Raw genomic sequence first — 72,089 nt, forward strand, 5'->3', positions numbered from 1 at the left:
GTGATATCTTTATTCGGGGACACAGAATGGGGGGGATCATATTAATGCAAAACAACCTGAAAACAGGAAAGAATACTTCATCTGCGAGATTGATGAGGCTGTTGAAAGCAAATCGTACGATATGAACACGGCGTTTAATCGCACAGCAGCTTAGAACTCCGCCAAACATCCGTTAGCAGAACGTGTAACAGTACCACGTGTACCTATAAAGTGTAAACACAATCACGTGGAACCCAAACCGTGTAACAGTACCACGTGTACATATAAAGTGTAAACACAATCATGTGGAACCCAAACCGTTTAACAGTAGCACGTGTACCTATAAAGTGTAAACACAATCATGTGGAACCAAAACCGTGTAACAGTACCACGTGTACCTATAAACTGTAAACACAATCACATGGAACTCAAACCGTGTAACACGTCATCATGCCTGCTCCGCTGTGCACGTGTCACGTGGTACATCAGCTCGCGGTCCGTGTAAAAGTTAAAACTTACTTTAAAACGTGTTTTTCGTCAAATTAGTTTTGAATACCGGTCGAGTAACCCCCCCCCCCCCCCACCGATAATACAGACAAAAGTTAAATAGCTCCTGCGAGCAAGCAGCCACCCCCCCCCCGCAACATGGCAATGGGCGTCGATTGCTTTTCAAAAGTAAAAGTGGGGGGGGGGGGACATTGCATGTCCAGACCACGAAGCCCACTTCGTGCCGGCGTGGACACAGCAAGTCAACCCTTGCAAATTATTGATTTTATACGCTCGTTGACATGCTGCCTTCTGATCACACGAATCCCTAAAATTAATCTGACCATCTATCGACCATCTTTTTATCAAATGTAAGCAGACGGAGTGAAATTAATTAAACATTAATCATACACATTTCAAAGTTTCAAGTGTCATCAAAGAAATACATATATATATATATATATATATATATATATATATATATATATATATATATATATATATATATATATATATATATATATATATATATATATATATATATATATATATATATATATATATATATATATATATATATATATATATATATATATATATATATATATATATGTATATATATATATATATGAGCCTGGTGTTGGCGCAGTGGTTAGGGCAGCGGCTTGGGATCCAAAAGGTCCCGAGTTCAAGCCCCGTTGAGCCACTGAATTAATACACCAGGGGGTTGACTCAGCCTGTCATCCTTCCGAGGTCGGCGAAATGAGTACCAGTGCAGTGGGCCGGTGTATACCCCAGTTAAAATAGGTGTACCATATCCCTGTGTCGTAAGAGGCGACCAGGGTTGCGTCAGGAAGGGCATCCGGTGTAAAACATGTGCCAAATCATGATGCGGATCATACGGATGATCCGCTGTGGCGACCCCGAACGGGAGTAGCCGAAAGAAGAAGAAGATATATATATATATATATAGAATTGTTTATCAAGCCTCCTTCTCACGACCCTTGAACTGATTCACTAAACATAAACTGAAAACTAGACTGACATACAAATTGATATCACACGAGTACGGTCAACTTACCTTAAAACTTGCCAAAAATATGAACCCTCTTGTCTGCCGATCCATTTAAAAACTTTGTCGCAATGTCTTGGGGGTCAAGTGCAGTCAGACGATCTCGGTGAACATGACAGATCACGAGATGGTTGAGGCGTTGTTGGGTCATTGTGGAACGGAACCAAGTCTTCATACGTCTGAGTGCACTGAATGACCGTTCAGCTTCGCATGAACTTGCTGGGGAAACCAATAGAAGCCAAACCAAACGTTCTACCTGTGGGAACATTCGACGGACTTCCGGCACCATGTCTACAAATATCTTACGGTAATCCTCAACAGATGAACCACTGAACTGGTTACGAAAGAAGCCAAGTTCTTACTCTAAGGAATCCGACAGTTTGGGATATTTGCGGACAATTTGTGGTTTGAATGACCCAGACAGGAGCATTTCACCCAAGTTCCTATACGCCATGAGGTCGGTTGATGTGAAGTACTCGTTCAAGTTCTCGGATGCGCTGTCGATGACTTTGAAAAATTCAACTCTGTATACCTCCTCTGCAGAATTGGCAGTGTATTCCTGCGTGCCTCCATCAAGTCTCTTCAGAAGCTTGTGCTTACGAGGGAGGGTCACTGGATCGAGTTGGCACTGCTGGAGCTTTTGTTGTGCTGCTTCGAAAACCTCCTTAAACGTCTGGTCGGTACGGAGACATTGGAGATTCTGTGCAGTTACCTTTGCAGCAGTAAGCATACCAGAGACGGTAACTTGTGAACCCTGAAGTGCCTGCTTGAGGTATTCAAGGGATTCGAGAACGGGCAATGATGCAAACAGACCGAGAACACACTTTCCTGATGAAAGACAGCTTCGAATACCGTTGGCTCGCGATGCCGTGTTCGTACCAAAGTCATCACTTGCTTGTTGAAGGGCATCCAGTACCGCTTCACAGTTATCCAATATCGATTTCATGGCAGGAGAACGAGTTAACCAACGCGTCGGGCAAATTGGCCTCAGGCGTGTAGGGCAAGGAGTGTCAGCATCGTCAGCGTGGATATTCAAGTACAGATGCTTGAATTTTCCAGAGTTGTTGTAGATGTTGCTGAGTACCTGGACATAATCAAGGGCGTCTCTTATGAACAGTTTGTAGGGCTTTGGATGTAATGAGTTGGGTGACATGAACTCCACAGTGAACATAATTGGCCAGCGGTTGGAGTTTTTTTTTAGCTGTGCTTGACAGCCCTTGTACTTTCCGGACATGTTGCTTGCCCCATCGTAAGTCTGCGCTCTGAGGTGTTCAATAGGGGGTTGACACCGAATTAGGACATCCTGAAGCATCTTACAAAGTGATACTCCTGTTGTTGACGATACTTGGTAGAGGCGGATGAGATCTTCTTGAACACAAAAGGAATCCGTCACATAGCGCACACACACCGACTCCTGCTCATTACCCTGAATATCTTGCGTTCCATCAGTTACAAGTCCGAACTGAGTGGACATTTCATTCACGTTACTGCAGATATTTCTGAGGATGGCATGACTCATCAACTGTAGAATTTCGTTCTGAATTTCTCCACTTGTGAACGTCATCTTCCTTGACAGCCACGTTTTGAGGTTTATATCATCCTCGGCCCGAAACTGTAAGAGCATTTTGAAATTCCCTTCAGAGGCATCCTTCCCACGAATTGCAAAACCTTGTCGGGCTAAATATTGCAGTGAGGTGATAATCTTCACAAGTGCTGACCGTGCAGATCTTTGCTCTTCCAGCAGTTTGCTGCTCAGCTGCACATGGACACCAGGTTGACTTCTGCGACATTTCAGATTTTCAGAGGCAAGCCTATGTGTGTTTGAACGTTCGTGTTGTCTGAATTTTTCTGTAGCCTTTTTCCAGTTCCCAAAGCCCTTTGAGACAAATGCGTCTTCTGCACAGTGGGCAAGTTCGGTAATTTTTTTTCACGAGAAGCGTCCGTACAGGTGTGACAGAGTACACCGCCGATGCTTTGATCAAAATGAAGCCATGGAAAACCTTTGAACCACTGTTGTTGAAACTTCAACTTTCGGTTTGGAAGTATTTGGACTGGGATACAACTGACATCATGAGGTTGAAAAGGCTGATCTGGGAAATTAGGCCGAGTACTCGCACATGCACCCTTTTCTGCTATCTTCTCCTTTGAATCGTCCACCTCTTTCTGGGAACTTGATTGCTCCAGGAGAGTGGTCGGGGATGTGCTACTTGATGCTGTCGCTTATAACTTTCTGATATCCATATCCTCAATGAAACGAGAAGGGAATTACATTTCAGTTGAATAAATTTTGACATGTGAATTATAAGGGTTATTTTTGCATAACAGGGCATTTTTATTCGGTCTATCCTTATCCTTATTCTGTCGGTCTATCCTTCTAGTCTGGCAGCCATTGGCTGAAGTGTGTTTTGGAGTACATACACAATTTTATTGCAGATTCTGGTAACATAGGCAATACTAAACTCAAATCCGAGTGATGCCACTTTGTCACGCTTGAGCAATTTTTTTAGGAGCAAAATTCAAAATGGCCGCCATCAAAACCGTTTTTTGGCCGTAACTCGGCCAAAAATCGAGATATGAACCCGATTTCAGTGGCAAACCCTATGTTTTGGGGGTCAAGGAATACACTGATATGTTTAAATAAACCATATCGTCCATATAAATAGTCAATATTGCAATATTGGTATATCAGATACCATATTTTGACTAAAATTGTAATAAATTATTGACCAATTGTTGAAGTTTAGACCTATAAAGCTTGAGCCAAATAATATCAAGGGTACATATGATGAAGACACTGAAAGGTTGCTGATGTGCTATTATTGCGCTTTTATTATGTTTATATATAGCTGTAGCATGGTTCCAATTCAGTTTCATGGTATAGTGAGAAAAGTGTTAAAAAATAATTTTTCAAAGAGCAGTTTTTCCCCAGTACAGTTGTGACAAAAAATGGCTGCCATGAAGATCAATGAACTGTGTCAACAGCTCAAGTAAGTTATATATGCTTGGATATTTTTAAAGAAACATGCAAAACTGTGTGTTAATTAACAGTAAAGTATTGTTATCAGTAGACTAATCAATTTTCTTTTGAAAGCAAGACGTTTTTGTATCTTCATATCATGATTGTTTTGATACCATAGCAACCGTTTGTGTTGATGATGTTTAAAGTACACAGGGTGGGAACAGGTTTTCTGATTTTTTTTATACATGTATTTTACAAAAAAATGAAATGGTTAATTTGTTCATCACCCTTTGTAAATGTCTTCCATTTAAGAATGCATCGGGTGTTTAACTTTCTGAACAATTAATATAAGACGTACAGTTATTTCCTGATTGTTTTGCATTATATTGATCTCACAACAATTGAACATTTCTGCTTGTCTTTTTCTAGTGACAACGTTCGACAGTGTGATCTTGAATCTGCTTGAACTGAACGATGGCATCACAGCTTAACATTTCTTGCCTTCTCAATGGTTGAATGAAATGCAGTGCCAGCAAACAGCCAATGAGTGTAGCTGGACCTGAAAGATTGAGTCCAAACATTGTCAACGCTGACATTTCTGTTGGCATAGGAGTCAAGCAGATGAAGGAGTATGAGGAGCAATTGGCAGACAGCTTCAACAAGCCGCTCAGCAAACAAGTAGTCACGATGGCAGTGTCCTGAAAGCAGATAAAGGTCGGACAAACAACTGTATATGACACGGGCTCATATATTCAAGAGTGTTGGGCCTTCAGGCAGTGAGGGACATCAACCTGAAAGATATCCTTAAGTTTGAGCTCGCCCCAGTACCGCCTTCTATGTTTGAAGATAACGGTGACATGCGAATCACAAAATCGAAAGCAGTCTTGAAGCAGAAATTGCAGGTAGAGGTGTCTGACAGAATGTTTCCAGCTGATGGAGCAATCATTATAGATGGTTGTGCCATGCTGTGGATGATTCAATGGCCATCGAAAGGAACAGTAGAGGACTATGTGCAGAATCTTCTTTCTTATTTGAGAGATAAGCTGAAGATATGTGATACATATTTGGTCTTTGACCGGTATTATGACAACAGCATCAAGAAAGTCACGCGAACCGCTCGTGCAGGCAAAGATGCCAGTCGATGACACCAGCTGAATCTTACAACGCCACTCCCTGCACAAAAGATCGTTTTGACAGTGACAGAGAACAAAGTCCAGTTAATAAATATCATTTGCAGCTACATCAAAGACCATCCTGAACCATTTTCTACCAACACAAAGCTCATATTAACTGGACCTAACCCAATACCTATGGAAATTGCAGAATACCAAGTCGTAGAGAGGCCTGACCTAAGAACCACTCACGAAGAAGCCAATGTTATTATGGTACAACAAATGGTCCTTCTAGCCTCATCAGGAGTTCCGAGTATCCGGGTAATTTCAGACGACACAGATGTATTCATATTGCTGTTGCATTTTTACCAACTGAAGGAACTGGCATGCAACCTTGTGATGGCTGGTACAAGTCGTGACAGATCGTCTGTTGACATCAAGGCGACAGTGCAGAAGCATGCACATATTGTCACCCAAGTTCTGGCAGCACATGTGGTGGCTGGATGTAACACATTTGCCTACCTGTGGGGTATCAGAAAAGGCACAATTGTGAAACACCTCAAAGATGGCCATCAATTAAATTATCTTGGTGATCTTGATGCAGAATTACCAGATGTCATATCTGAAGCAACTGCCTTCTTTGCTGCTTGCTATCGATCCCAGGAAACAGAAGACATGTCAGCTATTCGATTTGATGTCTGGTCTCCAAAGATGGCTAACAAGAAGCTGACATCAGCACCATAGTTAAAAACTCTACCACCAACCACTGTGGCTTTCATCCAACACGTTCTCAAGGGCGCATTTGCAGGCAACAATATGGCGGGCTGCATTCGATCCAGACCCACCATTGATCGATCCAACGAGTCATGGATGGTCACATGAAGAAGTGTCGAGCATGTTGCTCCCTGTGTCTCTGCCTCCGGATGTCCTAAGAGCTCCTGATAATGTTCTCAAGATGATCAGGTGTGGGTGCAGCTCAGTGCGACCATGTGCAACGAATATATGTAGTTGCTCTGCCGCCAGGCTCTCCTGTTCATTGTTCTGTGGCTGCCATGGTATGGAGGAATGTCAGAACGACCAAACAAAATCTGTATCAGCAAGCGAAGCTGTGGAACTTGAGTGAACACTAGTTATTTGATTTATGCAGCTGTATTGTATGTGAGATTGAGTGAAAGCAGAATGAAAGAAGTTCATCAGCAACCAATCAGTGTATTCATAGTTGATAGCATGTACAGACCCCTTTTTGGATTTGAATTTGTTAAAAATGTGTAAACCTTGCTTATTACATTTATTTGGTTATGTGTTAATATAATTAATTACAGTTTGTAGTGACCTAATCATTGTATTACTCAACTGTACTGTTGGAAATAAAGATATACAATACAATACAATATACTGTTACAATACAATACAATATACTATTTACCACTTAAATCAGGTTCATATAGATTTTGGGCATAGTTACGGCTGAAAATAGTTCAGTCGATATTTTTTCAGTCAAAATATTATATCTAAATAGAAAAATTGCAATATAGACTATTATTATGAGTTGTATGGTTTATTTAAACATATCAGTATATTCCTTGATGCCCAAAACATAGGGTTTGCCACTGAAATTGGGTTCATATCTCGATTTTTGGCCGAGTTACGGCGAAAAACGGTTTTGATGGTGGCAATTTTGAATTTTGCTCCTAAAAAAATTTGCTCAAGCGTGACAAAGTGGCATCACTCGGATTTGAGTTTAGTATAGTCTATGTTACCAGAATCTGCAATAAAATTGTGTATGTACTCCAAAACACACCTAGGGTAAAATTCCAGTTCTGCATCCAGGCTATTCGTCTTTGTCCTCGTGCAAACGGAAAATTATTCGGATGATGGCGCAAGAGAAATTCCTTCCAGAACGTTATTTTTCCTAATAAAAATTGCAAGCCGCGGCTAAGCTACGAAGCCTAAGCCTTTTTTTGATCGGATTTTCGAGGTAATCTCATTACTCCCCTATAGATACTGTATAATCTGAGAACAGAATTCAAAAATAATTTTCCGTTCGTTCGTCCGAACCGCTTAGGTGAATTTTGCATATTTTTCAACAGCTACCTTTAAAAATCCATCATTTAATCCTCATAAGTCCGACGACCGAATGATACCTCTCGTTTTGTAGGTCTATACCTCCCCCAAGTCCAACTAACGATGAAAAAATTATTTACATTAACCGCCGCAAAAGCGAGTAAATCAGCGCATTTCATTTTGTTTCCCAAGTATTCAAAGCTAATTTAGTCGCCAAAATACCCACTTTCCTTCGATTTTCAACGTTGGGAATTAGGCCACTATTATCGACTGCGAAATAGGAAAACAGAATAACAAAATATCTTTCCGTTCGTTCGTGCGAGCCGGTAGAGTGAAACCGCGTCATCCTGCACAAGCACCACAATCTCAATCAGCATACAAGACCGCGAAATCTTTTATTGGCTTTCATAACTCGACGGTGCAAAGTCACAAAAATTAAACACACATATCATCGTACAGGTAATAATATCAGGCATCCGGCGATATAAGTTAGAAAGGTGAAATAAACTATTTTAGTCGCTAAAGGGGCCCCGAGCCGTTGCGGCCTAACACTACCCAAGGCGTGGTGCTCCGGGCCATGAAGCCGCGATTTCTTTAAACACTCATAAAATGACGATACAAAGTCCGAAAACGTCCCAACATACTTCAAAATGTCCAGGTCACGTTCCGTTAGTGGGTGAACAATCCAACGCTTGGCGAATTCTGCTTTGCAATGATAGGAAGAGCCGACATCGAAGGATCAAAAAGCAATGTCGCTATGGACGCTTGGCCGGTGGGAGACCATGGCTTGGGAAGCACGGATTCTCAATGTTGAATTGTTAACCTATCATCTTTAATAGTCCAATAAAACTAACGGTTCTTTTTATTTTGTTGTTTTTGGCAAAAAGTAAAGATCCAGAGAGGCTCTGTATTGGGCAACCCCCGCCCCCCCCCTCTATTTACGTGAAATGGTTTGGTCCGACTCCCAAAGCCAAAGCAGACGCGAACGGCTTGCGAGTACGGAGACCATGACTTGGGAACCACTTGTCCGATTAATTTCAAACCTTGAAAAGGCACATCCTCGGGTCCCCAGCAATATACCCGGCAAGTTTCAAGTAGATCGGACCAGTGATTGTTGAGAAACAGCGGTCGCAGACAAACATGCCCACAGAAAAACATGCACACAGCGATTGCTGGAATTATAGAGATTTAAAAATTTATTCTTGTATTTGAGGAGCAGCTCGTTTTGTGTTCCGTAACTTACGTTCAATGAAAAAAGTGTGGGGGGGGGGAAATGTCCCCCCCCCGTCCCCCACCAATCGACGCCCATACACGTGGCCAAGCTGCGGGCGCGCATATCATGTCGGAATCTTTAAAGGCAATTTCGTCCCTACCGCCTGCGGCAGTTAGATAAGTTCGATTAACTCGTTTGAATAATGACTGTTCACAAAAGAGTTGCTGTTTCACGTGGTCGAACAACCCTCGGGGACATGGAAAAGTTGAATCACCGGTGAGATCAACGTTGCAGGTCTGTACACGTGGTCACGTGGTACATCGGTTCGCAGTCCTGCGCAAACATTATAATTATAACTTCGTTTTAAAACGTCCGTGTTGTGATGAAATAAAGGATGAAGTGACGCGCGATCACGTGTCGCGCAGCTCGCACATGGGACAGATAAAACCGAGATTCCGCGCGGTTGGTGGGATGGTCCCTGGGGCAATGTCACTTATGGCGGTGGTTCACTTGGTGCTCGTTGAATGGTGAGAATTGAGAGTATACCGGACTCCGTGCTTATGCTGGCGAATTGCTGATTTATTTTGCGGTGATCGACTGCACATGTATTCTGAAATAGAAACGAGAGAAGAACCTTCAGAGTGTAGGCTTTATTCCATTTGATTGAAGCCGCTTCTACGGGCACATCAGGGGATACAGGTGCAGCAAGGAGTACATAAGCAGTAAGGTATACACGTGCAACTAATCACCGCAAAATAAATCAGTATAAGCCCGGAGTCCGATATACTCTCAATTCTCACCATTCAACGATCACCAAGTGAATCGCCGACGTAAACGACAATGCCCCTGGGACAATCCCCCCCCCGATCGAGCGGAACCTTAGCTTTATCTATTCCGTGCTCGAGCCGTGCAACATGTGATCACACGTCACGACCTTCAATTCACCACATTTTCCCCGTCTTTAAAATGTAACTAGAGGCCCAACTAACGCACCATGATTACTTCAGCACTGTAGGAGTAAACATTTCAAGCAACGCGAACTATCTAAACTACAGAAGCATACATGCCAAGCAGTGAGGATTATTTTGAGTTGTAGGAGCATGGTAATGAGCATCGATATATTATGTAATGAGCATATAGGAGCATCAGCATCGAGGATGCCGATAATCCCCTTTACAGATTGAGTCGGCGAGGGGGTATTATCCATCGACCTCTCTGGGAGTAAATGGCGGTTTCACTTGAGGGAGGCTTCCGATCCTCTTGGTGAGCCTCGACTCGTGCCGGGGATGACTCCCCGATCGCTCTCGGGTGGAACGCGGCAGCTCCGTCGCCACCATTCTCGGGTGGAGTTCCTGGGGGGGGGGGAACACCTGGGGAGGGGATGTCAGAGGGAGGAGTGCCAGATGGTGGTGTACCTGCGGGAGGAGTACCTGAGGGAGCCAAATGGCGAACCGACACAGTGGTCTCCCTGCCATCCGGGAGCCTGACATGAGCATACTCTGGATTAGTATCGACGAGTTCGACCTCTTCCACCATGGGTTCATACTTGCTTTGTCGTACCGGGCGTTTCATGAACACTGTTCCGGGATGGGTTAGCCAGTTGGGCACCGATTGGCCGTCAACATAACGCCGCTGGTGAGTAAACAGTCGTTCGTGAGGAGTTGCATTGGTGGACGTGCAGAGCAAAGAGCGTATGGAATTCAGAGCGTCGAGAAGGGTAACCTCCCACTGCTCAGGCCCCAGTCCTCTCGATTTCAGCGCCAGAGTTACGGCTTTCCAAATAACTCCATTATATCGTTCCACCTGCCCATTACCCTGTGGGTTGTAACCCGTCGTTCGACTAGTTGCTATGCCGTGCTCTAATAGGAATTGTTTTAGCCCGGCCGACATGAATCACGGCCCTCTGTCTGAATGTATGTACGAAGGTTTCCCAAACATAGCGAAGAGGTCAGACAGACATTTCACGACAGTGCCCGAGGTCATATCCGAGCACGGAAATGCGAAAGGGAACCTTGAATATTCATCAACAACAGTGAATATGTATCTGTTGTCTGTCTCGGTCGGCAGGGGCCCTTTGAAGTCAATGTTTAGTCTCTCGAAGGGAGAAGTGGCCTTGATCAATCTGCCAGAAGCCGCGCCATAGAATCTGGGTTTTAGTTCAGCACAAACAGGGCATGAAGCATTCATTTGTTTAATATCTTCAATAGAATAAGGAAGGTTTTGTCTGCGCACGAAATGTGCCATTCTGGTTACCCCTGGGTGGCACAGAGACACATGGAGGTCTTGCAAAGCCCGACTGATTGTCGCCGAACAGTAGACCCGAGAGAAGGTGTCTGCAGCAGGGTTTTCCCTCCCGGGCCGGTAAACTATGTCGTAACTATAGCAGGCTAGGTCGATCCGCCATCTCATAATTTTTTCATTCTTAATTTTCCCGTTATTTTTCCCATCAAACATGAATGCCACGGATCGTTGGTCCGTGACGAGCGTGAAATGGTTTCCCAGTAAATAGTGTCTCCATTTACGTAGGGCTTCGACAATGGCGTACACTTCCTTCTCTATTGCCGAGTGTCTCTGCTCGCTTCCAGAGAGAGTTCTCGAGAAGAACGCGACGGGTCGCCCAGACTGATTAAGCGTAGCAGCTATCGCGTGATCAGAAGCATCTGTTTCCACCACGAAGGGCACCGAGCTATCGATCGATAATACCACGGAATTACTGATCTCATCTTTGAGGCTGTGGAAAGCTTTTACAACAGCGGCATCTGGTGGGAAGTTTTTGCAATGCACTAGGGGATGTATTTTCTCGGAGTATTGGGAAATCCATCTTGCATAGTAAGCGAACATGCCGATCACCCGGCGCATTGTCTGCAGGTCCTGAGGTGGGGGTAGCTCACGAAGTGGGCGCAATCGTTCAGGATCAGGCTTAATCGTGCCGTCGGCTATCGTGTAGCCGAGAAGGTCAATTGACCTTGCCGAGAATACGCATTTCTCGTAGTTGAGGGTCAGATTATATTTTCTAGCAATGCTCAAGAATCTGTCCAGATTCATATCATGTTCCCCCTGATCCCTACCGCACACTGTGATATTGTCCACGTAAACAAAAGTGTCTTTGAGGTTTTCATCTGAGATGATGTCGTCCATAACTCGTTGGAAGCAAGCTACTCCATTCGTAACACCGAACGGAATCCTCCTGAATTGGTAGAGGCGTCTACCTGCCTGGAATGCGGTGTAAGGTTTGTCTTCCTCTCGGATGGGAATTTGATGATAGGCGCTTCGCAAATCGATGGTGCTGAATATCTTATAATTGGCCACGCGTTCGACCATCTCGTCTATGCGCGGCAAAGGGTAGGCATCGAGTTGGGTGAAACGATTGACCGTTTGGGAATAATCGACAACCATTCGTTTCTTATGATTCTGATTGGCGGTGACCAACACCTGTGCGCGCCATGGCGAATCGCTCGGTTCTATAATTCCTTCTTCCAGTAATCGCTTGGTCTCTGAAGTGATGAAGTTCATATCGGCAGTGGTATATCGCCGCGATTTGATCGCTATCGGTTTACAGACCGGCGACAAGTTAGCAAACAGCTGGGGGGACGTTACCGCTGCGGTGGTCAAAGCATTTAAAATTAGACGAGGTTTGCTTCCTCCAAAGGGTATTTCGACACTCGTGTGCTGCTTGAGGACATTATGACCCAGAATTACGTCTGCGCATAAATCACGAAGCACCAGTACCCTTGCATCCCGATGCGTGTACCCTTTTACGTCCAATTCAACATTGCAGTACCCTCGTACGCGGGACTGTAGTGATGTGGCGGCCATGCATACCGTATTGTCTGTCGGGTGGATCTTCCATTTCCTGCCCTTCACTAGCGAGCTGTTGACGAAACTTTCAGAGCTACCGGTATCAATCAGAGCCTCAGCCATATGCCCGTTAATTCGTACGTTGATGATAGCCTTGGATAGATTCCCCGGTGAGGCTGCAGTTAGTTTCTTTTGTGAGTAGAGAGCCGCAGAAGTGGGTTTATTTCTCCTTAGAGTAGATTTACATACCCTGGCATAATGCCCTTTCTTGTCACAATTCATGCATGTGGCATCTCTGGCAGGGCATTTGTGGCGGAGGTGTCTTTTGTACCCACAAAAGAAGCATTTACCAACCGGAGTAGTTGCTGAGGAGTTTGACGAGGTCTGGGTATCCGACTCCTCGGGTTTTTCTCCATCCCCTGTGTCAGGCTGTGTCTGTGTCTGTGGGGTTCCTTGAGTTTCCACCGTAGCGGCGTTCATTAGCAGCATCGGTGTCCCAAATGACTCAGATTGCTGCTGAGCCGTATCCATCGCTCGAGCCTGGTCGACTACCTTTTCAAGAGTGGGTTGCGCTTTCTCTAGTAAGCGTTGCCGTATGTGGGCTGATCTGAGTCCTTGGATAAATGCCTCCCGGGTCGCTTCATTTCGGTGTTCCTCGGCGTTTACGGCCCGGAAGCTGCCGTCTTTTCCCAGCTGTTTCAGAGCTTGCAGGAACTGATCGATTGTCTCCCCGGCTGCTTGCTTGCGTGTGTTGAGAAGATGTCGTATGTATACCTCGTTCTTGCGCTTCACGTAGAGCGCCTGCAGCACATCGATCGCTGCTTCGTAGGTGTCACACTCCGAGAAGAGCCTGTATACGCTGGGCGAGACATGATTCACAAGGGCGGCCAATTTGTCGGCTCCCTCTTCGATGATGGTCAGATAGTGTGAGAAGGAACGGAACCAATGCGACCATTTCATTTCTGAGTCAGTCGCGTTTGGGTCTGCGTCGAACCTCTCTGGTTTGTAGATCTTGTCCATCGTTGGTTGAGAGAGCCGAGAAAACCAAATGGAATAAATTGAAATGAAAACGAGAGAAGAACCTTCAGAGTGTAGGCTTTATTCCATTTGATTGAAGCCGCTTCTACGGGCACATCAGGGGATACAGGTGCAGCAAGGAGTACATAAGCAGTAAGGTATACACGTGCAACTAATCACCGCAAAATAAATCAGTATAAGCCCGGAGTCCGATATACTCTCAATTCTCACCATTCAACGAGCACCAAGTGAATCGCCGCCGTAAACGACAATGCCCCTGGGACAATCCCCCCGACCGAGCGGAACCTCAGCTTTATCTATTCCGTGCTCGAGCCGTGCAACATGTGATCACACATCACGACCTTCAATTCACCACATATTCCTTGCTGCACATGTATTCCTTGCTGCACATGTATTCCTTTATGTCTCTGTAGAGTCGGCTTCAATCAAGTGAAATAAAGCCTTATACTCCGAAGGTTTTTCCCTCGCATTCACTTCACATGTCACATCACAGAACTCAGGAAACACAGAAACCAGCGTGATTACAGATCACCACTATGACTCGCAGCGATCGTTCAATCAGCCATCTTAGAACTTCCTCTTCCGGTTGTTGTTTGTTTCACAGCATCGTGACAGTACAGTCGAGTTACACGTATTTAAAAGTATCCAAACACAATACGAACCATTATTATGGCAGTCCGTTTTTCACCACAATTGCTGTAATTCCCTGTAGAGCACCTCGTGAAACCTCCGAAAATATAAACACAGATCTGACAGACGCCATGGATCTATAATATGGAATAGGCAAAGCCGAGAAGCGAACGTAGATTTCTTACATTCGTTTCTTAAATATATCAAATTAAACAGTCTTTTTGCTATGAAAAAATCAAAATTACCTCAACATTATCTTCACAACAACTACACCGTCTACAACAGGATCTCATCTAAAAAAGTTAATATTACCTCAACATAATCTTCACGACAACAACTACACCGCCTAGAACAGGATCTCATATGAAAAAAAAATCCTCAACATTACCTTCACAACAACAACTACACCGCCTAGAACAGGATATCATCTAAAAAAGTTAATATTACCTCAACATTACCTTCACAACAACAACTACACCGCCTAGAACAGGATCTCATCTAAAAAAGGTAATATTACCTCAACATTACCTTCACAACAACAACTACACCGCCTAGAACAGGATCTCATCTGAAAAAAAAATTCCTCAACATTACCTTCACAACAACAACTACACCGCCTAGAACAGGATCTCATCTAAAAAAAAAAATACAAGAAGTGAACGTAGAATTCTTCTTACATTCGCTTCTGACTTTACCTACAACTTGTTCACAACTGTATACGCAATTTCCGGTTACTTCGGCCTGGATTCGGAATCAGCGATCAAATAACGTAAATCATGATTAAAAATTATTTTTTGATGATGCGGGAGATATCTTTATTAAAATCAGTGGAGGAAATATACACCATGCCTGATATTATTTCTGTATTTCATGTCTCCGACGATGCCTTTATCTCCCGGCATGCAGCATTCCCCATGACAAAAACCGGAAACAAAAAAAAAAACCAGAACCAAAACAAAAACGGAAGCAAAAGGGTCATAGCCAACCACACGGATTCACAATTGGCAGGGTATTGTGTTGTTTTTGTTGTTTCCTATTCTCTCATGTGCACGCGTTAAGTAATATTCACAAGATAGAAATAAAACCCAATCGTGTTTATACACCGCACCGCGTTTAAAAACAACCGGAAGCAAAAGGTCATAGCTGACGACACGGAATCCAAATAGCCAGGGGTATTGTGTTGTTGTTGTTGTTGTTGTTTCCTATTCTCTCACGTGCACGCGTTAAGTATGAAGCTCACTGCGTTCGCTAATATGGAATAGGCAAAGCCTAGAAGCGAACGTAGAATTCTTCTTACATTCGCTTCTGACTTCACAAAAAACTTGTTCACAACTGTATACTTGCCAACTATACAGTGGTACGTGTAAGCACCGCACAGCTGATGATTTTGACGGAATTTCCAGTTACTTCGGCCTGGATTCGGGATCAGCGATCAAATAATGTAAATCACGATTAAAAAAAATTTTTGATGATGCGGGAGATATCTTTATTAAAATTAACTTTGGGAAAAAATAATTGAAAAAATAAATAAAGGATCACTTCTGGTCAAGAATAAAAGAAATTAAAAGTTCCGGAAAGAGTTTCAAAATCACTCCCGGTAATGTTAAATACAAAATAAACACTTCCTGGCATGAACAAAATCACTTTCGGAAGTATAAAATTAACTTTGGGAAAAAAAATAATTGAATAAATAAATAAACACTTCCAGTCATGATCTCCCAGCATGCATCATTCCCCATGAGAAAAAGCGGAAACAAAAAAAAAACCAGAAACAAAACAAAAACGGAAGCAAAATAGTCATAGCCAACGACAGGGATTCACAATTGCCAGGGTATTGTGTTGTTTTTGTTGTTTCCTATTTTCTCATGTGCACGCGTTAAGTAATATTCACAAGATAGAAATAAAACCCAATCGTGTTTATACACCGCACAGCGTTTAACAACAACCGGAAGCAAAACGTTTTAGCTAACGACACGGATTCCAAATAGCCAGTGGTATTGTGTTGTTGTCATTGTTGTTGTTGTTTCCTATTTCCTATTCTCTCATGTACAAGCGTTAAGTATTAAGGTCACTTCGTTCGCTATAAGGTGTCTCTCTGGGGGGAGAGGGCACGAGAACGAGCAGTGAATGCATAATCATGTGGCGTTTTCAAACAATTTCTTATGGTCGAGTTTGAACCTGTGTCAGCAACTATAAAACGAGGGAATAGAAATCCAAAGCCATGACTGACAAGGCGGCCATAGATCGTTCGAGAAGCTTCACCGTTCACCATTAAGCCTTCAGCATACAAAATCTCCACACGAACTAAACGAATCAAATTTCAACGGGTTTTCACGGAAATTGTTGTGGTGGAGTCCGAAGCTACATTCGGGAATACCAAAAGTGAAAATAGAAATCGAATAAAACTTCGTCATGAAGCCGTTTGGAAGCATATTGAAGCATATGGCATCTCCTCAGCTCACGTTACTTAGTATAAAACACACAACGATGTAACCTCGGCGTAAAACATCAGATTTTTTCCCAACCTTTCCCTCAGTGTAGCATTTGTGGAGTCAACTGTGTAAAAGCTCGGCCACGACCGCAGCACACGATTCTTCAACGTCTTATCCTCGTCTGTAGACACTTTCTCCTTAAAGAAGCCCTAAAAAGAGTTGTCTCAAGTCGTTAGATCTGAACGACGTGGTGGACGGGTTTGAGGAGTCGGTGATGTTGGTGATCCGTGTCCAATCCATTGTTGAAGAAATGTTTTGTTGAGATAGTCCCGAAGATGCAACGCAAAATGCATGGGGTGCGCAGTCCTGTTGAAGGCCAGACACTTTCAGCTGTTCCCACAATAACAAGTCATGGTACCGGCCAGTTTCTTAAGAAATGATTGTAAGCTATGCCACTTACGGTTCCATCAAAAATAGGGACTAAATATATGTCTTGACCAGTGTGACCACTCCTCATTTTCATAAATGCTAAGGTGAGCCAATGAAAAAAGCCAAGAATTCACAAGGTTTCGGAAAAGCGATGATAATAGAAAACCAAGACACTAAGGTGAACAACGAATAGCCAAGACGTTGTGAAAAAAGCCAAGGAGTGGTCACACTGGTCTTGACGTCATGATCATGCCCATATAGTTACGTGTGGAGGTTGATGCTCCAATTACAATGTGAAATGTTGAATTCCCCGAGAAGAGAACACCACATTTCGTGCCCATGAGCTTCGAGATTCATCCGAAAACAATATTTTCCTCGAGGCAGGGCATTCTGGAAGGTGTCAAGCAAGACATCAAGTGATGCACAACGCCGACCCATGTAGGCATCACTCTGTTCATTCACTAATGATGGATGCCAGGGTTTCAACTGAAGATCTTTTTCATGTGAGTTTGCATAGTGGTCCGTGGTATGCTAACTTCACTGGCTCTCTTTCTTGTTCACTTTCCCGTTGACCGGTCAAGTGGCACAAACACAGCAACACATTTGATGCTTCTTGTTACCGGTCTTCCACTGTCCTTGTCCTTCACACTTCCTGTTTCAAAAGCCTGTTTTCCCCACTTAACAACATCTGCTTTGGTGGGGAAGGTTTTCCAAAGCATTGTAAGAAAGCTGTCTGCACTTGAGCAATTGTTTGCCTTGTGTGTGCCCTTTCATGCAACCAAAAAACAAAGCAACCAACTGAGGCTACAATACGTCCGGACCTAGCTTCTTCATCCGTACTACAGAGTTGGGGATAACTCCATTTTTTCACAGTAGTTATAAAATATTACACTTTTTTCAAATATCTTTATCTCCACGGCAAAATATTTCACATAAATCGAAAAAAATCGATGGAATCTCTTCTAAGAATATTCAAATGTTCGTGAACTCGGGTAACAAATTTGGCAAATCAAAAGAAGCATTACAGAATATCGTGGTACAACGAGGGAAATATGGTGGTGCCCACGTCTGTTAAGAAGATTGCCGAGTTGTCGTCAAAATTCTACGTTATACCCATTGTTTCTTCAACAAGTAGTAATTCAATCCCATTTACCAACGAATCCTGGCTTCGATTATTCAGTTTTGCGACTGATTGGAAGAAGTATGACTGCAAAGAGAGCAAAGTTGTCGTGGACACAGGGAGCCGATCTCGGTTTAGATTTTGAAGATACACAATTGTTGTGCATCAATGCTCGACTGAGAAATGACAATATAGGACCATCACGAGTGATACGAACGCTTCTGTGATGTCAGTAAAGTCAGGAGGAAGGCTTATGATCAAGGCAAGAAATCTGGTGCTCAAGGTAAGATATGAAACGAACTTCACTTTCAAGTTTAACTCTGGGCCAGCCAAGGTAGCTTAAGCTATGGAAGCTTACTTAAGGAAGTATACTCGATACTATACATCTAGTATCAGTGACAGGTTTAATGATTTTATTTTTCACACAAAAGAATGCAAACAATTGCACTAATTTTGTGTTTAAAACTCAGTTTGTTATTCCGATTGTGAAAACTTGTGCATAGTGGTAATTTTCAAAATATGAGGGAAAATGGTGCAAAACCTGATCCCCATAAATACAAACCTATATCCTCACTTCCAATCAGCAAGGTCATGGAATCCATCATCGTAGCTGATATGAAATCCTTCCTTTTCTCCACCAACCTCATCTCAGATCATCAATTTGGTTTCAGACCAGGTCACTCCACCTTGGACATGCTGCTTGTACTCACCCTCCAATGGATGGAGGCCCTCAATGTCAGATATGAGATCAGGGCCATCTCTCTGGACATATCTCATGCTTTTGATACAGTCTGGCATCCTGCCTTGCTCTCCAACCTGTCTGCCTCTGTTATCCAAGGCCAACTACACACATGGCTTGCTGACTTCCTCTACTCTCGTAGACAATATGTGGCCATCAACCCCTTCTGTTGAAACTACCTAAATCCCAAATCACTACTCATCTCCACTCATTCACTCCTGTTTTTCCCCGCATGTGATACCATCCATCCATCCATCGGGACCATACTCTATGCAGAGCGTTGGTACTGCCTAAGCAGTCTCCTTGGTTATTGGGTAAAATCCTGGACAGGTCACCACTCCAACACAGGATACCAGCAAGCTGGCACTCATTTTGCCAACCTCAGAAGGATGACAGGCAGAGTCAACCCCATCTGGTATTAATTTAACAGCCGAGGGGGATTTGAACTCAGGATCCTGAGATCCCAAGCCCACCACCCTAACCATTAAGCCAACACCAGGCATATTTGTGATACCAGCTTCCACATTCTTCCTTCCAGGACAGCTGTACACCACCATTTCAGATCATCGCCGATCCAAAACCACGATCTTTTCTACCATCGTTAACCCAACTACACCCCAATCCCTCCTTCCAAATTTCCAGTTTTTCTTCCTGAGAGTTTCCTTCTGTATCCATCTTGTCTGCCCATGCATCCTCTCCTGCCCCCCATTCCTCACCACACCCATTGTTTGTCCAAGTCTGCCTCTATCTTGACCTTCAACTCTGCTATGATGGTGTTACCCCCTCTTACTTCTACCCTTCGAGAGCTGCGGTCAACTGTAAATGCTGTTATTGTGAAGTGAAAACGTCTCGGAGCAACAACAGTTCAGCTGTGAAGTGGTAGACCACACAAACTCACAGAACGGGACCGCTGAGTAATGAAGCGCGTGGGAAAATGGGAAAATCATGGGAAAATGGAAATGGGATTGGGAATGGGAAAATCATCTGTCGTCGGTTGCAACACTCACTACCGAGTTCCAAACTGACTCAGGAAGCAATGTCAGCACAAGCACTGTTCGTCAAGAGCTTCATGAAATGGGTTTCCATGGACAAGCAGCCGCACACATCACTGTGCGCAATGCCAAGCGTCGGCTGGAGTGGTGTAAAGCTCACTGCCATTGGACTCTGGAGCAGTGGAAACGCGTTCTCTGGAGTGATGAAATCACACTTCACCATCTGGCAGTCCCACGGATGAATCTGGGTTTGGTGGATGCCAGGAGAACGCTACCTGTCCGAATGCTTAGTGTCAACTGTAAAGTTTGGTGTAGGAGGAATAATGATCTGGGGCTGTTTTTCATGGTTCGGGTTCAGCCCCTTAGTTCCAGTGAAGGAAAGTCTTCACGCTACAGCATACAATGAAATTCTAGACAATTCTGTGACTCCAACTTTGTGGCAACAGTTTGGGGAAGGCACTTTCCTGTTTCAGCATGACAATGCCTCGATGCACAAAGGGAAGCCCATACAGAAATGTTTTGTTGAGATCGGTATGGAAGAACTTGACTGGCCTGCACAGAGCCCTGACCTCAAACCCAAACACCTTTGGGATGAATTGGAATGTCGATTGCGAGCCAGACCTAATCGCCCAACATCAGTGCCTGACCTCACAAATGTTCTTGTGGCTGAATAGAAGTAAATCCCCACAGCAACGTTCCAACATCTAGTGGAAAGCCTTCCCAGAAGAGTGGAGGTTGTTATCTCAGAAAAGGGGGGGGACCAACTCCATATCATTGCCCATGATTTTGGAATGAGATGTTGAACGAGCAGGTGTCTACATACAGTTGTGGTTTTCCGCCGGTGCGTCACCACGAGCACGACCATTGATAAAGCAGTGGGGCCGTCTCGGCTCGATCACCGGCCTGGGTAAGCCCGGGTCCACGGGTCCTGGTTATTTTGGACTGAAATACGCCAATGGGGAGATCACGTGGGGTAGGGTTTATTGCCAACTTCAACTTACCTAAGTACCCATGTGATCCAGCTACCGGGGTACTTCGCCCTCGGCAGAACTCATACGGAAGCGAGCCGCTTAAGCGGCCCATTCCGTGTGCGTAGCCGAGCGGTGATATCACTGAATTCCGCCTGCCCGATTATCTTGTGACCCTCCAAATGGCCGACTAATCCCTCACACACAACATGCTCAGTCAATGAATGAAATGGACATGATGAGCTGAAAACATTTACCAATTGGGGTTTATTTATACAGTAATCGGGGGAACTAGGGAAGCACGCAAGAGCAGAACTATACCGAATACAATAAATGCAATGCAATCATTTACAGCACACAAAGCACTTAACAGTTCTCTACTTGTTAGACGGGCCCACGGACACACGTACGCACACACACACCCAAAAAATGGTGGCTGATGCCTTTAATAAGGACTTCAGCTCGGAGGGATAGATGAGCTGAAACCCAGAACCTATCTCGAACCTCTCCACCTCGTGTGGTCTTCAAGCTGTTCGGACCCGGGCTCCAGCGAGGGCGAGCTGGATCCAATCGCCGTGAGCCGCGATCCTTCCCGAGCTCCGGCGGATCCCCTCACGCTCCGGACCACGTGCTGGTGAGACGGAACACCGAGCCTTCCCGAAGATGCGTCGCTTTCCAAGTAGAGCCAGCCGAACCAAGATGAGGCCACGAAGCAGAAAAAAGGCCGAACCAAGATAACTCAGAACCAGCACGACCCTTTGAACCACCGACTGCACAGCCAACTCGAAGAAGCACCAGCAGAACAACAACCTCGAACCAGCTCGAGCCCTTGAACCAGGCCAACACTCCATGACCTCCAGACAGAAGAATAACCACGACAACCCGAACCAACTCCTCTGATGAACAACTCTCCGATCAAGCAGCTCCTCCGATGAACAACTCTCCGACGAACTCACGACAACCAACCAGCCAAAACCCACTCTTCCGATGAACCAAGCACAAAAAGCGAACCACCTCTCTTCCGAACCGTGCACCCCCCCCCCCCAACAAAACTATTTTTTTGAAGTGTCTGGATATGCTGAATACGAATTTGAATGTTAACATTGAAAATATAGGGATTCCCTACCTCTTTAGCCTCATGAAAAGGGGTACCCTCAAAAATGAATTTTCGTCATTTGTGCCAAAAGCGATTTCCGTACCCAATCAGAATGGCTTCCAGACGACCCATTACATGGTCAGACTACACATATTATGGCTTATATGAAACATAATCTCATGCTGGTTCCATGTTTGTGTCTAAAATTAATATATCCAAGAGCTTATATAACATGTTGAGTACATGTACTGTATCATCTTATTAACCGTTCATTACTGTGTTGTAGAAGTTTCAATAAAGCTTATTTTTAAGACATTTTTTTTCTTCTGACAAATAGTCCAGAATAAGAATCTGACTTAATTTGTTATCCATATATATAGTATCCAAATACAATTTAATCCAGATAACATGAACATACATGATGTTATCACACTATAAACAACAGAACGCTATTCACAAAATCAAAAGCAGGGTTGGGTTTTAAAAATCAAATAAATTGCTGAGAACATTATTCATGTTAATATCGCTGGTTTATTCTTTCCCACTATAAATAATATAATAATGTATTTTACAATACATATAAATGTGCTACATTCATACTTATTTCCCAAATTCTGATTACAAACAATGATTGAAACCAACATTATATTTGCATTTAGTAGGTAATAACAGTCTGTAACATTGTTCCTTTTACCAAGCGATAACACAGTATATCTTTCATATACATATTTCAAGATATTTCTGTTGATATATTTTCATGATCATACAGTTTCATTGTATTCATCAGGTAAGTAGCAATATCATGAGATTTTACTGTCATCCATTTCAATCAATGTCAACAGCTAATGGTTCAGCTATGTTCTTCAATCTTGGTCAGACTCCGAGCTGTCACCAGGTGAGTACTCCTGTTCCTCTGGTATGCTGTCATCGTCATCTGATTCATCATCTCCATCATCACTGGTGTTCACTGATTCAGCAATATCTGTCAACTGCTGTGGGAGAGCACACCCCTCATACCAGAGAGGCTCCAGGTTTTGGTTGACAAGTGCCCAACCGTGTCCGTCACCAGCATCAGGGATATCAGGGTTGGCAATGTGGGTCTTCTTCCATATCCCAACCTGGTAGTTCACTCTCCTGATCCTCTGGCTTGCCTTCTGTGTCCTGTAGCATGATGTCATGTGCCGTGTGGATTGAGACCATTCCAGTGAGGTTGCTCAGTAACTGGTCAAAATTATCAAATTCAGAGTGGAAAATGGAAGAGGCCCCTGGTGATCGAATGATTTGCGTTGACAGCAGACTTGATGTTTCAGCAACAGCCTGAGTTAGGGCAGTTTCCAACTCTAGTGAGAATGAGTAGTTTTCTGAGTGTCCCATTCGGTTCAGCGAGGTTATCAATTTTTCGCTCCTGAAAAGGTGACGAAGTGTCATGCATATGAGCACATGCTTCGGGAGTTTCCATTCCCCATTCGATGCTACACGACAAATATCTTGCCCAATTGAATTCACGAGCCTGTGCACTTTCGACGTGTGAGGAGTTGGTTTGCCTGATATCAGGTAATTCATATTTTTTTTCCAATTGTGATGGAATTACAGCTGTCATGTTTCCAAGGTCCTAGACAGATGGAGGCCATTTCAAGTCATCAGCTTTTGCAAAGCTCTCCAGAATCACTTGACGTAGGTAATTTCCAACATCCTGGATCATGTCCCTAGAACCAAGTTCATATGCACATCGAACTGTGTCACTAATGTCACGGTGAGAGCTGTAGACAATGTAAGACTGGAAGTTGCCTCTTCTGTTTAGCGTGCAGAAGGCCAGTCTGTCCTTTTATTTGTCATGTTTCTCCAGCTTAGCTTTGAGGTTTTCTCCATGAAATTTGGGATTGGGGAAGTTGGTGCATTTCAGGTGAGAGATATAAATTTCAGTTAGCTCTGACAGTTTCATCATATTCTTGCTGATGATGATATCCCTGTCGATTACTTGGCGTACAGCACCAAACGCCTCCATGTGTGCCTCTGCTAGTTTGATCTGTTGCTCCTTGTCTTCTATGCTTGTACTTCTCCATTTGTCGGCATTTTGTGTGTATTGGACCCTGCAGGATTTGTGGTATTTAGCTTCTGTAGCAAACAAATCATGGCCTCTAGTTCTGATCAGCAACTTCTCATCTAATTTGGCCTCAGCAGTTTTGAGCACCATTCTCCATCCATCAAACTCAAACTGACTTAAGCCCTCAGTAGTCCATGTCCCTTTGACTTTCACTTTCTTCCGTTCCATCGAGTGGCAGAATATACAATCGGGTGAAAATAGTACCTTGTCACCAGCTGAGCCCCTCCGACTTAACTTGGAACCTGATGGTTCAGATGGATCATAATGACTGGAAAGTCGATTGAGAATCATAGTGAATCTTTGGTAACATTCTCTGTGACATCCATCACCTTCAGTAATGGTGTCTGGTATGAGGTCACAGGTAGCAGTCATTCGGTGAACAGATTCTCATGGCTGAGACAGTCTCCTGTCACGTATGTCCTTCAACCTTGCAAGTCTTTCATCGGATTCTGTACTTATTGATAATGCCACGAGAGGTCCATACTGAAGCTCAGAGATGTGTATGATGCACCTGAACTATGGCCTTGTCCCTTGGCCTCCACTGCCACCATCCTTCGGGTGTTTGGTTGGGGGGCCTTCTTTCTCTTGACGTTCTGATGAGTGCATTGGGTCAGACCTCACTTTGCATGGTTGCACTCAGCCTCTGTGAACCTGCAAATAGATAAGAAAGCAAACATTAAAAAAATTAAAATGTCATATCTGTGATTAAATTTAAAATTGATAGTTATTTTGCTATTCGTAATTGACTTAAGTGATTGTCTTAGACCTAAAAGAGAAAACTTAACTACATATTTGATGTTAATGTCAAAATAAATGAATTGTATCTTAACTAACCTGTTGGCTTCAATGTAAATGATGGGAATAATTCTTAAGTAGTCTGCAAATGAATAGTTGTTGTTGAATTTCCTTGAGGGGGAGGTGTCTGTACTACTGCTCCAATGGCCATATTCTGCACATTAAAAATATAATTATGTGGAGGAAAAAAATTCACACAATACCAATTTCAATATGGATATCTTTGTTCATGAGAAATCAAGCTTTCTCTTCAGCACCAAGTCATTTCTGTGTCAGGTATTGACCTCGATGGAGGCTCTGGTCATAGTTAACAAACACAATGAGATTAACCATATGCAATTTAGGATGTGATAACATCGCGGGTATCCAAGATATTGGACCCATTTTGGCATCAAGTGGAATGCAGTTGGCATTGGCATGTCACCTCATGGTTAATTAGCAGGATATATAACAAGAAACAGGATAAAATAAGCTTTATTGAAAACTCTACAACACAGTAATGGGCAGTTAATAAGACGATACAATACATGTACTCAACATGTTATATAAGCTCTTGGATATATTAATTTTAGACACAAACATGGAACCAGCATGAGATTATGTTTCATATTAGCCATAATATGTGTAGTCTGACAGTGTCATGGGTTGTCGAGAAGCCATTCTGATTGGGTACGGAAATCGCTTTTGGCACAAATGACGAAAATTCATTGTTGAGGGTACCCCTTTTCATGAGGCTAAAAGAGGTAGTGCATCCCAATATTTTCAATGTTAACATTCAAATTCGTATTCAGCATATCCAGACACTTCAAAAAAAACATAGTTTTGTTGGGGGGGGGGCGGGGTGGACCTATCTAGCCCATGGTCTACTTTCACCTCGAGCCAAACAGAGGATCCTTTCCTTATCCTTCTCCGCCCCTCCCCCTGCTCCCGGCTTGACTCATCCCCCCTGCCCGCACAGCCACAGGTGGGAGGGAGTTGTTTACATGAATCACGGGACGGGAGGGCTCTTCTCCCTCTTTGCAGAAGAGGGGGAGGAGCGTCTTCCTTTGTGTTGTGATTACTCCCTAACTATTACATTGAATCACAGCGCACTTAATCGATTTCTGCCCATTAAACAATGGAAGGTGACCTATCTATGTAACAAGCACTTATCGACATAACTGAGCTCAAGGAACCTGAATGATGAGTGCGATTGATTTCAAAATTCGTAACAATACTTTTGGCCATGTAGTGTATTATGACCATTGATGTTAAGCTACAGACTTACTGATCGTGCCCCTGAAGTATTGAAGGTCTGTCTATTATTTGGTCGTGGAGTGAAAGACCCGTTTAATATGAGGTCCCTTGCTCGGAATGTCATAACGGGAGGAAGCCATTGGGCCCATCAAAACCTGTGTAATGGTTGCAACCCTGTGCTCAATCCTTCATTAAATGCTGAGCATCAAGCAAGGAAGCAGCACATACCATTTTTAACGTCTTTGGCATGAATCAGCCAGGGTTTAGAACCAGCAACCTCCCAGACTCAGAGTTGATGTTCTAACCATCATTACACCGCAGGGTCTATTTCTTTCTCCGTTGACAGTTGTGGGTTGCATTCCCACCACCGCTTGGTAAACGTCGTGAGGATGTCAAACTCACCCACCCCAAGTCCCACCAAGATCTTCGTCTTGCCGTGGACTGGAATAGAAACGGTTATATGCAGGGGCGGATCCAGGAATTTCAAGATGGGGGGTGCACCAGGCCATAGTGCCGAACGGGGGTGGAGGGTCACGAGGGTGTGGTTTGGGGGGGTCTTCCCCCGGGAAATTTTCAAAAATTGATCGTTGGAAGCGGAAACTTGACTGCAGTTCGTTGCGTTCTAACTTGGCCCACCAGTTCAGCAGATTTGCGATGACTCATGGGCCAAAGTGACAAACTTGCCTGGTGGAGCCGATCCGGTTAGATAAAGACCTGTGCACACCTGTAGTGTGACATGATGGTGATGACCGACTGTGCGCTGGGCGAAGCCTGCACTGCCATGCGCCGAGGTTGCGAAACTTAGGGCACTAAGGGCAGGGGTTCTCCTCACAAAAGAGATCACAACATCGGACGGCGGAATGTGAATTATTTTATTAATTGGGAACGAGCCAAACCCGCGCTCCGTGAGAAGTTTCTAGAGTGATGGTTCGTTAGGACGTCAATATATCCGGTGTTCACGATGTCATTTATCGAATCTCTTTATATACAATGTTTCTTGTAACATTTTTTGTGTCAAATTCACCTTCTGAGGTAGTCAGCACGTGCAGAAGAGGGTTTTACATTGCAGACGCTGTTTTCTCGGAGTGGCATTACACCTCTCAGCGGGGACGGTCCGTCAACAACAGACGTAATGACGTCAGCGAATGACCGATGATGTCATGACGTCCTTACGCCTCTCAGCGGTGACGTCACACGTCGCCATGCAAACGAATGTAAAAATTAGAAAATCGCCAAAAATTCCCCAACCTGTCCGTGTGGCGCGATCTCACATAGCACATGCTGTACATCAGACCACAGAGAACCCGCATGCTGAAGGTGGAGACACAAAATATGGTTTGGCGTATTAATATAATAATGATGCGATTTTAGAAAAGATGGCGCTTGTGTTTCTGAATGAAAATGTCACACACACAGACACACACACAGACACACACACAGACACACACACACACACACACACACAGACACACACACAGACACACACACACACACACACACACACACACGCACACACACACACACGCACACACACACACACCATGTGGGGGTGTGGGGAAGTCAGAGCGTATGTTGATGAGGGCCAAAGGTCGGTGTTGAGGCGAGGCAGACAAGAAAAAAGAGTGTTCATCCTCAGAGGAGCCGACAGGGAGAATGGATGATGCATCCAATATGGAGTCGGGCTTTGATCGATGGAAATTCGTCTCCATATTATCCCACATGGAAACAATCCTGCAGGCCTTCCATGCTGTGCCTCATCTGTGGTTCCGGCACAGTCTCTCGCACTGACAGACCAAAAGAAGTCGGTAATCTTCCTCTTTTTCGGAAGACCTTCCATGACACTTATTTTTTGTCCTCAAGCAAAGTTCGTGAAACGACGATAAAATCGATATGATTGATTTATACGGAGACAGCAGCATTGACTAAGTTCGTCGGCTCTCAGCGCGATCGAATGGACGAGTCCATTGACGGAGGGGGGAGGGGTGCTGTGTTGACGATGGCACGCGCATGTCCTGGTGCAGGACGTGCGCGTGCCATTGTCACACCACCCCCTGGTCGAGCGCGTCAGTGGACTCGTCCAACCGACAGTGCTGCGATTCTGATCGTGCTTGCAGCAGCTTACTCACGACAATCTGACATCGTGTACATGAATGCATCAGCTCTGACAACAATGTGGTGGACCCTGCACGGATTTCGGTGCTGTGTATCCTGGGAAAATGGGGAATGACATTGGTTTTTGTTTTCATAATTTGGGGATAAAAATGAGTGAAAATATCAGTTTGTTTGAAAGTGAAACCGAAACTTGTGCAAAGTCCAAAGGGGGGGGGGAGGGGGTGCACCCTGCACCTCTCCCCTGGAGAAGCCCTTGGGGAACAAATGAGTCACAAATAGAACAAACAGAATGCACGTACTTAATAACATCACAGGCGATAGAAATGTCCTTATCAGCGGTTAAAAATTAGACAGTTTAAAAATAAGAGACGCGTCTTGCTCGGTCTCGCAGTTTAACAATAAGGGACACGTCTTGGTCGTCTTGTGAGCAACCCGCGCCGAAACCATGGCTTTCTCCAACATTTTGTCCACAGTGGGAGAAGCCGGACGATTCCAGGTTATCCACGTTATATTTCTCATCATACCGATGATGATGCTTGCAAGTCACAACCTCCTCCAGAACTTCTCCGCCGCGACTCCGAGACACCATTGTCGGGTCCCGTGGCTGGAGAACGCGTCGCTCGAGCCTCAGCGGGACTCCCCATGGAACGGGAGCAAGGAGAGCCTCCTGAGAGTCGCCATTCCCTGGGAACATGACTCTCTGAGCAGGTGCAGTCGCTATGTCCGACCGCAGTGGCAGCTGTTGCTTAACGACTCCGCAGACGTGTTGGTCGATGTCGAGATTGAGGGCTGTGTTGATGGATGGGAGTTCGATTCCAGCGAGTTTTCGTCCACCATTGTTACCGAGGTAAATACACACACATATGTCTATGTATATGTGTATATGTATATATGTATATGTATATATATATATGTTTATATGTTTATATGTATATATGTTTACATGTATATATGTTTATATGTATATATGTATATTTATATATGTTTATATGCATATGTATATATGTTTATATGTATATATGTATATTTATATATGTTTATATGCATATGTATATATGTTTATATGTATATATGTAAATGTATATATATGTCTATATGTCTATATGTTTATATGTATCTATGTTTATATGCATATATGTATGTATGTGTATATGTATATGTATGTATGTATATATATATATATATATATATATATATATATATATATATATATATATATATATATATATATATATATATATATATATATATATATATATATATATATATATATATATATATGTGTATATGTGTAACTCGGCGTAGTGGCGTGCGCCTGTAATCCGGCTACTCGGAGGCTTGGGTTGGAGGATTGCTTGAGGACGGGAGCTCTGCGCTGGGCCGCGATATAAGAGGGTGTAGGGCAGCCCGGAATCATGGCGAAACCCAATAATTATCCCTGTGTCGTAAGAGGCGACCAGGGTTGCGTCAGGAAGGGCATCCGGCGTAAAACATGTGCCAAATCAGTATGCGGATCAGACGGATGATCCGCTGTGGCGACCCCTAACGGGAGCAGCCGAAAGACGAACAACGACAACATATATGTGTATATGTATATATGTGTTTATGTTTATTTGTTTATATGTATATACTGTATGTATATATGTTTATATGTATGTATGTGTATATGTATATGTATATATTTGTATATGTTTATATGTATATATATATATTTATGTATATGTATATGTATATATGTTTATATGTATATGTATATATGTTTATATGTATATATATATATATATATATATATATATATATATATGTTTATATGTTTATTTGTTTATATGTATATATGTATATGTATATGTATATTAAACGAAAATCTAATCGCTTGTTTTTTCACAGTGGAACTTGGTGTGTGAGGACCAAGGAATGAAGCAAATGGCGCAGAGTGTTTACATGGCGGGTGTATTAATTGGAGCCATTGTGATGGGAGGTTTGGCCGACATGTAAGTGTTTTTGGGTTTTTTTTTTTTTTTAACCATCTCCAGTCACAAATACAATATGGAGGTTCATGGAGGGCTCTTTTTCTGAAGATGTTTTGCACAATTAATGGATGAGGACCTCAAGCCCAAATTCCTTCTCTCGAATTCAAACTGTTTGCTATATTAACTCGAAGGGCACTCGGTAGAGTGCAGACCACCACCACGTAATACCTGATCCACTAGAACATATCGGGGCCAATACATTTTTGAAATATCATGATATACAGCACAATATCGTTTTTGGCCTTTTCTGTTAATGGTGAAGAATCACTTTAAAAATTCTCGTAGTCGGGATTTGGAACCGGATCTTCACCAAAATCGAATCAGTTCGTCCTTGTCACACACCGAACCTGCAAACCAAATTTCATCTGCATCCGTCCACAACTTCTGGAGATATCCTGTACACAAACAGACAGAAAGGGGTAAAAACATAACCTCTGTAATCGGTAATTACCTCTGCCACCGAAGGTGAAGGAGGTTATGATTTTACCCCTTTCTTTCTGTGTCTGTTTGTTTGTCTGTTTCTTTGTATACAGGATATCTCAAAAAGTTTTGGAAGGATTCAAATGAAACTTGGTGTACATGTTGGGTGTGTGACAGGGAAGAATGGATTCAATTTTGGTGAAGATCCGAATCCAGATCTGGATATGATAATTATTTAATTTTTAAAGTGATTCCTCACCATTGAGAGATGGTGCCAAAAACTATATAGTACTCTATATCATGATATTTCAAAAATGAATTTTGTCCGATATGTTCTCGTGGATCAGGCATTACATGGCGGAGGTATTCACTCTACTGAGTGCCCTTCTAGTTACATCTTCATCACATGCCTTTAAAGGCAAGCTTAACATTCTACATGTCGTCTTCCTTTCCGTTGTCATGATAATGCCATATACCTGTGTACTTGCACTTACTTATTCAACTTTTAAAGGGCCAATATAAAGAGCTTCCGTGATGAGTCTCAGATAAATGGGAAGAACGAGGCATTTTGGGTATCCTGTGTTGGTTGGAGCGGGCAACCCTTCCAGAATTGTGACCCTTGTTCCCATAGCGGTATAGCCAATCAAAAACTGTCTAGGCAGCCCTATATGTCAGAAGATGCGAAAGGAATGATTCTTCTTTCTTCTTCTTCTTCTTCTTCTTCTTCTTCTTCTTCTTCTTCATCTACTTCTACCTCTACCTCTTCCTCTTCTTCCTCTCTTCCTCCTCCTCTTCCTCTTCTTCCTCCTATCCTCCTCTTCCTCCTCTTCTTCCTCTTCTTCGTCTTCTTCCTCTTCTTCTTTCAAGGGGTGGGGGCTGCTTGAGCTTCGAAAGACAGTAATAAAGTAAAGAAAGGTCGTGAGAGTGTGGCGAGAAGGGAAAGCGGTTTTGAGGGGAGATGAGGGTTGGAGGGGCGATGAGGGTTTCATGATATCCGCCATATTTCGAACAAATAATAAACAGACAGCTTCTTAAGGGTTGCAAATTGACATCTCATTCTAATGGCAACGTCCTGCAGAAAAAATAATTTGGTCATTATTATCAAAACAAAAATACATCCTTCATTTTTAAAATTAATCTGCAAGCTGTCGAATACAAACCGATCCATTAACTGCCATCCAAAGGTGTGTTCCCTTAGCAAGCAGATTGCAATCTCTTTCCAAGCCAGTCGTTATGTTCAGAGACATACCCTGTTATGTACAGTATACTCATTATTGAAACGTGCATTTCATGCTTTTATCGCTCCTTCCACTTTTCATCCTCATTCTTCAAGATCTACAAACATGCAAACCCCCCTCCCCCTCCCCAAAATGCACAATGGTGGGGTCTATAGATAAGCTTGGCAGGGGACTCCTCCTTCTGACTCCCCATTTTTTTATCTATCTTTCCATCTTCCTCGTACTATGTATCCACTGCAAACACGGTAAATTCGTTTGGGGAAGTTGTCACAAGAGTATCGAGTAAAACTGAAAACGACGGCCCGAAGACATTGAATTGCATATAAAACGGGAGAGATTTTTAGCGGTGCGAATTTGTCGCCACCAAGCGCCATCTTGGTACGCCCATTTGTGTCAGATATATTTCGACTCGCGCGATAAAATCTTGGGCAGTCTTAAATATTGAATGTTAATTTTGTGTTGAAAGTGAAAGTCGAGGTGAACACTTTCTCACATAAACATAATGCAATGGGGGCTGCGGTATAATCATTCACTGGGTCGAGCAACATGGTGGCGTGTGCGGAGACAATTGGCTGTGTGGTGGCGACACGATCTGGTGTGCAACGGAAATAGCCATAATCCTTCCAGTCTAAAATGCAGTTCAATGCCCGGGGAGCATTTGTTCGAGTCCCACGACAGCATTGTTTCCATGGAGACCGCCATATTGTGAAGCGGTGCCGAGCACTCCATTCCGTTGGAGTGCTTGCTTGAGCGCTTTGAATCAAGCAAACCGCTTGTTCACGGAACACACCCCAAGTGTTTCACAGGCAGGCGAATTCATCAATGTGTGTGCGATGTGTCATTCTTCGAATCGACGTTAAACTGGGTGTCCCATCTGCCGACATTAGTTAGTGGAGGTTAAAGGGAGCCCACTCATGTTTATCTTAGTGATGGAGCTGGTAATCAGGAGCGTAAACAGGAGTATTCTGGAGAAGATGTTGTATGCAGACGATCTGGCAATTGTGGGAGAGAGTAAGTGAAAGATGCAGGACGTACTGGGGAGTGGAAGAAGGCATTTGGGAAACATGGATTGAAGATAAGTATGGAGAATACGGAGGTCATGCGGGTCGGGCAGCTGAGAAAGGAAATTAATATCAGTTTATTGGGGAAAGAGATCAGACAGGGAGAGAAGTCTGAGTATCTGGGGGGAACAGTACGACCTGGGATACCAGATAGTACTTCGGAGGCAGAGGTGTGGAGGAGGGTACGTGGGTGGGGCGGGGGTGCAAATGCGTGGAGGAAGATGGCAGACAGGACAGCAGCATCTAAGATGTCACCGAAAGCCTGGATCTTAGTTTTGACCCAAGAAACCCGTAATCCCAGCAGCTCCAACTCCTCATTCAGCACCTCGAGGGCCCCCAAAAGGATATCTAAAGTCTCCACAAAGATGACTGCATCATCTGCAAAATCAAGGTCCGAGATCTTGACATTCCCAAACGATGCACCGCAGCTTGATCTCTCCGACATCCTCCCTAAAATCCATTCCATACAAGTGCTGAAAAGTGTGGGGGTCAGTACACACCCCTGACGAACTCCAGTAACAACTGGAAATAAGTCAGAGATGGTACCACCACACTTCACAGCACTCTCAGTACCAGGGTAGAGTTCAGACATCAGATCGATCAGTTTTGGTGGCACCCCACGAAGACCAAGAATCCTCCAGAGGACGTCCCGATTCACTGAATCGAACGCTTTACAGAGATCAACATAGGCTGCAAGCAGCCCCTGCCGAAACTCTCGTCTGCATTCGGTGAGGACACGAAGAGCAAGGATACGGTCAATCGTTGACTTCTTTGGTGTAAAGCCTGACTGCTCTGGACGCTGGTGCTCAAGCAGATGGTGCCGAACCCTGTCAAGAATTATCTGAGCAAAGACCTTGCCTGGCACTGAGAGCAGCGTCACCCCTCGGTAGTTGTTGCAGTCTTGTTGATCACCCTTCCCTTTCCAGAGAGGGACAACAAGGGATGTTGTCAGTTGGGATGATGCCTGTGTTCCAGGCAGAGCACAAAACTGCATGCAACGACACGAGTGCAGCATTTCCACCAGCCTTGAGAAGTTCAGCATGAATGCCACAGATCCCGGGAGCTTTGCCCCGTTTCAACCCGTTCACCGCAGCCCGTGTTTCCACAAGCGAAGGTGGACCACAATTGATTCCGGGGTCAGCAACAGGGATTGTAACACCCTTGACGTTCAACTCGACAGCTGGGGGATCAGCCTGGTACAACGGCTCAAAGTAACCGGCCCAGCGGGCCTTCACTTCAGACTCCTCTGTCAAGAGCGTACCACTCTCTGCTCGAACTGTAGTGCTCCGAGGGATGGGCTTGGATGAACGCAATGCGCGAATTCCCCTGAAAGTGGGATGACAATCACCTGTCCACAGGTGATGCTCTACCCCCTCACAGATTCCTCGCACATAGGCTTCCTTGTCCACCCTCAGTGCACGTACAGTTTTACGCCTCAGCTCCCTGAACAGCTCAGCTCTGCCATTCAGCCTGGCCCTGCGACTCTGGTCAATGGTATCCAGTGTCCCTTGAGAGACAAAATTCTTCTTTGCCCTGTGGTGAGCTCCAAGACATCCACCGGCAACATCAAGGACGGTGGTCTTGAAGGCACTCCACAACTCTTCAGGACCCCCCAATGCACCCAGACCCCCCAAGTGTCCACTCAGCCTGTTTGCAAACTCCTTAGCTACTCTCTCATCCCTGAACTTGCCAACATCCAGCCTCGGCTGGGATGGTACCTTTCTTCAGGATTTAAGGTGCAGCTTTAGAGTTGCTACAACAAGCCTGTGGTCAGTATTGAGGAACTGAGCACTCCGGTAGACCCTGCAGTTCTGGATCATCCTCCAACGACCGTCAATGAGGACATGGTCAATCTCCTTTGCCACACCACCAGCGTTGGAATACCAAGTCCAGCGATGAGCTTGTGGGCGCTGAAACCATGAACCAGCCACCCTAAGTCCATGACTTCTTGCAAAGTTAAGGAACTTAGTGCTATTCTGGTTCATAGTTCCTGACCCATTGGGACCAACACACACCTCATAACCATCCCTATCAGTTCCAGTCAATGCATTGAAATCCCCCAAGACCAGAAGTGTATCTCGTCTGGGGCACTGATCAACCACAGACTCTAGCGTGGCGTAGAATGCATCCTTCACGGTGAGATCACTCGCCTCAGTCGGAGCATAAACAGAGACCAGGGAAATGACACCTAAGGAGTGACGAATCCTTAATCTCATAATACGATCGTTGACCGGTGTTACCTCAATTATCATTGGGGTCAGCTTATTGGACACAGCTACAGCAACTTCTTGGGTATGGTAACCATCAAGGCGACCAGACCAATAGTAAGTGGAACCACCCACCATTATCTCGCCGCAATCCGGTCTCCGAACCTCAGAGAGAGCTGCAATCCCGATGTTCAAACGCTTGAGCTCAGATGATAACAGAGACAGGTGATCATCCTCTCTCTTAGGGATAGGACATTCCAGGCACCCACCCGAAGGGACCGCCTCAGGTTAACCCAAGGAGACCGCCGTCTGGTGGACGACACCTCAGCACCACTCCGACACACTTTCCCGCAATCTGACCCAGGGATGTTACCCTGTGGTTTCCCTCCTATCATCAAAGATTGGGGGTCCCGAAGGCTTTGCCCCAATCCCGTCATCCGGTGAGCTTCCCTGCGAAGGGAAGCTGCACAGGAGGTACTCCCACGGAGTGGGTTTTCAGATTTTTTTGCATTTTTGTGTTTTGCGGAATGAAGGGTTTTACGGTGGCCGGAGTGCAAATCCTGCCACCAACCTCCTAATAAAAAAGTAACCCAACTGCAGGAGGACGTCCGCAGACACAGTTGGGCACTAGATATGGATGGCCGTTGGCTCACAAGGAGCTCCTCCGCCCTTTGACAGGTTTTGTTTTTAATCCTGCTGGGTGTCCATATCCAAACATCCTCCTCACCAGAAAACCTGGTGGGGGAGACGGTTTAGTCGCCAACAACCCGACCATGGAACAGGTTAGTACAGGTTTACATGGTACCTGTAGCAGGTTACAGATCTAACCTGACCTTCAGCATCCTTCTCCCGATATACTCCGCTTCCCTCCTGTGCACATGTCCAAACCATCTCAATCTCGCCTCTCTCACTTTGTCTCCAAACCGTCCTACCTGCGCTGTCCCTCTAATATACTCATTTCTTATCCTATCCATCCTCGTCACTCCCATCGAGAATCGCAGCATCTTTAACTCTGCCACCTCCAGCTCCGCTTCCTGTCTTTTTGTTCGTGCCACCGCCTCCAAACCATACAACATAGCTGGTCTCACTACCGTCTTATATACTTTCCCCTTCACTCTTGCAGCTACCCTTCTGTCACAGATCACTCCTGCAACTCTTCTCCAACCACTCCATTCTGCCTGCACTCTCTTTTTCACTTCTCTCCCACACTCTCCGTTACTTTGGACAGTTGATCCCAAGTATTTAAACCCATCCACCTTCCCCACCTCAACCCCTTGCAACCGCACCATTCCTTCTCTAACCTACTCAGTCAAACATCACACCGGGCCAACTGGTTCGTGAAACATCTGGATCCAAAAGCTTTCCCTGGCCAACCACACAACGTGGGAATGATGACCTCAGCCACCGAAGGATATTTCAAAATCTGTGAGTAGGATATCTCTAAAAAAAAGTTTAGGATGGATTCGGACGAAATTTGGTTTGCAGGTTCGGTGTGTGTGACAAGGACGAACTGATTAGATTTTGGTGAAGATCCAGATCTGGATCCAGCTACAATAATTTTTAAGTGATTCTTCACCATTGAGAGATAGGGCTAAACTGATATATAGCACGATATCTCAAAAAGTTGTGGACGGATTCAACCGAAACTTGGTGGACATGTTAGGTGTGTGACAATGACTAATTGGTTCGATTTTGGTGATGATCCAAATCCGGATTGGGATACGAAAATTATTTAATTTCTCAAGTGATTCTTCGCCATTTTGAGATCGGGCCAGAAGCGATATACAGCGTGATATTTCAAAAATGTATTGGGCAAAATATGTTCTCGTGGATCAGGCATTACCTGGCGGAGGTATGCACTTTACCGAGTGCTCTTCTCGTTATAAAAGTATTTAACCTCTTAGGTCAGTACTTGGTGAAAGCACGTTTTTCAGCAATGACTGCTATGGGTCTTATTGGGGAGGTCTCTACCAGCTTTCCACAGTGAGATGGTGAAATCTTTGCGCATTCTTCATTTGAAAATTGCTCTTGTTCAGCCAAGTTTGATGGGTATCGTCGATGGACTGCAATCGTCAACTCTCGCCATAAATGTTAAATTGGGTTCAAGTCAGGACTTTGACTGGGTCACTCAAGAACATTTATTTTCCTCTTATTCAGCCACTCCAGTGTGGCTTTAGCTTTGTGCTTCGGATCATTTTCCTGTTGAAATGTGAATCTCCTACCCAGTTTCAGATTCATGGCTGACTCATACAGGTTTTCATCAAGGATTCTCCTATACTTTGCACTGTCCTTTCTATCCTGACAAGGTTGCTCGTCTCTGCTGATGAAAAGCAACCCCATAACATGATGCTACCACCACCATACTTGACAGTTGGGATGGTGTTGATTGGGTCATGTGCAGTGTTCGGCTTGCACCAGACATAACGCTTTGAATTTAGACCAAAAAGTTCAATTTTTGTCTCGTCTGACCACAAAACGTTTCTCCACATGCCTGCTGTACATCAAAAAATGCTTTTTTCGTAAACTCCATACAAGCTTTTAGATGCGTCTTTTTCAGGAATGGCTTCTTTCTTGCCACCTGTCCAGAGAAGCCAGCGTTGTGAAGGGAATGGGATATTGTTGATCGGTGAACACTGACCCGCATTTCAGACACAGAGCCTTGCAGATCTTTCACAGTCATTGTTGGATTTACAGTAACATCCTGAACCAGTTTCCTTCTTGCCTGGTTACTGAGTTTGGATGGTGACCTGATCTGCATAGAGTCTGGGTAGTTTTTTGATGCGTCTTCCATGTCGTAATGATGGATTTCATCGTACTCAAAGGGCACTTGATGTCATTGTAGTTGTGGCTGTGAAAGTCGTCAAATTAATCTGTAACTGAATTTGAAACAGCCTTCATAATGTCATTATTATTATTATTGTTGTTGTTGTTTTTGCTTTACAGATTTGGACGCCGCAACGTCATGCTCGTAAACAACCTGATTGTTGCAGTAACCGGCACTTGTGCTGCATTTTCTCCCTCAATCGACGCATACATTGTGGCTCGATTCTTACTGGGATTGGGAATTATGGGTTCATATCTGAACGCATATTCCCTTGGTAAGCATGTTATCAAATTATATTTAATGGCATTAAATATTTAAACTGTTGTCTTTCTCATGCTATTCTAGCTTTTTGGAACTGCTCAAGCCATTCATCATTGAATGACTGCTGCTTGAGTGTAAATACATTGTTTAACTGAGGGTGGTTCACAGTTGTGCTGGACTTTTCCTTCTTAGAGAACAAGTAGAAATAAGAGTTAAATACTGAAATTATATGCGACGATTCTGTCTCTGAAAAGCGAGTCGTCGAGAAAGCGGCTAACCCTGCTCAAAGCATTCTGGGTAAAACTCAAATGGCGACCAACACGGTCAAGTGTGGTGTGACACAGAGACATGCATCTTTAGGAGTTCCTTAATGTGAAGGAGAACATCAAATCAGTTTAAATTTCTAAGAGACTGCTCAATTTTGATGATGCACATCATTCACAAAGTTATTTATTTAAATGGTGCTGTAAGTTAAGAAAACAAAAAAAAAGAATTGATGAGCAATCTTAAGCATTCTTACATGTTAACCAAATACTATCACCGGATTGAACATTAAACATGTCGAACAGGTAATTTTGGAGAATTGACCGATGACTATACCTGAAGTTGCAGACAAAATAGATGTCATCGTTTTCGAAAAGAAAATAATTCATTCTCCAGTGAAATTCATTAAGGTGGGTACCGAAGGACCTCATGTTTGGTCGAAAGGAAACTCGTGTGGTCATTCCATCAGAGCTCCTGGAATACCGAAAGAGGAAGGGAAATGGTTTCTTGAAGCATATTATGATGTGAGATAACACCTCGGTCCATCATTTCACACCAGAGTCAAAGTGAGTAAGCATGGGGTGGAGACATTCTTGTACCCCACAACCAAAATAAATTAAAGGTTTAGCCATCAGCTGGAACGTTTATATATGGCAATCGCATTTTGGGACCTATCTGACTTAATCCCATGTCGGATTTATTGAATGTTTGGCAAAAAACCCCAAAACAAACATCCATGCAAAACTACTTCATTGACATTTTGTGTGTGCAAATAAGTGAAACAAGCATTGTACAGATGACAGTCAGGTATCAGATCATGACTTTTATTCACAATGATGATTGCCAGTCACGCAGCTAACGTGACCGTAGATATTCTAGCAGAGACGGGTTGGCGAGTTCTAAATCATCACTCGTACAGTTCAGACTGGTCACTTTGTGATATTTCATCTCTTTGTTGCACTCAAATAACTTCTTCTTCTTTCATATGTAGCACATGTTTGTGAGTCGCATTATTTGCTGGGGATGCGGTTGTGCCGCTGATCTTTTCTTTTTCGTATGTATCACAAGGCTGTGGGGTATCATCATTGGCTAAGGGCATGGCTGTGCCGCTGATGCAATGCACCCTGTACAGCGTAGCCTGAAAGTTGCTTTACCCCCGCTAAATTTCTTGACGATTGACCTCAAGACATTTATTTGGTCAATTTATTTTGATGGACCATTAAATGGCATAGCTTATGAGCATATGCTAAGAAACTGGCCGGTACCATGACTTGTTACTGCGAGAATAGCTGAAAGTGTCGAGCATCAACAAGATGGCACACCAACGCATTTTGTTTGCAAATTTGGGATTATCTCAATTAAATGTTCCCTCAATGATAGATTGTATGCGGATCACCAACATCACCAGCTTCTCCACCATGGTCACCACGTAGTCCAGATCAACAACTGTCAGTAACTTTGTGGGGCTTCATCAAAGAGAAAGTGTTGACAAACCAATATAGGAGTACTTTGAAGAATTGTGCCTTACAGTCTTTGCCTCTTTCACCCAGGTGACTCCACAAATGCGAAAAAAGATGTCTAAGAGGACATGGCAACAAATTCAGTAGTGCAAGCAGAATTATGGAGCGCTTACAGATTTAATAACTAATTAATTATTCCAAGTACTGCACAATAAAAAAGTACATTAAAACAGTTTAAAAATGAATGCTTTTACTGGGTAGGGGTAAATCGACTTTCAGGTCACCTTGTAGACCATCGACGAATTCGGCCAGGTTGCTGACAATAGCTCACTTACTCTTCATGAAGGATACTGTGGGATCTTTAACGTCCACCAACTAATGCTTGCATACAGCACACCAAGTTTAACATTCATCCGGGGTACAGCACATACATTGACACCTTGTCCTGCCTGTGATGCACCAGGATGAGAGTTTGTAGCTGGGCTGAGATTCAAACTGAGGCTAGACGACTCAAAGGCGAGTTTGCATACCTCCAGGACATTCTGCCAGCCGACTCAAAAAACATACGCGTGGGAATATTAAGTTTGCGAATGTCGAAGCTATCAAAGCACGCATCGTCGAATGGCTGCCCAACCGTCCTTAAGATTAATACACAGGTGGAATTAAGGAAAGGTTTGTTGGATATTAGGTGTTCCTGAAGTTGATGAATAGCATATGGAAAAAGGTAGTGCGTATGGAAGTGGTTGTTTCTGCATAAACGTTACTTTTCAAAAGCACAGCATCATCATACCCTGTAAGAGTAACCAGTATAAATGTTTATTATTTATTTATGTCTGCTAAAAGTGTGCTTGCATTGGCTTTTGTAGGGCTCGAGTGGTTGGATACCCGCCATCGAGTTTTGTTTGCCACGACCATGGCATACGCTTACACCACCGGCCAGCTTGTCCTGGCAGGGCTGGCCTATGCCGTTCGTGATTGGCGATCATTACAGCTCTATGTCTCTGCTCCTTACTTCCTCTTTTTCGCATTCTCATGGTAAGTCATTCCTGCATCTCACGTCTAAAATGATAATGAGGATACCCCTTTAGTTTATGTTTGAATGTTTCAATGTGTTGCCCATATAGCATCCAAGGTAATTTTGATGTTAAATTCTGAGGGGGAAAAAGATTAGGTGTAAAAGAAATAGTAGTACTCCACATGGAGGGATTTCACAGAAAAGAAAATGGCCACCGCATCAAATGTGTACAAAATTATACGCTGAAAAGTCTACTTTCGAGTAAGGTCATGGGTCTTTCGAAGCCATACCTTTTATTCTCGAGTGTTTTCATCCCGACAAAGACTGATAAAGACACCAGAATACATCGCTAAAGTACCAAATGGGGGAGATCGCAAAACCGCCAAATTGTACTTCTTTCTTTCTTCCTTCTTCAGCCAGGCGAGCACAATAATGGCTGAAGCGGTTACAATGATTCTAATTTGAGGAAGCGACATTGTCCTCTGGGGTATTGCACACCCATACCATCGCGTTTTCAAAGAAAAATCAAACATGTTCGGCAATCTGCAGTCGTTCACATAACCGTTGCACGCCATTTAAACATGCGCAGACTGGAAGACTCATATTTAATTAATTGTAGCACATGCACTGACTCAAGCTTGCCCTCTGCATGTTTCCTAAAATGTAGTAGTGATGCAACAGCTTATTCGATGCATCCGCATAGATCTGCAGTTTCATCTGAATTACTGATATTGGACCTGAAATTTCATCTGTGTTTATGATTCTGATGTACCATACTTTGTTACAAAGTGTCAGTGTTGCTGAAGCAGTTTCTTTGCAAGGGTTATATTTGGTGACTTGTCAATGCCTTCTCAGCACTAATCAGGGCAGGAATGTGGAATTTGGTCACGGTGTGGGTGATAGCTCGCCTCCTCTCCACGAAGAACACCGTGGGATCTTTAACGTCCACCAAATAATGCTGGCAGACGGGACGCTCAGTTTAACGTTCATCCGAGGGACGTCATACACATTGATGACTCGCCCTGCTTGTGAAGCTCCGGGATGACAGTTCATAGCTGGGTTGAGAATCAAACCCAGGCTACACATGTCAAATGAGAGTTGCACATACCTCCAAACTATCCTGCCAGCCCCTAAGCTGAATACACATAAAATAATTCAGTATGATGCAAATGTTCTGGTCATTTAAATTTGGTTATAGAAATGTGGGATATGTTAGAACCTGCTGAGTTCAATATTTGTGTTTATATTGTCAGATGATTAATTATTATTAAACATTGGTGAAGAAAGTTGAAACTGAAAAAGTGCATCCAAATGGGGATCGAAAAATTTCCTTCCTTGTGTTTGCAAAGTTCCAGAATAACCTGATGTAATGTTATTGGTTTAAAATTTATCTGAAGGTTCCACCCAGAATCTGCTCGCTGGCTGATGCTGCAGGGAAGATACAAGGATGCTCTGAAGTGGTTCGAGCATGTTGCCAAGATAAACAGCAGAAACATCACAAATGACTTACTAAGTGTTGAGGTACGCCAAGTCGATTTTAAAAGGCATTGTACAATTTGTCAACTACAAGTACTTACACAATGTGACATAGGTTGCTCTAAACTGTAAGTTTTAAGCAGGACTCGATAATGCTCGTTAACGTCAGGCTCGATATTGCTCTCTACTGACAGTAAGTTAGGCAGGGTTCTACATTGCTTTAGACTCATCACAAGTGATGCAGGGCTCTAGATTGCTCGTAAATGTCAGACTCGAGATTACTCTACACCGGTGGTCTCCAACCTTTATAAACACAAGATCACTTTTAGAATCTAAATGCAACACAAGGTCTTCCCTTAAAAAGTCTACCTCACTAAAACCCCCCAAAATTTATGTTAAGCATTACTCTCACCTCGTCTTAATGTGCCACCTGTGCTTGCACACTATCTGTAAGTGCTTTGAAGTCTGGGTCGTAGTTTGAGATGGCCAGTCTCATACAGTCCATCAGATGGGCATCTGTGAGATACGTGCATTACTTGGACTTGATGATTTTCATCTGGGAAAAAGCCATCTCACAGAGGTATGTGCAACCAAAGTAAGCCTTCACCAGAGGTGTACCCTCTTTAGGTGAAGGTGAAGGCCTACCAAAGCAGGCATTCACCTTCACCACCTTAAGAAGGATACTTCTCTCTGTTTACAAGTCCCCAAAAGTCTTTGCGGACTTGTAAACAGAGAGAAGAGAAAATAAGTACCTCTGACCTTGACCGAGGTTTCAGCTCGACGTATATCATTTTGCACAGTGATTATCTCCGTGTCAAGTCCACTGCTCTGTCCAAACACCTCGCGAAATTTTGCTGTCAGTTGTCCAATGTCCACTTGAAGAAAAGGATTTGAGACAAATAATGATTTGTTCGATCTTGTGTACCTCCTGAAATCGTCTGTTGAATTCCTTTTCCAATCCGTTCAGGTGGTCACAAAATTTTTCTTTGACATTTTGTAGGATTTTCTCCAGATTTTGGAAGTGCTCTGTCACGTTGCTCTTTAAACTGGGAGGACCACAGGCTCAGTTTCAACTTGAACACATTCACTGCACTGATCATGTGTGACAAGTTTCGGTCCCTCTCCTGCAGTTTGCGATTCAACTCGTTCTATTTTGCCATTATGTCTGTAAGAAACCCCAAATCGAGCAACCACGCATTATCTGACAGCTCGGTGTGCACCTCATTCCTTGATTTAAGAAAGGTGTCAATTTGAGGGATCAGATCTAAAAAATCTCTGGAGAACTTTTTCCTCAACTTGACCGCCTCACATCGGTGTGAAGGATTTGCTCACTGTCGGTGGCATCAAGCTTATGGAATAATGAGCAGAGCTCTGGCATGATTTGAGTTGATTATCTTTCCAACAACTGTCATTACATGAGAAAAGTCAATAACCTTGCCACTTGTTGGTGGATAGCACAGTGGTAATTGACATTGACAAAGGAAGGGAATTGAGGATAATTTTTGCGAAGTGTAATAAAACCTGCATTGACACCCAGCATTGCCGGTGCATCATTGATGGTAATTGAAACCAGTTTCATGATCAGAATGTGTTTTTTTCAATCACATACCCTTTGAATTCGTTGTAGACATACTCCCCTCTTGTCCTTTCTTTGAGTGGCTAAAGAGTGAGAAAGTCCTCCTTTGTTGTTGTTGAGTCTTTGAATGCCATGCGAACCAAAACAATCAGCTGGGCCATATCCGACATGTCTACTAAATCATCAAACTGCAGTGAGAAACATTCACAGTCTGATTTGCTGGGCCACGTCCTCGGACAACGATTCCACCCTTCTGGCTACTGTTGAAGTGCCAAGCGGTATGCCCTTGATGGCTGTCGTAATTTATTCTTTGTTTTTAAAGTCCTTTCAGCACAGTGTCGGCAGCAACCGTCAGCAGCAGCAACCGTCATTGCCTCCTTGATGACATCACCATCGGTGAATGGTTTCCTATGTTTCACCAGCAGATGGCAAATGTGAATAGATACCTCTGTGCTGCAGGCCTTGCCCCTTGCTCATACTTTGGCTGTGTTCATACAAATTGACAAAGTGGAAACTCTCAAATCTCAATTCCTTCGGAGCAAACAATATTCAGATTGCAGAATTTTTTGAATTTTAGAATATTTAACATTTCTTAATTTTAAGAATGGTGATTTTGAATACCCAATGCACTTTTTATGTTATTTATATGGAGCACATCTATTTATGAATATATTTACCGTAATTATTTACAGTGCTTACATTGCCGTACTTACTTTTCAGCGGCCTCTTTGTCTGCAGACACTTTCTCACCACTTTTGCTTGCACATATTGAACGCTATGGTGCAATTACATTTCTGGTACCAGCTAGGAAAAATAAAACCTCACAAAGCTCACTAATTTCCTGGTCCTAATGAAATTGGTTAGCCTCTTCACACAAAAGTGGGCCAGAAATAGGTACACCTTCACTGTGAGGTTGTTTAAACCATTCGTAAATAACCTTATAAATCGACGTCCGTCGATCTCGCTCCATGTGAGTTTTACTGTTTAGCAATTTCCTTATTTGAATCATCATGAGTGTAAAACTAAGCCTGGTTTTGCTTTAACAGAATAAAGCAAAAACACACAAGTACCTTAACACCACCAACAGGTTCAAACAAGGAAACTTAGTACACACACACACACACACACACACACACACACACACACACACACACACACACACACACATGATGTGTGATGGCATGGTGACCGCAACACACTGGATTACGGAGTGGCAGCCTTCATAAACTCAGACACCATTTTGCTGGGAAGCTTGAATCTACAGATATGCGGAATACTGATAGCGAACTATGCAGGGCTCTAGACTGGTTGTAAATATCAGAATAGAGATAGCTCTATACTGATGGTCCATTATGCAAGGTTCTAGATTTCTCTAGAATGGTAGTAAATGTCAGGCTCGTGATTGCTCGACTACTAGTACATCATGCAGGACTCTAGACTGGTAGTTATTTATGCAGGTCTTTAAGTTGCTAATAAATGTCAGGATCTTGATTACTCTTTAGGCTACTGATAGGAAATTATGTATGTCTCTCGATTGTTCTTGACTGCGAGTAAAATATTCAGACCTCTCGACTGCCTATATAATTTATGGAGTGGCCGAAATTGCTCGAGCTGCACTATATTCTGCAGGGTTGGATATTGTTTACCTAACACCTCTAGATTGCTACTAAATTCTGCACCCCAGGTTGTTTGACTGCTAGTATATTATGCCAGGCTCTCGACTGGTTATAGATGTCAGGTCCTACGTTGATGGACTGTTACTACATTATGCAGGGCTCTACTTTGGTGGTATATGATGCAGAAATCCAGATTTCTCATCACAAACAGGTCGGTGGCCTGAGTCTTTTTCATCTCCGTTCTGCTGTTAGTCTTGCCACCCTCTTCCAAAACCACTATCCCTTTAGGTGTTCTACTAAAAATCCTTGTTAATTAATAACAATAAAAGGTAGTACCGCCTGAGCCATTTTCCACCCTTTAAAAGTCATACATTCTTTATTACCTCCGCTGCTGAAGGTGGACGGAGCTCATGTATTCACCTCTGTCTGTTTGCCTGTCCTTTTGTCTGTCTGTTTGTCTGTCTGTGAGCAGGATATCTCAAAATATTGCGGACAGATTTGAAGGAAATTTGGTGAATGATTTTGCATAGTTGAGAAGAACAAGCTGATTAGATTTTAGTTAAGGTACGGATGTAGATCCGGCCTATCAGTGGGACACAAAATGCAAACTGTTCAGCCTGGCAGAGTGTATACACTCTAGTTTTATGCTATTTCACTCTGCAATATTGATACAACTGATACATAAGTAGTATAGAGGAATCAAATTCAATGTATTTATAAGATAGTTGATACACCAATAAATTACATTACCATTAATGAATTCACTAGTATAAACATTTGGCCATAATGTACTATAAGTTGTTTTTTTTTTAATTGATTTTGACTGCACGAGTAAGAATTTTGATTGTGGTATGAGTTGTTATAAATATTGGCCGAGCTGGTAATAACGTTGCCTGAGCTCAGAGAACATTTTGCTGTGCTCAAACCAACATTTCGCCACCTTCGTAAAATTAAATTGTGATAAGAAAATACATTGTTGAGAGTTCTGAAATGCAAAACAGCATTGGTTCAGACTAAGCAGATTACAAATTGCTTTTGGTAATAATATATTGCTTGTGTTTGTGCATGACTTGTTTTTTTTCCAATATGAAGGTTTTAGAAAAAGCAATGGAAAGCTCTTCAGCCCCATCAAAAAAGACATACACAGCTTTTCATCTCCTCAAATTGGTGGAACTTAGAAGACGGACATTCATAATCAGCTTGATCTGGTAAGTTAAATTAAATCAGCTTGATCCGTAAAGCCGATAAATACTTTTGTTTGCAGTGTAATGAAATCTCAGCTTTTTTAAACGTTTTAATTTGGTCGATTTTTCTCCTTTTTTTTGACCTCCTCCTCCTGAGATTTAGTAACGATTTAAGTTGTAGTGAAGTGGCCCGTTGCAAAAGATGTTTCATTCATGAAAGTTTATTGATCTGGTTGCTATTGGAATGGAGATAATCTGAACTCTGGTCTTTTGTGCAGGTTTGCCACAAGCTTTTGTTACTTCGGCGTTGCCATGAACCTGCAGGGTTTCAAGGTGAATATCTTCTTACTGATGCTCATTTTTTCTGCCGTCGACTTCCCAGCCACATTGATCGTTCTCGCTATGATAAGCCTCATTGGCAGGCGAGCAGCGACAGGAACTCCCTTGCTGCTTGCTGGCTGCACCTGCATTGCTGTCGTTTTCATACCCACAGGTTTCTACCACTGTTTGTGCCTTTTTCAAAGATTGTTTGCATCCTCATGTATTTTACTTCTCAATCATATTACGTCTCGCCCAGCGGATATGTGAAAGCATTGTGACTTTAATAATACAAGCATCAAATTTGGCACACAGATAGGGCATGTCCAAAGGAAGATTCTCAGCGACAGGACCATGACAGATTGTTTATGTGAGGGAAACGGCCACCATTTTTCTAAACGCCCACAATTCCATTCTTATTTTAACCAAATGTCGTCGATTACGAGGCATTTATGCATCAAAACTTGATTTAGTTGCATTTTCCACTTTATTAAAACTCGTACTGCTGAACAGATATAGCTTAAGATAATGCTAATGGTCTGTTTTTCTAAAGAGGTCGACAATGTCCTTTTTCACTGAAAGATTGTGTGCATGGGCAAGGTAATCAAAATTGTAAACAAAATGATTTGCTTCCCACGAAACATCTCCGATAAAAGATTTGCTTTTGTTTTAATGTATCGGGTTGTAGCACATTCTCCACTACGAGCCCACACAGTAGTGTACTGGAGAGCTGTCTTGAAGCATATGCACTGTCCCCTGCACCACTACTTATGATTGCCCTTCTTGCAGCTGCATCACAGGAATTGTCGACAAGCTTTAGTAGCTTGTGGAAGAGTTGTCCAGCACATGTCCCATCCACATTTGTCTTGTTTCTTTTTCCACCACCACTCACTTGGAGGTGGAAGCTTGGGAGTAGCAGTCATCATTTGGGGCCAGCAGTTGCCAGCTTCCATATGCTGGATGAGTGCTGCTTTTGGTGGGGGAAAACGATCCAGTCGTCTACCCTTCTGAGTGAAGAGCTATTTGCAAGCGTGGTTGACACACTCCTCTGCTAGTACAGTCATACAGTGAGATTACAAAGCACTGCAGTGACCTTTAGCCAATCCTTTATGGACTCTGGTGTAGCACTCAAAGCACAGAAAGCTGATGTGACCTCATTGCAGGATTCACAAATGTCCCATGCAGTTTTCTTCCCTATACCTCCAAAAAATGACACTGCCGCTCCCAGTGAATGCATGGAGCATTGGCAGAGTGGAGCATTGAATTGGCATGGAGCATTGAAACTCCCATCAGGCCCCAGTGCCATGGCCATTGTGTGCGATGCTAAGAACTGAAAGTTCTTCCCAGTTCCAAAAGCAATCCACAGCTTAGGGATGTTTAGACGCTGGGCTTTCATCACTGCCAGAATAACCACATCTGTGTCAACTGTATGTATTAACACCTTGGTATTCCCTGGCTTCACAGCACCTTCCACAAGGAGCATGATTCGTGTATTAGTCACATTGTGACTGCTTGGATCAAGACCTGACACATATTGGGGCTGCACACATAGCACATCTGAGTGATGTGTGGTGTGCTGATTACTTACTGTCATGTTCATGGCTGATTAACCTCGACCACTGAACGGATGGACCAAACAGCTTTTAACTCCCCTTGACTGCATTAATTAATGGGGGCTTTGCATGTGCAGGAATCACAAGAAAGCACATGAGGCTCTTAACTCTGATATAAAAGGATTTATTCCCAAACACAATAACGGGGGATGGTGATCACAATAGCGGGGATGGCGGACTATGAAACCTTTGGCGCCACATACCGGATTTGTTCCCAGATGGTGGTTGTGGGGGGGGGGGGGTGGTGAAAACTTGAAACTTGGGTTAGACCTCAGCTGCTGGTGGATGAGGAGGGAGCTGGTAGCAGGTCCATGGGCAGGATAGATAAACAGACAGGAACAGGGATGACGAACAGGCACGAACAGGGACAATGAACATGGAGGAACGGCGATGATGAACAGGGCACACAGACCAGGCACAAACAGGAGGAGGCAGGCAAAACCATTCCTCACTGCGGAGATTCTTTATGTCCTTCTTTCTTGGAACAATTCCAACTCTCCTGTCCCTCTTGCAAGAGCACAATTCCAAAAATCCCCTCTCCTCATGAAGCAATGAAGTTCCACCCCTTGGGAGGCATCAAAACTTCTCCCCGCACTCTCTGGGCAATGCTGCCCCTTTCTCAAAACTCCTCTCTCTTTCTCTTTCCGAGGACGCCGTTCCTCCAAAAACTCCTCACTTTCCTAAAGCCAAAGCCCCACCTTGGTGCCTCACCCAGGGGATTACAAAAGATTCCATGTATGATTCCTTCACCTTAAACCCGAACTAATTATGACCACGCACCACCCTGTGTATGGTGCACACTCAAACAAGACAATCCTAAAGCTACATTTCCCTACTTAATTACATCGAGATTAGCTAACGACTCGTCCATGGACCATACTACTCTATACATTTCTATCTGTTCTAAGGTAATATCTACCCCACCACACAAACTTAACATTACTTTATGATATCCGTGGCTGCTGCTCAAGTTGCTAAGAATGAGAATATATCCACCTTGTTGTCATCAATTCAAAAAAAAACTCACTCCAGTTTTGAGGAACTGAACTGCATGGCTCAAAAATGTCTCAAAATTCCATTTCCCCTCTTGCTTTTTTCACCTGCTTTCAGAGTCTCTGGCAGGTACCCATTGCACGTGGCATCTACCCGGCTTGCTTGCTGCAGTAGAGAATCGATGTATGGCAGGAACACTTGGGTTACATAATTATCAAATGTTTTGGCAGGGCCAGGTCACAGGATCTTAAAGAGCAGGTTTTGGGTCGCTGATGACTTTGCGTGATTCGAAGGTTGTAATTACATTAATAATTGTTGGGCAATTATTTTCTTACATTTGAAACTCAAAATATGCTAAAATTAACTTTTAAGTCAAAACTTTTGTCAGTGATCGAAAAACAGACCGGAATTTACCGAAGATGCTATGACATCAAGTTCTCCGAAAACTTCGTGAACATTCGGAAACAGCGTGTGAACAACGGCGAGATGCGAATCAGAAAGTGATTTCAGCGGCGATGAAATTGAGTGTTTTCATTCCGATATTGCCGAGGACGAGTCGGAGGATGATGGGAATTTATACGATGGAGTTTCTGGCCCTGAGCCATATAAATTTGAGCCACTTACAAGTGCCAGAAAACAGCCTATTTAGTGTACAAGTGGCAGGACTGGCTGCCCGGCCGTTCACACTGACAGACTCCACCAGACAGATTGGTTTGTAGATTTTCATTTTCTTGTTCGATGCATAAAATAATGTAAAGTTTGATTCGTCTGTGACTTGATATAATAATTTTTAACCCTCTAGTCACTCAAGTGTCAGAAATAGAATGAATCAATAATGGACCCAAATATATTATACACCGTAGCCTTGGCATTGAAGTCTTTCTGACAGCTGAGCTTGACCCCAGTGAAAGTGAACAGTAAGAACAAACCCCAACTTTGAAGAGACTGTTTGTGGCTTATAAATACCAAAACATGTTTTGCTCATTTGGAAATATTCTCCCAAATTTAGAAAGAAAAGTGGAAAATTTATCAATTTTTTACAATTGAAATGAAATAGCCCAACTTGCTGATGCTGTTAAAAAAAGTAATTTAATCAACAATAAGTTGAATTGTTGAGAAATTTTTTCATGCTTGCGTTTTTCAGAACGTTTATTTGTGTGTTTGTCCATGTACTCTTTAAGAATACATTTCAAGGTTTTTCTCACTTAAACTCAACAATTGATTCTGTGACAGAGCAGTATCTGGAGAACTTGTGAACCAACAACTCGTATTCACAGAGTGGTGATCAGATTTGTTTATGCCTTCGTAATCCTCGGCTGTGAAATGGTCACCACAAATGACAAGTCTATCCAAAGGGTCCTCTTTACCCGTTTTCTTTGGCGGAAATTCGCCCGTTTGGTTTGTACAAATCTTATCCACTGCTGGTGAATGTTTGATTCCTTTGGGAATCGGTGGGAGTGATTACCCATTTTCCAGCCATTTTCGCAAAACATGACGACACTCGTACGAGGCATGATGTACAAATATCGAAATAACTTTGTTCTACAATAATTCAAAATAAAAAAGGATAATATAGACAGTTGCAAGCTCAAAAAAAGTGAAAGAATGGCCCGCTGAACTGGACACTTCTTCAATGAGTGAGTGAGCGTCCACTTTGTTTTGGAGAACGTGACGTCAACATCCATATATGGGCACGCGGATGTTTTTTTCCAACAGCCTCGAGAAATATCAACTTCGGAGTTAAATTTCATTAATTTTCCCAATAGTTAGGCAACCACAATAGTTTGCATCGACCTATTTAATGCACATATAATCATATTGATAATTTTTCAGAATATGTTTGGTGACCCGCAACCTGCTCTTTAACGATGGTAGCCCCATCAAGAATAATGTGACCTCTGCAGTGGGAACAGTGGCACTCTCTTGCTGAGAGACCAGATCTTCCAAGCAATCTTCTCATTGAGATTTCATCCCGTCTCAGCTTGCCATTATGTGGGAATGCTGATGGGAATGCTTGGTTTTCATGCTTAACTGACTCGTCCAGGTCTCCATCTCTTATTTATGATGCAATGTACAATCTTGAGAAAAGAGAACAGTCACTCTTCAAGAAAGATAGCTGCAGCTGTCCTCTTAGACTGGAGGTGGACTGAAAAGTGGGAGGTTCTTCTGCTCGATGGGATCAGCAATGTCTGTTTTATCACCTCCCCCGTAGCCATGCCCACATGCCTGAGTGTCCCTCCTCTCAAGCCGGCTCAGCCACCCATGTGACACACAGTTGTGCCATGGTGCCATCACAGCACTGACTGATGTCATGGAGTCTCGTGATCGGAGGCTGAGGTGAGGTTTTAAGAGCCATACACGGGATGCAAACATTAAAATTATCCTCTGGTACCAACCCGTTCTCACCTTGCCAGGTGTCTTGCCTGATTCACAGAGAGAACAAAAACGAATTACGCTTCCTACCTAATGCCTCGGTCAACTTTGTCCCTCTCACATCGACATGATAACAGGACAACTTCACTCTAACGGGTCTCTGGTTACAGAAAATGTTCTAATCTTCACAAACACATGGACCATGCTTACTTAACATGTTACCTAATTCGTACCCCCTCCAATATTGCAATATTACACAATGTTTGGCACTCACAAATGTTGCCTACCAACCCAGAAGGAGAAGAAACCTCCATAATTTGGTGGACCACTCTACTTACTGACATGGAACATCATGTGCCCAATTCACAAACTCTTTGCTCGGGGTAGTACCCAGCAATAGTAAGGATTATTAAAAAGATTTGTGGGTTTTTTTTTTTAAAGTGAGATACACGGTTTTTCACAAACACATTCGCTTTTCACACCAACATCTACTCAATATAAACGACTTATTGCTGAAGCTCAGGTGGGCCCATAATTTTTGGATTATTTATGAGGAAGTGTGCAAAATAGCTGGCTGCTCGCAGCCCTCATCAAATCAAAACAAGCCTTGGCGACCACTGAAGCTGTCATGATCCTTTACTTCTTTGTGTTTGACAGCAGATGAGTCCATGATCTTTTGGGATATGGCAGCTTGTCACTTAATGAGTGCTGACAGCAGTTATTTAATCTCCACCTCCAACCCTCCCCCCCCAAACCTCCCACCTTCTTCCCCTTCTCAAAACTTTTCCACTATTTCACTTCATTAAAAATTAGTTTGATTGAAGGATGTGTTTATCTGCTTTCAAGAATAATGTTTATTATTCTGCTTTCATCACCAAAATGTAATCTCGTGAACAATTTCTCCCTTTGACCACTGCATTTCAGATATGGAAATGCTGCGTACATCCTTCGCCGTTGTTGGAAAAGGCGCTGTTGCCGGGGTTTTTAACACGCTATTTTTGGTAGCAGGTGAAATTTATCCGACAGTTATCAGGCAAGCAATGCAGTGCAATTGTCGTGTTCAAGACACTTAGAGTGACACCACACCAACAATTCGTTATTATATTGAGAAATTAAATAATTTCAAAATGGATGGTCAACCTGAATGTTGCACTTTTTAATATATTTTATTTGCAGGCAAGTTGGAATGGGAACAACATCCACAATGGCACGAGTGGGAGGCATGCTGGCACCCTTGGTGACCATCTCTGGAGAGATATACCCCCTATTCCCACAGATCATCTATGGTGGCGTATCCCTGATTGCAGGACTGGTGGCTTTTCTGCTGCCAGAGATGCTCAACAAGCCACTTGCAGATACCATTGAGGACTTGAAGTGCCAGAAAATGAGGTACCGTTTGGAGACAATTTGATTACTATTCACTTTAAATGATAAACAGGCTTCTGACCTCTCACCCTCTATTGTGCGGCTCTTCCCTGGACCTCAAACTCTGCATTTGAAAAGAAAATCTAAATGTGAATGCATTCAGTATTTAATAGTCAGAAACAATGTGTGGTGGAAAGAGATATTTCTATGTTAAAATACTTTCGATGTCTGATGTGTTTAAATGCAAGAATGGAACTATATTTGCAAACTGTAAATTTCAAATGGACCCACTAAGTATTTTAAAGCAAATGTGAAAAAAAATTGGGTTTCTACTGCAATCAAAGTGAAGAGGAGGAAGACATTGGTATAGAGCGTTGGCACTACCTAAGCAGTCTCCTTGGCTATTGGGCGCAATTCTGGACGGGTCGCCACTCCGACACAGGATACCAGCATGCTGGCACTCATTTTGCCAACCTCTGAAAAGTGAAGAGAACATCTCGAAACAATCACTTTCAGCTTTACAATCTTAATACAATACACAGTCATAGTATTTTACCACAAGACATTGATAAATAACTCATGGTCAACTAAATGGGAGGAATCAATCAATGATGGGTGATTACAATACTTGAGAATTACACCATCTTATTGTATTTAGCTTTGCCAATACCACATTATTTATCATATCATGTCGACAAAATATAATTAAATATGCACAACATCAATTGTTTACATTAAATGTTGCAAATTACCATTTTTTTTTTTTTTGTAAGTTTTTGAATATATTTTTGTAATTCTACGATACTTTAAAAATGACTTGTATAATCACATGTGTGTGTATATAATATATATATATACACACACACACACATACACACACACACACACATACACACACACATACACAGACTAGATCGGCACTCAGTGGAATGCATGCCTCTGTCAGGCTGAACACTTTACATTTTTTTATCCCATTGATAGGCCGGATGTGGATCTGGACCTGAACTAAAATCTAATCAGTTTGTTCTTGTCACCTACTAAGCTCATCCATCAAGTTTTGTCGTAACTCGTCCGCAACCTTTTGAAACATCATGCCATATATTGTTTTGGCCCCATCTCTCAATGGTGAAGAATCACATGATTAAAGTTAAAAAAAAAATATCGTATGCCGATTTGGATCTTCACAAAAATCGAATTAATTAGTCCTTGTCACATACCCAACGTGTCCACCAAGTTTCGTCTGACTCCGTCAATAACTTTTTGAGATATTCTGCTCACAGACAGACAAACAGACGGGTGAAAACATAACCTCTGTTCACCTTCGTTGGTGAAAGTAGTCACGTGCCTTGTATTTTGGAGAATTAATTATTCAATTAAAAAAAAAATTAACAACTCATTAACAGTGCAAAGCATAACTATTTGTTAAAGGAGAATATAATAATGGAGAAAACATCACAGACAAACATCATACCGATAGGAATGCAAAATAATAACAATTATCATTAATGGGGTGTCAAAAATGAGTTTACAGAATTGTGACAAAAAGAGAGATGACTTTAAAAAGTGAATACAAAATAAAAGGGGAAAACAATTTTTAATAAAAACAGGTTCGATGCCCCAGGTGGTTAGACTATACCAGCCAGCCTTCCTGGTGTCCCATCTCTCATGTAAGTGAGGCTGCAAGGCCCTCAATCTCAGATCACTTTGTGCTTTAGGATAGTTGGCTGCACTGTCTGCATTTAGGTTGACATCATGGTTTTTTTGTATGCATAGTCGAAGCTCATGGAAGAGTTAGTACGCTGAAAGGATTAGGATGTAACAGCCAAAAATAGGATTCAAAATACCCTTACACGGACAAGGGTTCTCGGAGGAAAAACTGGGAAATTAGGAGGGATTTAGGAGGGTTTAATGGGGGTTAAAAAGATAAAGGTTTTGGATTGGGCATGATGTCAGATGTCAGTGAACAGCTGGAAGACCTGGAGGGAAGAATGAGATTGAAGATGATGTGGAAGTTGGTTTCACAGGCAGGACAAAAAAAAGGAACAAATGAGTGGAGGTGAACATAAGATGTTTTTTTTTTTTTACCAGAAGAGGGTTGATGTTAATCTATGTTAATCAAAACAACCGGTTAATCAAAGGGTCATGGGTCCTTCACTCAAATAGCTCAAAGGGCCACAAGACCCCCCTTTTTTACCACAATTACAAGCCAAAATGACACATTTTACTTTAAAAAGTCATAAATTGCATTGTATAAACATGAATGTAATTAACGATTGAAATGCAGCAATCCAAAAGAAAAATCATGTGGTCATAAATATACTACTCAATGGGACTTCTGGGTGATCATCTTTTGTGAAAAGCATTTCAAGGGATCGTACACAATGTAAAGTGCAAAAACAGGGATGACCGCAGGTAGATGCAGCTTGCGTCTTGTGGGCTGCTGGTTGTCCACTACCAATCTCGAGCAACCTTCGAACATGAAATCGTTTTGCAAAATAGAATCTTTCTGTTCTTAAGAAGGAATCTCTGGTACAATGAATAATGCCAGTCCTTGTCCCTTTCCTCCAAGCAGAAAGTCAAAACGACAAGCGAATGAAGAAAAGGCTGCTGCGACCAGTTTACTTGTTCCAAAAACAATACAAGAGAGTCACATTTGAAAGAAGACTGGGCAGCCAAACCTGTCGCTACTGGTCCAAAAGATCAGTGTGTTCTTATGTGCAATGCCAAATTGCTGCTACCTTTACAGTGCAAACCCGTTTTGGTGGAAGTGCATGTGATGACCACGTCACTAACCTGGTTACTGTTAGTTTAATACATTGCTTGAATATTTCATTGATGAGATATGACAATTTGCACAGCTATTGCCACCATTCACTTTTAGGTTATTTTATTTTTTAAACTTAGCAAGTTTAAAGTCTCTTTATATGAAGTCTTTACAGTACATCAATGTTTGCAGCATAGATAACACAGAGTACGAGTGTTATATCAGGTTGATAATTTTAAAAATCAAATAGTTTCAATATGATCACAGCATTTGGTTAAATGCTTTGGTCAGCTGGCTATATAATACAGATGAAATTAGAAAGGGAAAGGGAAGGGGAGATTCCACCATTATGACAGATATAGAGTATGGACGGTCACTAATATTAGAGATTATGTCTTGGCTCATTCCCATTCATTTCCCGAGGGGGTGGGGTTAAAGTTTGTCAAAGAAAATACCGACAATAGTCCAAGATATGCAAACGCTTTCTTCAAGTTTCAGCACCTTTACATAAGAAGTAAAAACAATTACACATATACACATATACATATCTATATACACACACACATACACAAACACCTTGTGCTACTCTTTTTTGAATGGTGTGTGTGTGTGTGTGTGTGTGTGTGTGTGTGTGTGTGTGTGTGTGTGTGTGTGTGTGTGTGTGTGTGTGTGTGTGTGTGTGTGTGTGTGTGTGTGTGTGTGTGTGACACACAGGTGCTTTGTGTGTATTATATATGTAATTCATACACATAGACACTCGGTTATGTTAATTGCAGTTTTCAAATGTTGCTTTGAAACAGCTGATAAGACATTGTCAGGAAATTTAACATAAATATAAATCGGTGACAATACTTTTTTCAGAAAGGGTAGTAAAAGCAAAATAAAGTGTAAAGCACAAAAAATATTTCCTTATTTGATAAAAATCGACAATTGCTTACACTGGAGTTACCGAAAAGCATCAGGTATATACCCTTCGTTTATTTCACTTTGATACAAGTCCCCTGAGAAGCAAACTGGGCAAGCAGACTGTCTATTTATTACGTATACCTGGAGATCGGGTGTGGTGTGAGAGGGATGAGTCGGGAGTTGAGGGTTCATCAAAAATAAAAACAAGATAAAATGATGAGGGTCAAAAATTCCACATTTACGTTCATAAGAAATAGATAGCTCCACCCATGTGCAGCACCAAATTAAGTCTACTATAATTAACTTTCAGGGTCAAAAAAAAAACGTTTTATCTCAGTTGCAGTTTTGAAACAAAACTTTGAAGTACATACCAATCGTTGTTCATCAGGAAATGAATTGGAACCCAAAAATAGAATTCCTTTTTCTCAAAAACAATACCTTGAGGATAGCTTGGTTTAGTTCACAGGGGTCCATATGTCCAATAAGTGGAAATGGGAACAACCATTCTTATTTTTAATGTAATCAATGAAATATCCCCTCTTGGAATTTTACTCTTGGGGAGAACTAGACTAAGTGTTTTACAGTGTTTGTCATGACTTTCTTCCTCTGTATCAGCTTTATTGTTTTTTTTGGCTACAATGTTTCAATGTTTCATTGCTTTGGTCTTGTTTAGCTTCCTTTTCAATTGTAATATGCATTATGTTTTTTTCTATTTATCAATCTTTATAAGGTGTGTGTGTGTGTGTGTATGTGTGTGTGTGTGTGTGTGTTTGTGTGTGTGTGTGTGTGTGTGTGTGTGTGTGTGTGTGTGTGTGTGTGTGTGTGAGTGTGTGTGTGTGTGTGTGTGTGTGTGTGTGTGTGTGTGTGTGTGTGTGTGTGTAAATTTGGCCGAACTGAAATGAAAAGGGCCACAATATGTTTGATCATTGATTTTGCTTCCATTCCAATTGCACTACATCGATCATGTAAAAGATGTTTTACTTGAGCAAAAGTTATTGATCACCATTAAAAAGTGTACAGGCATTTCAATTTTGGTATTTCTTTGTTATTTTTCTGTACCTTTGTATGTCATGTCATGTACGTTCAAAGCTCTCTGCCCGTTCATCCAAGCTCATTTTAACAGTGAGAATAACCAGTGAGAAAATAAGCTGCGATTATCCAAGGGAAGATTTTGCCATCGCAGAGAGCTTCCTGTAAATTGACCAATACAAGAAACAGACAGGGTGCGTGCTTTTGGTAGAAGCTGACTAATATCACAGAAACTGCATATACTATCTATCTAAAGATATACATACAGAAACTATCTAAGGATTTTGGCTGAAGACAAAGGCTTGGGTTATATTTTTCGACTATAGGGTGACCATTTAGGAATGGGGGAAAGAAGAAGGATTGAATTTGATGATTTTTATGGACAGAATGGCTTCCTCCTCCTCCATTCTCTCATCCCAATGGGGTTAGGGATGGACGGGAGACTTCGGGATGAACATGGCACTGCATGTTGTGATGAGAGGTGAATCATAACCTCAATCCGTCCCTCAACTTTCTCCACCGAGTTTCTTACTTCCTCTCTCCCCTCTACTTTATTTTCTCCACTATCTGTTCTGTTTGTTCGACTCCATTCATCAACTCTTCACTCCTTTTTTAGGTCATCTTTAACGAGATGACCTAATAAAACCAGTCTCAATGTCCGTCCGTCCATACGTCCCCATTTTTTTCTTCCGATTTTCTTGATATTTGGTATGTGGGTAGATGTCGATGAGGGATGCACGACGGTATGACCTTTGACCCGATTGAAGGTCAAGGTCAACGTCAAGGTCACTCCAAAGTTGTGAAATCATCCATTTTTAAAATCTATCTCCTCCACCGTTTATGATCCGATCTTCGGAATTCCTTCGGATTCTGATAATATGGAGCAATATCTAAATTTGGTCAGGCCGATTTTTTGAAATTCTTCCTGGTTATCGAGTCATGTGTCTTCAAAGTTGGAAAAAATCGTCGATGTGATACGGTCAAAAAAGAAATTCGCCCGATCTTGATGAAACTTGGTATGTAGGTAAGGGTCGATGAGTGATGCACGATGGTATGACCTTTGACATGATTGAAGGTCAAGGTCAAGGCCACTCCAAAGTTGCGAAATCGTCCATTTTCAAAATCTATCTCCTCCGCCGTTTGTGATCCGATCTTCGAAATTCCTTCGGAGTCTGTTAATATGGAACAATATCTAAATTTGATCAGGCCCATTTTTGAAAATTCGTCCTGGTTATCGAGTCACGTGTCTTCAAAGTTGGAAAAAATCGTCGATGTGATACGGTCAAAAAAATTTCGCCCGATCTTGATGAAACTTGGTATGTAGGTAGGGGTCGATGCAGTGATGCACGACAGTATGACTTTAGACCTGATTTAAGGTCAATGTCAAGGTCACCGATGCTGTAAACTTGTGAAATAATCCATTGTCAAAATATCATCCGCCATTTATGACTCAGAAATGCGGTTTGATTTCTGAGGTCCGGTTTCTATCCTTTTGAAGACACATTGATCATAAATGTTCCAAACAACCATTTTGAAAATCTATCTCTGGATAACTCAGAAATGTGGTTTGATTTCTGAGGTTTTGTATCCTTTTTACTCCCGGGCTTTCGTCTATACGTTGAACCAAAAGACAAGACGACATCGAAGCCATTCTAAGCCGATCAGAGATCCACATCTACAGAGCTTCAGAGATGACCGTCACCCCTAACCGGGGGTAATTTTTTACACTCTTTACACTGCACTTATTTCCCCTTTTAAATTATTTTGTCCGTTTTCTATTTTCTTTTTTCCTTCCAATTCCACTATTATTTATCTACTTTCCCTGATGTCTTTTTATAATATTCCCTTGCTCGATACTTAATCCCCTCATTTTTTTTTCTAAGTCCCTCCATTTCGCTTTCCACCCTGATTTGGCCGGCTGCCAACTGCTCCGACAACTTCTGTTCCAACCTATTCTGCGAGGTTTTGAAACTGGCTGTCATGTTATCCTGCGAGGTCTTTATTTCCTCCATGAACTTTGCCATCACAGACATATAGCCTCCCTTCATTGAATGATGGGGCTGTAACACTTGAGCTTCCCAGGGACGGGGGACTGAATGGGGAGAACTGCTGGATGGCACCTTCTTAACGATAAAGGTTTTTTTTTCACTCCCTCACTCATATTATCCATACCTACGAATCGCTGGATACATTTCAATGCTTATAAATGCACAGAGATGCCAGTGTTCATGGTTTTATTTCATTTCTGCACATGTCATAACCTCAAGAATCTCTTAAACTTAGCCAAATTATAAAATTTAAGCTCTAGAATTGAACTTATCAGTAGTTCTGACTGCTAAAAAAAAAGAGTTAATTTGTCCAATTTGGACATATTTTACATATTGGTGTCTCCGGAAGCTGTGTGTTTAATGTGACGCACAGGCGATGCTCATTGCTTGCCAAGCGAGCTGTTCCTTATCGACCATTTCATTGGAGTGCTTGCTTGAGTGCTAAAGCCACTTGCTGAGCACTCTCCAAGCTGCTTAGTTGTTCGTTTCGGTAAAAGTACCCATGCTTTCAATCTAACACATCGATTAGATGTCCATTTTCACCATTGTTGGGCCCTGCGGTGCCTTGCGGTAAATGACTTGGGAGGTCTCTCATCCGCTGAAAATGTGCTATTTTATTTTGACGGGACATCATTTTGATTTACATTTTTTGAGCAATTTGCTTTCATAATCCACCCCTCACTTCAACATTGATACATATTTTTTTTAAAACAATAAGGTCCGTCGACGTTGTGTTCACCAAGTTTGTTCTAGCTGTGAAGGTATAGACAGACATTTTCTATTCTGTGGCTTGATACATTTTTGAATTGAATTTCACTAATTTCCCCTTTGAATTCCTTTTTCAAAGAATTCTGTTTAAAGGCAAATTTTTGTGTTTGTCGTTTTTATGTATTTTATGCATATGTACATTTGTGCGTGTGTATGTATATAAACTGTGTTAACATAACGGCACTTCACTTGGCACCGGTGTGTGTGTGTGTGTGTGTGTGTGTGTGTGTGTGTGTGTGTGTGTGTGTGTGTGTGTTTGTGTGTGTGTGTGTGTGTGTGTGTGTGTGTGTGTGTGTGTGTGTGTGTGTGTGTGTGTGTGTGTGTGTGTGTGTGTGTGTTGTTGTTGGTTGTTAACTCCATATAACAGTTTCAGAATGTGTAACAGAGCCCTTCCAAGTCTCAAAGTATCCACGTGTGTGTGTGTGTGTGTGTGTGTGTGTGTGTGTGTGTGTGTGTGTGTGTGTGTGTGTGTGTGTGTGTGTGTGTGTGTGTGTGTGTGTGTGTGTCTTTGTTTGTTATTGGTTGTTATCTCCACATGGGGGTTTCAGAGTATGGAATGGAGTCCTCCCAGGTCTCAAAGTACCCACCTCGAGTTTGGTAAGGGCGGTCACAAATCATGGACCAAGGTGTGAAGTTTTGTTCTCTGTTCCGATGGATCTTTTGAGGATCGTCACTGAGCCCCAGCTAGATTCCACCTGCAGTTTCTTTGTAGTAATATTCCCAGAGATGGTTTTTCATACCTCTGTGAGGTTCTTAGGCATCATAACCGTAGCTCCAACTACCACTGGTACAACTTTGGCATTCTTCAGCTTTCAGGATCTTTTCACTTCATTCTTGAGGTCTTGGTGTTCGGTCCTTTTCTCGATTTCTGCATTTAGTCAAAAATCATTGGTATTAACACCTCAATTAGCAATGCCTTGTCCTTTTTTTGTACCTAATTATGATATTTGGTCGCAGTGCTTTATTTTTCGATGTTCACTCTCAATGGGATCGTGAAGTCGTACGTGAGCGGTAGGTACTGCCATGTTTTCAGTGATTGCTTTTGGTTCATGTTCCCACAAATTTTTTGGAGCTGGGACATCTGGAAAGAGATGGAAGTTTTTGCAGATGTGCCAGCGGATTACTTTACAAATTCTGTTGTGTCGTGTGCACAGCTGTTCTGAAATGACTTTTGTGTGTGTGTGCGTTTGGTCATTAAGCAGAGCATATCATTCTCTTTGCTGATGTCAACTCCATTCCTCACCCTTCTATCTCTTTTCTTTCCTTCTACCCCCCCCCCCTCTCTCTGTCCCCTCCTCGCTCCCTTCCCTCCTGCAGTGTATAGCAACATTTGGTGAGGCCTCTCTCACCTCTCCCCTCCCCCACCCTTTACTCGCTCTAGCCCTTCCTAATTCTCCCTTCTTCACCCACTCCAAGCTTCCCCTCCATCCTTTCCCCTCTCCTGCCTTCCCTACGTCCTCTCTGCTTCCCCCCCCCCCTCCTTGCCTCCCCCACCCTGCCTCCCCTCCCCTTCCATGCCTCTTCTCTCTCCCCTCCCTCCCTTGTCTGTCCTTCCCCTCCCTCTTCTCTCTCCTTTACTCTTTCCCCCCCCCTCACCCCACCCCTTAATAACCCCATCAGCGAAGCGACAGATTGTATTTGCTAGTATTTGATACACAAAGATCCACTCACATCTCTCACCTGTGAATGGAGGGAATAACTAATTAGCTCTCACCCAATCAATTAACCCAGATAGCTCGGATTATATAAATAAATGGACTCCTCCCATGCTCTTCCAGCCAAAGAAGCTGCATAAAGCAACTATGAAAGGCAATGCAAGGTAAGCCCTTTACTGTTTCAAACCCTTCCCAGAGTTCCTCAACAACTATAAAGACATTCACAAATAGTACACACATGAGAATCCCAATGCTACACAGCCCCTCAGCTACCAGACCGGTGTCATCACTGTACTGTACTGAAGTGGAAGATGCTTAGCAGGCAGACACGAGCGGAAGGACAGTCGAGCCGAGCTGTGTTGTACAAATGCGAGCGCAGGCGTACTCTGCCCGGCGGCTCCCCTTTATTCCGTATTCGGCACACTCACGAGCCGGGCGACTCCAGTATTACTACGACGCCTCAGACGGCGCGCACACCCTATATCCCTTGCAGATACGATAACCACCACGACCACTCCTCCAATCATCACGCCCATCATGCATCATCATCATGCCCCTCCCCGTGGGCCCGCAGACTACACCACACTCCTCCTTCCTAAAAGTATGATTATTAAATGACCACCAATATAAGAAGCATTATAAGGACTTCGGTATAACAATCGTGAAAATAAAATGAAAAATAGCGAAGTATAATAGCACACCACATCATATAATGTGTCGCTGCGAGCGAGTGGAGCAGCAAAATGAGAAGCACAGCAGCACTACGCAGCAAAAACGCCCCCAGGCAGCCCATGCTGACATGCCCCTCCCCAAGGTCGTGAAGACCTTTCGAGCCAACCTCCCCCGGCCCCATCAAACGCCTCCGGCCCACTCCCCCCAGGCAGACCCGACGTAGATAAACATCCCGAGGCCGGAAGCCCGCTGTCTGGAAGCCGTGGCGCCAGCCCTGATCGACCTTGGCCGGGGGCGCTGAACAGCGCCGCTGGCTGCATGCATCTAATGCGCCAAAACAACTCACGCACCACAATCAGTTGAGACGCCAACGCCCGTCCCAACGGCCTTGAGCGAACACAGAGAGTTGCGCTCGCAATCAGAGGTGGGGGTAACGCCGACCAGGGCACCAGTCTTGGTTCCGAGTCGATCTCCGAGACCCACACGGCAGCTAGACGGGAGCAACTCCATTTAACCCACACTGCAATCATAGGCTCGTTATAAATCACTACGAACATTATTCGAAGTATTGCAAACTCATTTTTCCGTACAGCGCGCTTTTTTGATAAAATCCCAGCACATGACAAAGCAATTACCTGCGGCCCGGGACAATGGACGGCCAATCCAACCTTTTTATTCGCCACCACCGCTCCTGAAGCCCCCACATCACATTGATCATAATACAACTCCCGTTGACTGATCTCCGCCACATCCACTTTTACACGAGAACTGCTGGCATTTATTTCAACAACGTTAAACTGCATCACTAGAGCAAGGAAAAACATATATGCCCTGAACAACAACCCACAACCCACATCACGAGTCCGTTTCTTGGTTGCCGACTTAATGTTGCGACTCGCGACTCCCTTTAACGCCACGGGCTCACCGCCCCCTGTTGAAGCTGCCTGAACAACACCGATGCACATTGCCTCACGAACCCTGCTGAAGCGCGGGAACTCATCGCGAACGAAGCGTGGGAACTCATCGCGAACGAAGCGCGGGAACTCATCGCGAGAGCTGATATGGCTCTCGCCGCTCCTGGAGCGCACATCACCGCCGCAGGCAGCAACGAACGGTGGCTCCCGCTGCATCGACGCGGCCCCCGCCGCCAGAGCCTCGCCCTCGGTACTCGACGAAGGTCTCGAAGAGAGCACTGGCACATCTGGAGGCACGAACCGGAACCCGTTCCGACCCAAAAGGGTCCGGCTCGCCGGGTCCGGCTCCTGCTCCGGCTCGCCGGCATCGTCATGCCCCGGCTGCAGGCTGATCTCCAGGTCACTGGGATCCCGCTGCGGTGCCCCTTCGCTCCCGGTGCGACCGTGCTGCGGTGCGCGCCCTCGTCCCGCACCGCTAGGCGCGCGAGCACCCTGCGGCACTTGAGCCATCGCGCGGACTCCGGGCTGCGCGACCTGCGGCACTTGCGCGGTCACCGCGTGGCCTTCGGGATTAGCCGCCATGCTCCAGCTGGAGCTACTCATTACGTCTTGGCCAGCAATGGCGCGGACATCCGTGAATGTCTGCTCGACAGATGAAGCAGTCGCGACCGCCGAGTCGAATGTGATGTCGGTCAACCGTAGGATGGCTGCTCGCAGACCAGAAATAAAACGATCTCTGAACCGTGCCGGACGCTCCTCCGATGTGAATTCGCACGGCACAGCCGAATGCGATGCGCGGCCAACACGAGTGGACTCAATTCGACACCCGATCCGTGCCTCGCTCACTTCCCCCCCCCCCCCTGCCACTGATCTTGTCATCTCCGGATCAATTGCAAGCAGGTTTCGACCCAGGACGGAAGGATCGCCTCGCACACCGCCATCTATGACCGTAACAATGGGCGATGACCCTCGGCCCACACACCGTAGACGACCTCGAGAGCTCAGACCGCCGTCCGAGTGATTGCATTGCCACGCTCGCCCACGACCCGCGCCGCAGACCGTGCGCATGGCCGTGCGTGCCTGGCCCATCGCGATGACCCCAAGACCATCTGCTGTGCCCCGACCATCGAGACCTCGGACATTCTCCAGAGCTTGCGCGACGTCCAACGCCGCGTTCGAGCCGAAACGCGTGTCCTCGACAAAACGAACAGGAAAATGAACCAAACGAACGAACGTTGCCCACTCGACGTGGCCGAAGTCGATTCCGACGAAGGCGGGCACGCGTACGTTTGCCGTGCACCGACTCTCTGCCATGTACGCGCCGGCGAGACCTTTGGCTCCGTAGCTTGGAACCGCACGGGTCATTTGCCGCCCTTACACACGCCGATCCGCAGATCCTCGTTCGCCAACTGTACTGTACTGAAGTGGAAGATGCTTAGCAGGCAGACACGAGCGGAAGGACAGTCGAGCCGAGCTGTGTTGTACAAATGCGAGCGCGGGCGTACTCTGCCCGGCGGCTCCCCTTTATTCCGTATTAGGCACACTCACGAGCCGGGCGACTCCAGTATTACTACGACGCCTCAGACGGCGCGCACACCTTATATCCCTTGCAGATACGATAACCACCACGACCACTCCTCCAATCATCACGCCCATCATGCATCATCATCATGCCCCTCCCCGTGGGCCCGCAGACTACACCACAATCACTTATTGGCAAATCATCAGTGACAGCGCAGACAGAAATGCATACCAAAGAGGCTCCCAAGCATACAGTATACTATGTGCATACGTCAAAAGCAGTCAATATATAAATAATAAAGAAAGACCCACCCACATCTCTCACATGTGAATGGAGGGAATATCCATTCAGCTCTGACCTAATCAACTAAACCCAGGTGGCTAAGATTATATAAATAAATCGACTCCTCCCGTGCTCTTCTCGCCAAAGAAGTTGCTCGAATTGGACAAATTAACGCTTTTTTAGTAATCGGAACTGCTGCTCAGATAAATTCTGCAATTCGGATCACATTAAGAGTTTCTAGAGCTTATCGCGTGTGTGGAAATTAAATAAAGGCATGAACACTTGCACAGATTTTTCAAGGATTGAAGGAAAATGCCCTTCCTTCCCTTCCCCTTCCCTCACACTTACCTCCTCCCAAAGCCCCTGCCCCTCGTATCCCACGGACGTCTCTGGGCGGTGCACAGGCGTTGTTTGGTATGAACCGTTTGAACCTGCTGTTTCAACGTACCCCTTTTTGTTCAATGCTGTACTTATACCATCCCCCTCTCCTCGCTTTCCCTCAAGTCCCCCTATCAAATGCAAGTCCAGAACACCCCCTTCTCTCCACTACCCCCTCTCCACCCCCCCATCTCCCTCGCTCCCACCCCAGAGTGTAATAGCGATGTGTGGTGAGGCATCGCTCTCCCCCCTCTTCCTTGCTCTCCCCAACTTCATAGCCTCCCCTTCTCCACTCCACCCCTCTTTCATACCCCCCCCAACACCCCTACCCCCATATTAATAATCCCGTGAGCGAAGTGACGGGTTGTATTTGCTCGTACTTAATAAAGTTTGTTATATTTGATCAGTTTGGTTTGCATCATCTTGGTATCTAATAAAAAAAATGACAGGTAAATTGATGTTTTCAATTTTGACCAATAAAATAATTCTCACATAAATGGGCAGACTTGATCACTGTAAGTTTCATGAAATATGCAGCCTTGTAGCTGCTGGTTGCATCGTTGGTTTGAAACGTGGCTGTGCTGCTGCAGTACCCTTATTACCAGTACACTGGTGCTCATTTCACCAACCTCAGGGGTATGACGGGCTGAATCAACCCGACCTGGTGTGTCGCCAACAGGGATTGAACTCAGAACCCAATGATCCCAAGCCAGCCACCTTCACTGCGAAGCCAACACCAGGCTGTAGTTACTATGACAAGTTTACTATTGAAAAACTATCGCACAAAAGGTGAAAAAAAAGCGATCCTTTCTCGTTCTGAATTGCATGCAAACGCATCACGGAAATCGTCTTCGCTCAGCATTCGAGTGCCAACCAAGATGGCGTCTTGTAGCGACACCACGGAATGTGTGTTGTGAATGGCAATGAGCATTCTCTTAATTTTTTTATATCCTCGTGGAGGATCTCTAAGTCTTACTCACGTTGTTGTTCTTCATCTTCTTCTTGTGGACTTTTTTGTTTCACAGCCTACAGTTTTCATCGAAACTTCCTGAAACTTGGCATATATTGTTGCGGAAATTGCCCTTAGTGTGTTATTAAATATAGGATTAGCCCAGATCCCCCCCGTAAATGCATGTTTCGTCAGGTTGTTCGGTAATTGAGCGTTACATGTGTGTCGGGAGGTGGAGCCGGCTGTCCAGTGTCTGTACAGTGGTGGTGGACCAGGAGCTGCCTTGCTTATTTTTCCTTCCCCTCTCCGAACTAGCCCCGCCCAGCGCTCTGAGAGTGTCGGTCGGCGAGACGTGTCAGCAGCCGATTGGTGGAGGGCAGCTGCAATCTCGAGCGATGGACCAATCACGGGTCCCCGGGGAGTGTCCAGAGAGCGAGCGCTGGGAAGGCAGGAGAGAAACGGCTAGTGGGAGTCGCGATCTGCTGTGTAAGGGACGGCTGTGTCTGTCTGCGATCTGCTTCATGAAAGAGGCAGGAGGAACTGCATGAGGGGAGTCAGAGATCGACTTTTATGAGGAGGTCCTCGACAGGTTCATCCGGAGTCCAGTGACGGAGCCTCTGACTGTCCCTACTCACGGCACGGCTCGACACGTCTTGTAATCCCGTCGATCCGCCTGCAGAGCCCGACACCCAGATTTGGCCTGATCTGGTAAGCAGGCCAGGCCTGGATTTGTATGCTGGACCTTGTGAAAAGCCAGCTGGAGCACACCGTGGATCTTCTGCTCTTGTGCCGTCGACCTTACGGGGACTGAACGCGCTGTGGCTGCGTGCGTGGGCGGTGTGACAAAAGGACGATACCGCCATTTTGCCACGCGGCGTGTTTGAGCTGGGTGTCGAATCCGTTGACATCGGCTTGTCACGAGCCACATTCGTGCCTTTGACACTTTCCCCTCGTCTCTGAGGCATCACCAAGTACTCTGTGTCTTGTCTGCATGTTGTCTGCATGTTGTCTGTGGTTTATCTCACTAGGGTTCCCTTCGAAACCCGTAATCCGTAGCTCCCTAGTTAATAGCGAGTAATAGATTGATTATAACATTGCCGTGAATGTTTTGCTTGTGTCGTGTTCCCCGATGTGTCCCCAATAAATCTGGCTGATTCATCTGAAAGTTGCCGCTTTGAGGTTATTTGTGCCATGCTGAGGAACAATTCGCTCGATTCGTATTTAAAACGAAAATGGTTACGGACTGGCAGACTTCGCTCGGTCTCTGATAAACCCAGTCTGTAACCGGGGTCTATTTCTACAACTGGCAAGGCACAAGTGTATTTTGGTATCGTGATCTGAGGCGCGTAACCCGAGACCTGTGCCGAGCCAGCCGGCGTTATAACCCCGGAGACGGCGTTGCTGTTAAGTGACACCGAATCTTCAACATTTGGCTGTCAGGAGTAGGGTGCGAGCCCCGCCACCGCCGAATCCTTAACAATATATGTAAAAATACCCTGCACACACAGTAACCATCTCCAATTTTGAAAATTCCTCCGAGAAAAAAAGTTATGACGTCAAAATATCTCCGCTAATGGAAATCGCCGAAAAAATTATCTCCGAAACTAGGCAATCTTTTTGAATTCTGTTTGTGGGAATCGAACAGGGTATTAGCGGAGATGAATTCCCGCACATATGATACATCACAATGATGTCATATCAATTTTTATGACGTCATTCCTATTTTTTGACATTTTTTGTTTCACAACCCAGAGTTTTCATCGGATCTTCGTGAAACTTGCCATGTATATGCAGAAAGCCCACACGCAGGCAGTAACCATCTCCGGTTTTGGAAATTCTTCCTAGAAAAATGTGACGTCATAATTTCGCCGCAAATGGAAATCGCCTATCCCATTATCTCTGAAACTAGGCAAGCTGCTTGAATTTTGTTTGCGGGAATCAAGCCCGGGCATTAGCACAGATAATTTATCGCAAACCTGATACATCACAATGACGTCATATTCGTTCTTATGACGTCATCATTAAGAGTACGAGGATCTTAGCTCATTTGAGCTTGTTTTGAATACAATGTTGAGGCTCGTATAAGAGTTAACACACAGAACGTATAACAAAGGGATCAGGAGACAAGAGGGGCAGGAAAGAGAAGCACAAAACAGTGTGGAACAGAGACACGAGGAGATCTGTGAAAGGGAGAGGGATGGGGCGGGCTACATGGAGTAAACAAGGTGGACACCGCAGGGACTTTCAGGTCCTTACACTACAGGGACTTTCAGGAAGGAAAGTAGGGAATTTGAAGGAGGGGGTTTTGGGGTGGATGAACGGGGGTATAAAAGATCATGAAAAAAAATAATGAAAATATGTGGTTTCAAAAAAATGAAGAACATACTTTTGGATGGGGGAAGATAAGAGGTGGTGGTGAACAGCTGTTTTGGAGACCTGGAGGAAAGAGTGGGATTGAAGAAAGTGTGGGAGTTTTTCCAAAGGCGGAAAAAAAGACGAATGAAAGGATGAACGGTTTCTGATGTTCAATATCTATCTTCAGTTCAGTGGTTTCTGTTGACGAAAATACGGACATCTCAGTGTATGTTGTTTTTGGAAAAAAAAAATTTTTGAAGGGGGCCCAGATGAAGAGCCCATTCTGGCGACACTCAATAGTGCCCCAAGGCTTATTCTGGTTCTCGGCGGTCTTGGTGACATCCAACATGACCTGAAACTGTTTCAGTGTAATAACATCAATATCATGGGTTGACGTGGTATTACGGATGTCTGTGCTCGACCTAAACCATGGAATAAACTAGAAAGGTACTCAGTGGAGCACATGCCTCCACCAGGCTGAACAGTTCACGTTTTGTATCCACTGACAGGTCGGATCTGAATTCGGACCTGAACCAAAATCGAATCGGCTTGTTCTTGTCACCTAACCAACTCATCCACATAGTTTTGTCATAACTCGTCCACAACGTTTTGAAATATCATGTTATACATAGTTTTTGGCACTATCTTTCAATGGTGAAAAATCACTTAAAAAATAAAAAATGATGTAAAATTTTTTTTGGAGACCCTCATACTTAAAAAGAACTTGTGTAAAGTTAAAAGTAGCACTTGTGTGCTACTTAAAAAGCAGTACCTGTGACATCAGATCGTTATGTTGACATGCTGAAAACTTACTTGTGGAACAGAGTGGGAAATAATGAAAATCTGTGGTTTCAACAAAATGAAGCCACATCCCACGATCTAGTCAAAGGGAGTGTTTCAGTTGAAACCAATCACAATTGGTGATTTGAATTATGCAGTTCTTCATATTGTTGTGAGAGATACGCAAGATACCGTTCAAAAAGTGAACCCTAACCAAAAAGTCAAACTATGTTATGGTCACTGAACTCTTATGTCGTCTGCTGACCAAATGATTCATGGGTAGACTGATGAGTGCGGCATGTTGCATCCCTTTATTAATTGTGCTGGTAAAAATCAACATCGTTTCCACCTTTAACCCATATGAGGAGAGCTTTGCGAGGACATTTTCTTTGTTTTACATTTACTTTCATGGTCAGATCGACCATGACATCCTGGATCGAAAAGTTTGCGTAAGTTTAATTGATAGTTGGCATGACACATGAGAGGGAAGAGGTCATGCTGAAAGGACACCTTGAAGGAGTCCACCACGTAGCGAGACTGGGTAATGCGACATGTTCTACAAACCGACGCCTTCGGATAATTTGTGACCATCTGCTCGTTGGCGTCAGCTATTCAGCTTTTCGCAAGGCAGGTCGTGGGGCCTTTTAGTATGGGCAGCTCGGCATGAGCACCAAGACTTCATATAATGGGGCCTGACCAGCTGGCATGGAGCCTGACAAGAGGGGACAATGAAGCGACTACCACGGGATGCACATGCGTTTTACGGTTTCTGGTCCCTGCCCCCGTGTCTCCTACACATTGCTGGACCGAGATTTATGCTCCTGGCTCCGGCATTACGCTCCAGCTTGCGTTCCGGCATCCTGGGGTCCCCATTCACCGAGCAGATTTGTCTGCAAAGGACGTGATTTAGGTTTAATGGCGTATCCGGCTCTTTGGGGGACTCGTGTGTAAGCTTCGGAACCACAACGCGAAAGGACAGAAATTGCAGTAATCTCAAAAAATACATATCACGTGTTGAATTCATGGCCGTTTGCAAGATGTAGATCTCTTCAACCCGATGGGTTCAGTTCATCAGTATTTGACTCAACTGCTTTTTTTCACTCAAGGCTCGAGTTGACTCAGACTCGATCTCAACAGCTTATTATTGTGAGAATCAGGCTCCAAAACTGGGTCCAACTAGAACAGCACCTGGTAGAGCGTTTACCTCTGCCAGGCTGAACAGTTTACGTTTTCTTGCCCACCGATAAACCGGATCTGTATTTGTAACTTAACCAAAATCTAATCAGCTTGTTATTGTCATCTACCCAACTCATCCACCAACTTTCATCCAAATCCGTCTATACCCGTTTGACATACCTTGCCATATATCGTTTTTGGCCATATCTTTAAATGGTGAAGA

The 72,089-nt window shown here is 43.8% G+C and overlaps 1 protein-coding gene across 1 annotated transcript; it reads left to right on the forward strand.

Annotated features, from left to right (window-relative positions):
- The first annotated feature begins 28,739 nt into the window (after nucleotides 1-28,739).
- Nucleotides 28,740-57,750, forward strand: LOC147011741 (solute carrier family 22 member 6-like). Its single transcript, XM_085856341.1, has 10 exons — nucleotides 28,740-29,221; nucleotides 30,262-30,365; nucleotides 38,274-38,428; nucleotides 41,006-41,174; nucleotides 42,552-42,675; nucleotides 46,915-47,030; nucleotides 47,285-47,499; nucleotides 53,228-53,336; nucleotides 53,480-53,692; nucleotides 56,241-57,750. Exons 1-10 carry the CDS (start codon nucleotides 28,820-28,822, stop codon nucleotides 56,323-56,325), a joined length of 1,692 nt encoding a protein of 563 aa, XP_085712467.1. The 5' UTR covers nucleotides 28,740-28,819; the 3' UTR covers nucleotides 56,326-57,750.
- Nucleotides 57,751-72,089: the final 14,339 nt, after the last annotated feature.

This window comes from Eptatretus burgeri, chromosome 15 (genome assembly GCF_056783735.1).
Source record: "Eptatretus burgeri isolate ZD-2024b chromosome 15, Ebu_testis_v1, whole genome shotgun sequence".
Taxonomy (NCBI): domain Eukaryota; kingdom Metazoa; phylum Chordata; class Myxini; order Myxiniformes; family Myxinidae; genus Eptatretus; species Eptatretus burgeri.

Bases quoted from the DNA above. Each gene is read 5' to 3' on its own strand.
- LOC147011741 (XM_085856341.1), top strand. From the start codon at position 28,820: ATGGCTTTCTCCAACATTTTGTCCACAGTGGGAGAAGCCGGACGATTC. The intron at 47,031-47,284 runs GTAAGTTAAATT...TCTTTTGTGCAG, and splicing joins TTCATAATCAGCTTGATCTG to GTTTGCCACAAGCTTTTGTT. The intron at 53,337-53,479 runs GCAAGCAATGCA...TTTTATTTGCAG, and splicing joins ATTTATCCGACAGTTATCAG to GCAAGTTGGAATGGGAACAA.